A 72,089-nucleotide genomic window follows, 5' to 3' on the forward strand; every position below is an offset into this window, starting at 1 on the left:
GTTGAGCTCGAAGCTTAACCTTATGAGTGTTTATTGGTCGAGGCGAGTCTGAATCCTCGTTAGATCGTTCCATGTTCATTTAAAGTTTATTCGAACTTAAAGTAAGCTTGAAATTTGTAATGCGAATATTGTGTTTTCTATGAGCATAATGAGAATTGTGCTCCCATAATATAAAATAGAGCACTTCTGAATGTGAAAACGAACATTTTAATGCTGAAGGGAAACATTACAAAAATTCACTTACGAAAATGAATATTAAACTGTTGAAATGGAACATTACAAGAATTCATTTAAGAAAAAGAACATTTTACTGTTGAAATGGATCATTACCATAATCCAATTACGAAAATGAACATTTTATTATTGAAGTGGAATATTACTAGAATTCAATTACTTAAATGGAACATATGTTTATCAAATATAATTTTTTGTGGAAAAAAAGTTTTAAAATAGAATACTTGCTTATCGAAAATAGAATAATTTTCACGAAAAATAGAACATAATTTTATACTGAAAATAAGCTTAAAACAAGCATTTGTTTAAATAGAACATTTGCTTATTGAAAATATAACATTTTTTACGAAAAATAGAGCATTTTTTTTGCTAAATATGCTTAAAAATGAACATTTGTTGAAATATAATATTTACTCATGAAAAATTGAACAAATATATTGGGTGCATGGTGTGCACCGTACTCCTGGGAGCACAATAGAATTTTCATAAAATTTGACGAATCGAATTGTGACATAGTCAAGCTTTAACCAAGCGTTGACCTAGTCTTTGTTGAACTATTCATGAACAAGCTTGACTTATTATTATCTTTAGTTTACTTGTCTTCTACATAATTGTTTTGTTCACAAATTTAAGAGTCGGTCTTGTCATAACTCATATCGACTCGTTAAGGTTTCGAGTCAAACTCCAGTCGAACCACAACGATCTGAACTGAATTCGAACCTTTCACGGGCAGGTCAGGCTCATTATCAACCCTAGTCGAGGTAATCATGAACGTGTTAGATTTAACTGAATTGATTTGGCCATACAAATTTTTGGAGTTTTTGGACCTTAGGGTTTAAAATCATGAAAAAACAATAAAGTATTCGTTTCAAACTAAAGGAAAAACGAACTACGAATAAAATCTTAGGTAAGTTATGTACAAATCATATATCTATATATTAAAAAAAAGTTAAACTTAAGTCTTAAGAGAAGCACATAAGTCAAAATAGAGCCTCCTATTAAAAACATAATGAGTATGAAAAAACTATAAAGTACTTGTCTTGAAGGAAAAACTACAAATAAAATACAAGGTATGTTAGGGGGAAATTAGATGTCAACCTGATTAACCTAATAAGCGGTGTCCTGATATATTGTTATGAATTGGGTTCTACGATTGTTCTTACATAACTAACACCATTTCGTCGATCACAAGCATATACTTTACGTAGTGCTAAAGAAAGCTACTCATGATAATAGATAAATGTTGTTGTTGTATTTACTTTTTATGTTGTTGTTGTATTTACCTTTTGTTGTTGTATTTACTTTTTGTTGTCATAAGCTTATCGAAGGAGGTTTGATTCTTCTTTTGGTATTTTGTACTTCTAATTTGCCTGTAAAATTATAGAGTTCTACCTTGGGTGGGAGATAATAAAGAATTTTTCCTTCCATTAACTATGAATTGTTTCTTGGGTGTTTAAATATATGAAAAAAATAAGTTATTCTTATTGATACAAACAAATGAAGACTTACTCCCCACAAGATTGCTGAAGTAACTTACTTAATATTGCATTGTATACTGGTAATGGAAAACTACTTCCTACCTTTAACCATAAAAACTTACTTCAACAACCACTAAAAATTTAGAGAAGATATTAGTATTTATTTATTTTAAAAAGGTTAAAAAAAAAAAGTGTCATACCATGCTCTTTAGCTTTCATAACCAAAACTTTGACGGTATGTGACGTATTTTTTTGTTAAAATTTAGCTTATTATATTAGAGCTTTCTCTCCACGACTAATTACTTCATTAGAAGAAATATTTTAATATATAAAAAAGCAATTTTGCACATGTAAAAATTACTTTTCAAATTAGAGCAACTCATTCAAATGGTTTAGCATAATTGGATAGACTAATTCAATCAATTGTCAATTGTTATACATACTTATAACCTATGCGGCATGCGCCTGGACCATGTCCAAGTTCACAAAATCACGCAAGTAGCTAGCAACTATTGAATGCCAACCAAGTAGCTTATTAACTACTCCTTAGATTTGGTAAATAAACTACTACTATATCAAAATTAAAAACAACACAAAGCAAGCATATCAGTTGACAAATAAGTTTATCCACAAAAAAACAAGACACAAGTTCTCATATGACATGATTATATTTGAAGAATTATGCTAAACAATGCATAGTTGGGCAATTAATTATATGATGAAATGCCAAACAATATTTGAGCACAAGCCTTCAAAGTGGAGCATGTTTTAATCTAGGTGGTGGTGTGAACATTGACTCCATATTAAGGTGACAAAGATTTATTAGATTGGAAGCCAAGACTTTTTCTTACCTAACCAAAAGTGAATCACTTCCATTAAAGGGAAAATTAAGACTAATGTTTGTTAAATGAAATTTTTGCTTGAAAATATCTTTAGGGGGAGACACTTATTTTTAAAACTAGGCCTAAGTCAAAATATTGAATTAAGTTGTTAAATTAAAAGAAAAAACCAAAAGAAATATATTGAAACAAGGTCATTGTGAACCTAAAGCTAAAATTGCAAATGTGTTTATACTTCATTCGTTCTTTATAAATTGGTACATATTGAGTTTCATGCCTCCTAATGTACAACATTAACTATTAGTATGATTAATTATTTATAAATAAAAAGTTGTTAGTTTGTAAATATTCAAGACGAATCTAATAAGATATCAGATGACTGTTTATCTGTAGGTATAAACCTTAATACATGGTCGTAGCCTCCCCTCTCTTTTTCTCTCTCTAAAACCCTAGTCTCCCTTACCCCTTCTTCATCAATTAGGGGGCTGTCATGGATGTTTTCATCCATGGTAAGCCCCTTTTTCCCTTTTATTTTCAGTTTTTTTGTTCATTTTCTTGTTTTGTTCAATAAATTAGTATCTCTTTATGAGATTTTCTCAAACCCTCTTATGGGGTTTTTAGTTTCTGTTTTGGAAATCTCCTTCTCCCCTATGGGAGTTGTGAGTATGGTTCTTTTGTTTTTAGGTATGAGAAATTATTCTCATTGGTTGAAGTTCGAGACTCAACCTGAAGGTATTGGAATATCGGATGCGGTCAACCTGACTCGATAAAAAATGTTCTTCCCAAACTATATCAGAATGATAGACTTCATCATCAATAGCTGCTTGATTCAGCAAATACAAGGGGGTTGTGCTGTATTGTTCGATCTTGTTCATTGTAGTTTCCTCGAAGACGAATTTGATTTAGTCTTGTTTAATTGTATCTTGTTTTACTTTAATACCTATTGTAGATGTCGTTTGACCTTCAATTAATGAAATTTCTCTTTAAAAAAAAAAAAAAAACCTTAATAGATGGTCAAAGAGGATTGTACGAATAGTGTGAAAATCCATATGTTGAGATTACTGAGGAGCGCATAAAGTATTATTCATGATATAACGAAAAAAACATATTTCTATAATTTTTTTAAAAAAATCTATATAAAGCCTAATAATATTATGTATTTACGAGCACATATTAGAATATCCGAAATATTCTAAATTGTCATATTGCATTTCCCAAAAGTACATGTATTTACTAATTTATATTATCCATACTCCTCCCACAACCACAACATGAACTACATATAGTGCACCATGTCCTTAGATTAGTATACAATATAGATATATGGCAAACACAAGAGAATAATCATACCCAAAAAACAACTATATATTAATCGAGATCACAAGACATTAATCGAATTATTGGATAAATTTGTATATATATATCTAAAACCCAAGACAAACAAATGCCATGTTGTATTGCTGTTACATGTGATTCCCCCCTCCACACAATCAAATGAGACATTAAACCATAAAATTGATTTTCAAAACTCGAACACATGATCTCTCATTTGATATGCTAATGCACTAACCAACTACACTACAATGCTCATATTAGTTTTTGTGGGCACATGTCTCGGGACAAGAACAAATTACTGCTATTTATTTTCAATCAAAACTAACCCAAGTACTACTTTCGATATCATATATAAATGCAAAATCATAGACCAAGCTACAAGTAGGAGTATTAATTACTTAAGCAACACTAAACAAACACCTAAAGATATAATTTTGAATTAATTAGTCTAGGACATCCTTAGCACCTTCATAACTCCATCAATTAACTAATTAATGAACAAGGTCTCTTGCAGGCCAATTTCCCTCCAAAAATAATTGAATTTAATTACCACTCTTATCTAACTATAATAATTTCCTATAATAAAAACCAAAAAAAAAAACCAAAAAAAGTGCAAAGTATTTGCAAGCACGTCTTAGCCGTTGATCTCTCTCTGCCACGTGTACGTGGATCCCACGCTGACGTCATAGGAGAGAGAAAATAAAAAAGATAATTAAGCAGTACTAATATCAATTTAGGAGAGCGCGAAACAAGGAGAAGAAACAGGAAAGAGACGAAAGTGTAATTTTTTTTAGAGAGAGAAAATAAACATAAAATTTGTAGAGAGAGAAAATAAACCCCCCAGAAAAAAAGGGAAATTAAAAAGAAAATCAAAATCTTCTTCTTCTTCATCTTCTTCCCTCTTTCAAAGTGTTCAACGCGTGAAATGATTTTCGCTAGCATTTAGGGTAACGAGAAATTTCCGACGAAAAAGGGCGTATTTTTTTCTTCAAATTACAATCTTTTTAAAACCCTAGAATTTCAAAATTTAGGATCTAATTTAATTATAATTCCACATTTTCGACATTGAATTTGATTTGTTTTTAATTGAGAATTTAATCGATCGATCGATTGATTGAGAATCGTTGATTTGATCGGAGAAAATTCGGATCTAACGGTGAGGAATAATCCGGGTCGTCGGATGACAAACGACGTCGTCGGATGTTCCAAGGAACAAAGAAGAAAACGATGAAATGGACGTCATTGCTTAAAGACTTAAAAGAGAAGGTTGGATTAAGTCAACAACAAGAATCTGTATCTTCTTCATCTTCTTCAACATCACCATTATCATCGTCGACATTTTCTTCTTTTGCTGCATCTTCTCTCTCCTCTGTAGCTGGGTTGCGTGATAATTACAATGCTGCCCCTCATTCTACACCAGATTATCACCACACTTACCTCACAAATCCAAGGTATGGGGGTAGTTTATTGTCATTTTGGAATAAAGATGTTTTTTTTTTTTTTTGAATTTTGTTTAGTGGGTGTTGGTGTATTTGAAGAATGTTGTAATGGTTTTTTGTTGTTTTTTTTTGATTTAATTGGGGTGGAAGAATCTGAGTTTGAATGGAGTTGAAGCTGAATTAAGTTTTTTTTTGGGTGGATTTGTTTAGTGGTATATTTTTTGGGTGTAAATGACCGAGTAAGGGAAGTCATGTAGACGGGATTCGATCTCAGGTTTTAGGTACTAACCCCAGAAGAGTTTTAAACTAAGCTAGATGACATCTGTTGTTTAGTGGGTATTGTTGTATTTGAAGAATGCGATAATGGGTTATTGTTGTTTCTTGATTTAATGGGGGTGGAAGAATTTGAGTTTGACTGTAGTTGAAGCTGAATTAGGTTTAGTTTGTAGAGAATTAGTCAATATAAAAAAAATTGCCATTTTCTGGGTGGTGTTGTATTTGAAAAATGTTGTAATGGGTTTTTGTTGTTGTTTTGATTTTTTTTTTCGGGGGTGGGGGGTGGGGGAAGAATCTGAGTTTGAATGGAGTTGAAGCTGAATTAGGTGTTTTTTTTGGTGGATTTTCTTAGTGGGTATTTTTTTAGGTGTAAATGAGCTGAGCAAGGGAAGTCATGTAGACGGGATTCAATCTCAGGTCTTAGATACTACCCCCACGAGAGTTTACCAACTAAGCTAGATAACATCCCTTGTTTAGTGGGTATTGTTGTATTTGAAGAATGCAGTAATCGGTTATTGTCGTTTTTGAATTTAATGGGGTGGAAGAATTTGAGTTTGACTGTAGTTGAAGCTGAATTAGGTTAACTTTGTAGAGAATTGTAGTAAAAAAAAATTTCCTTTTTCTTTTTTTGGTGATTTTGTTTAGTGGGTGTTGTGGTTGATGAATGGTGTTATGGGTTTTTGTTGATTGCTAGTATGGGGTTTGAATCTGAGTATGACTGTATTTGAACCTGAATTAGGTTAACAAGTTTCTGGTGTTGTAAGTTGGATTTTGTGCTCTAGTTCAAGTTTTCAAGGCTGGTGTTATTGAAGTAAGCTTAAAAGTGTAGTATATTGAGGTGTCTTCAATTTGGAATGGTACTTCTTCAGTTCTTCTTCAGCCTGTTTTTTTAATTTCAATTTGTGGGTATTAGGGGATCAATATATTTCCATTCAAGCATCTAATGCATACAATGTACATATTCATAGGCAGGAGGAGCCTTTTAAGAGGACTAGAAAGACAAAATGCTTTGGAATCTTGAATGATTCCTGCTCCTTTGATACACTTCCTATGTGACTATCTCAAAGCTTAAGCTGTTATTAAGTTTTTTCGGTTTCGTTGTTATTATTAGAAATTTTGGGAGAGCATGTCATGTGCAGATGCGTGTAATTATAGGACGTTGACTTGTTGCGAGGAGGAAGTGTTGGGTTAAGCCTTGGGATGAAGCTGTTGCAAATGAACATTGTAGTTCATTTTTGTATTTTGTAGTCCAGCAAGTATGCTTTCACTGTTTGTTTTGCAGGTTCCTCTTTTGTTTCAGTGATTCATTTGGGTTAGGTCCCTTAGGCTCAATGATTTTCTCTTCAGAATTTCATTGTTTAAGGCTTTTCATATTGGTGTATTGCTAAAGCCTTTTGGATTCTAATGCAATCAGGGATTAAAATTAAGCTGGGGGCTTTTAACGCCACCATCTTCTGCCTCCATAAACGCTTTCAGTTATAGGGTTAAAGCTCTCCAATCTAGTTGTGTGAGGCAAAACTCCTTTATTTGGAAGCGGTGGATGAGGTTTATGACAATTTGACTGTTTAATAGCTATGATTGATGGCTGATCTATTTTGGAACTTGCTTATCATCTTCTCATAGTAACAACTATAACAAATGGCAGAGTTACATTCCCCGCAAAATAAAATAAAATAAAATGGCAGAGTTACATGTCAAAGGGGCTACATCCCAATTCAAAGAAAAGAGCGCTAGCCGCTAGCATTAACAACCCATTACAAAACAATCTCTTAAGTCTTAACTTACATTCTCATCATTTTCCTCGCATATATTAGTTTACTTTAGATTATCTTTGTATTCTTTTTCACCGTTTATAAGAGTTGTCTTTCTATATAGTCCTATATACATTTATTATCCTTGGTCTGATGCAGTCATGAAGCCAGAGAGAAAAGTTTATATTGTGCTGTAGTGCAGTGCTTGATTTAGTTCTAAAGTTAGCTTTTGTAACTGAAACACACGATATATAGATTAGATCATGGCATGTTGTTCTATTCAGGGGCTTAGTACTTGAAGCAATTAGTATATCTCATCAAGTTCAAACGTGCAAGTAACTGTCCTAAACTCCTAAACTATTGTGCTTATTTGACTTGTTACTTTTAGCTGTCTAGTTTGTGTTGGTTGATGCTTTGCCAACTGCCCTTCACGAGAAAAAGATGCTTGTATACCCAAATTTAAATAAAGAAGAGATGATTATTTTTAAAAGATGAATGATAAGAGAGGACAAAAGTTTTGAAAATTGCGTCTTAAAGCTACAGGCTTAGCTTGGATATACTGGGAAATCAAATAGCAATATAATCTCTAAGACTGATTTGTTATTGCTTTTCCAGAGACAAACATGAGCTTGAGCTGGACTTCAAGAGATTCTGGGAAGAGTTTCGTTCTTCTAGTTCCGAGAAGGTATCTTACATCTTTGAACAGCTTTTGTATTGTGCTTGTAAGCACGGTCTTTTCCAATGTGGATGCATCTACTTACGTATTTTTTCTCATGTAGGAAAAGGAAACGGCCTTGAACATGGCTGTTGACGCATTTTGTAAATTGGCAAAGCAGCATGCTGATGTAGCGCAGTTAGTGAATATGTACCTACCTACCCTCTTTCTCATTTTCCTTCTTGTTTTTGGTTTATTTAACTTAGTTACTGAATTAAGTATTATATTTTATTTGTCATAATATATTTCATGGTTCGTGCATACATGTATTTGTGATTTCTTCTTTTCATTCTTTTCCTTTGCCTGCTTGAACTTGTAATAAGTATTATCAGTATTGAGTTCTAGTGTTTGAAGAAGCAAAAGTTGAGCCTCTTTAGAATTTGCTGTGTTGAAGAATGTTGAATGGAGAAGTTTTAATGACAATTAGTGGCGTATCTTGGTCCTAGATTGAATCTTGGAGTCCAGATAATTTAAGGCATGTTGGAATAATTGGGATTGAAATTTACAGGTGGATTAGTTGGCATTGGTATACCCAGGCTCTCTAAGTTAAGTGGGTTCACTACTCGATCAGTCAATTGTAATAATATCTGTCAATTAAGTCATTAAGTGAATCTGTGAATGTGATGAAAGTAAAATCTCATAGTGGGTTATGTTAGTAGGCGGTTTTATTGTTTAATGTAAGAATAATGGAGGTGGCATGAAAGGGCCTCAAACCCCTACTGTGCTCGGAAAAAATACAAGTGGTTTTTTCATGCATAATTTGTTCATTTGATCAATACACAAGGGAATGTAACCAGTTTCAGCTGAATCTTGTTACTACCACTGCCTTTTGGTCATGACCAGTAATGTAGGCCCCAAAAATGGTTTTGACAAAAAGATCAGTGATTTTTTGAATTTTTTGCATATTACTAATATCCTTGGGCAATTTTGAAAAGTGTGAGGGTACATGGTGAATTTTTTGAAAACTCGGGTGTACGTGGTGAAAAAACCATGCTAATAATCTAATATATTTGGAAATGTCTGGTCCATTCGTTGGTGAAGTGGACAAGTTTTTATTCTCTATGCTTTTACTTTAAAGTGAGGAAAGAGAAGAAGGAAAAGAAGAGAGATAAGATACAGGATCATGAAGGTCCCCATGGATTTCTGTTGATAAATTTGCTACATGCTATGTATTCCGCAGCTTAGAGATGATCTGATGATTGGCTCCTACTGTTACTATGATAGAAGTGACAATGTGACATATATGTGTTCTCATTTTGTTGTTTATTCTACAAAATGTTGTTTTCTCTTTAAGGATTACTAGTGGCTAATTATGAACTTTTGATGATATCCCCAGGTTAGTTGAGACGCATATCTTCTCTTTCGTTGTAGGAAGGGCTTTTGTTACAGATATTGAGAAATTGAAGATTAGCAATAAGGCGAGATCATTGGCTGTAGCAGGAGTTTTATGTTTTTTTTCGGAGGCTACAAAGGTATGTCTTCCTTATGATGCATTCTAATATTTGCCAGTCTGCAGTTTCTGATTCTTTGTGCAGGCATACAATCTCATCTGTCTTGCAAATCTCAATTTCAGGATGGCATATGCCCTGGTGCAAATCTCCTGAGTGCAATAGAACTTCTTGTATCTGGGGTATGTGCTTTACGCTCATAAATTAATCTAATAAACTATGCCTTGTCTTCTTTTGTCATGTATTCTCGTTGGTCTCTACTTCCAGAGCATTTGAAGTTAGGAAATCTGAAATTTGAAATGTTTCATAATTGATGAAGAATTCTATTTTTATTGATGTGAGTTAGTCTAATTATACAGAACCAATTGGTACTTAGGTGAGCAACTATTGTCGTCATGTCAAAAACTAGAACCCTCCTTCAGTACTTGTTGATTTAGGTTTTTATTCGTTGCGAAATAGTTGATGTTTTAGATGATATATAGTTTTACATTGAAAGTTTGATTCTTCTCCTCATTACATCCTAGTAAAAGTAAAGTCATAACTGCTCCCACTTTCCTCCTAATGAAAAGCAAGTACAAAAAGAAGTTGGAATCGTTTAATTGTATTTGGCTAGGATATTTGTCCTTATGTGGAGAGAATTTAACTCATATAAGTGAACACTTATTCCTTGTGCAAAATGCTGAAACATCAAGTGTTCAGTACAAGAATCCCTGTTTGACTTTCCCTTTTTTTTTCAGAACATATTCAAGTCCATCATTTATCGAATACTCCCTCCGTCTCTTTTTACTTGCTACATTTTCCATGATTGGATGTCTGTTTTTAATTGCTAGATTTCCTTATTTTATGATAAAAGTCCCAACATTCCTCTGTATTGTTGTCCTCTTCCTACCTTTAACTCCCAAATGCATTTTGTCATAAAGTTATGGCCCCACCATACTTTTTCTCCTTTCGTAAGTTCTTGTGCGAAAGCTAATGAAGCAATTAAGAAAGAGGGAGTATAAGGAGAGAGGAAAGTGTCATTAGTGATATGAGACTTTGGTCTTATATTAGAAGATATTAGGGAAAGGTACTGGAACATTTCCAACTTACCCTGGTTTTCTTACATTATGAGTCTAATATGATAGACTAGTGACTACTTGCCGGATAAACTTCAGCATCAATCATTCCTATACAAAAGTTGAGTCAGTCATTTCTGAAGAATCTTCTTATGTGGTTTTGTATGAAATAAATTGTCTGTCATACATGTATGTAGAGTTTTCAGTACTTGACAGACGTATAAATAGCTGAGCCTTCTAGTAGAGAGGATAGGTGTCATTCTGTGCAGAGTCAATTGGCTATGATGAGTATGATCCATAAAATTTTCTGTACTGTTGATTCATATTTCTTACCTGTACTATGATTTGATTTTCGCAGCCACTTGATAAGCAGTCTCTCCTTGATTCTGGAATCCTCTGCTGTCTTATTTATATTCTGAATGCTCTTCTGGGATCCAGCGAAGGATATAGTGGTGATAAGGTGTCTGAACATGATAAACAATTAGCAAATGACCATGTAGCAGATGCTGATGGTCTTAGAACTCGTCAACTTGAGGTAAGATATGTGTGCTCTCAACTGGATGATTATATTCAATGTGAGTGTAAAAACTTGAAATCATGGCTAAGAGATTCTGTGGGTTATTGGTAAGTCTGCCTGAATGCTGCAAAAGATTGTGACCCGTTTTAAGTTCTTACTTGGTATCAGTAAAACTTTATTAGTTATAACAACACAGAGAATTTACCTGTGTTCTTATGCCTATCACTGTACGTGAGAAGAGAATTGTGCAAGAATTGACTGCTGAGAAACTTTTTTCTTGGTTATCCCTCCTTGACTTATTTTTGATGATCAAAAGCTATTTGTAATTGACATCAATTATAGATACAGGAAGTGTAATTGTGGAGAATAATAATATGCTGTATAGTATAATTTATCTGGAGTTGTTCAAGAATTTGTTGGATTTCGTTAGTGGTCATGTAGTCAGCAGTGGTCCATTCCTATCTTTTGTTCATTGTGCATGTGCTACTTGGAATTGGGAAATTTTGGCTTTATTTTTTGTCCTGTTTTTTTAGTTTGGATGAGGCATACAAATGAAGGGAATTCTTTTGAATGTTCTGTAGCATTTGAAGTGTCACATTATAAAAATTTGGATTGCTGTCAGACCTGGCTGCTTGGTTCATACTTCCTCCGGTCTTTATTTGTTTACCGGTGTCTTTTGCATAGAGTTTGAGGAGAAATAGTGTTGTGGGACATTGAAAGAAAGATAAAATATCAATTTATATTAAAGATGAACGTGTATCATGTAAAGTTAGTGGGCCCATTCCAGAAATAGAAACGAAAGAAATGGATAAACTAATAAGGGACATCACAAAAAGGAATAGGGTAAATAATAAAAACCGGAGGGAGTACTGTCGAGGCGAAAAATCAGTTGATTGTGCATTTTGCGTGGAGTTTTTTTGGGGCTACGGTTTATATTTTATTGCGTCTGTGGTGGCTTTTTGGGGATGGCCCATTAGAAGTTTTCCCTAAATGGGCAGTTCTTTGATTTTTTTTCCTTTATACGCTGCTTGATATTTTAGGTTGAAGGAAGTGTTGTGCACATCATGAAGGCATTAGCAAACCACCCTTGTGCAGCTCAAAGTTTGATTGAAGATGATTCACTGCAGCTACTATTTCAAATGGTTGTCAATGGTTCATTGACCGTGTTTATGCAATACCGAGATGGTCTTGTTCCCTTGCACTCCATTCAGCTTCACAGGCATGCAAGGCAGGCAAGTTTTGGCTTGATATATATAATTTTTCTGTGATTAATCTATATATTGCTGCCATACAGAGGATCTCCGATGTCTTTCTTTCTGAAGCTGATTTTTCTTCTTGCAGATTCTTGGTCTTCTTTTAGTGAATGACAATGGAAGCACAGCCAAGTATATCAGGAAACATCACCTGGTATGCTATACAACTATATGAAATAATTTCCTGTATCTGTGACTTGATGCTGTAACAAGCTGTTGATGGTTCCATTTTCATCCCTGTTTCTGCTCAGTTGGAAGTGCTTACTTGTGACCATCGAAGATGTGTATTGTAGCTTCATTGCTATTCCTTCTGTAGGATAAAGAGATGTCTCGTGTGAATATCTATTATGTAAAGTCTCTTTCCCAGCTTCGGAAAAAGAAAATATGGCACTTCATGGTTGAATCATTTCCGTGTTAGGTGCTAACTGTACAGCAGAGGGTGTTGCTTGTCTATGTTAGCCTGTTAAGTTCTACCTATTAGAATTATATGTTTGTAGTATGGACTTAAAAGGATGTTTTAGGTTTAGTTTAGTTTAGTTTGTTTACCTTTTGATGTCGCCTTTTCTGGTCTTTACTCCTTACTACTATTTAAGATTCTAGAGTAAAGTCATATTAGTTGCTTATACTTTTTTATTATGTCTTTTTTGATTTCATATCCGTGCTCTGTATGGTTCCATATTGCAGATAAAATCTCTTCTGATGGCCATCAAGGACTTTAATCCTGATTGCGGTGATCCTGCTTACACAATAGGCATTGTGGACTTATTGCTGGAATGCATTGAGCTTTCACATAGACCAGGTAACAAATTATAGAATTTCTTATTATACTTGTATTCTTATATTTATTGCGAGTGCAATCTGAATATTATGATGTGCATCGCTGTCCTTGGGTTAAGTTTTTCTTCTGATTCTTCAGCTTTGCTGTTCTGATTGCCCGGTTTCATTGTAGTATTCTATTTTCTACAGAAGCCGTCTGATCCAAATATGCTTTCTGATGTTGATCATAATATGCAGAGGCTGGAGGTGTGAAGCTCCGGGAGGACATTCATAATGCCCATGGTTATCACTTTCTTGTTCAGTTTGCTCTAACACTGGCTTCCATGCCCCAGAATCAGACTGATCAGCCCACACATTCCAAATCTTTGTCTGAGAGTTCGGTTGCAGATGTTTCTCTAGCTAGTGGAAATTCAGGAAAACAAGAAGTAATTGATAGAGAAGATGGAAAAATATCAAATCTTTCTCCTGCATTATCTAGGTTGCTTGATGTTCTTGTGAATTTAGCTCAAACAGGTCCAGCAGAACCACCTACAGCCAGAAGTTCTAAATCATCCAGTGCGAAAGGTGGTGGCCATGGAAGAAGTCGTACAATTTCATCTGACATGATTGCTGATGAATTTTGGGAGAGAGGAAATGGTAAAGTAAAAGACCTAGAAGCAGTGCAGATGTTGCAGGATATTTTTCTTAAAGCTGGCTGCACAGAGTTGCAGGCAGAAGTTTTAAATCGGATGTTTAAGATATTCTCTAGTCATATTGAGAATTATTCATTGTGTCAGCAATTGCGGACTGTGCCACTTTTCATACTGAATATGGCTGGCTTTCCACATGCTTTGCAAGAAATCATTTTAAAGATTCTTGAATATGCTGTCACTGTTGTGAATTGTATTCCTGAACAGGAGTTGCTGTCACTTTGCTGTCTACTACAGCAACCAATTACATCTGATTTGAAGCACACTATTCTTTCTTTCTTTGTGAAGCTTCTATCTTTTGATCAGCAGTATAAAAAGGTCCTGCGTGAAGTTGGGGTACTTGAGGTTTTGTTAGATGATCTAAAGCACAACAAGTTTCAGTCAGGACCTGACCAGCAAAATGGTGAGTCGAACCACTTGGAGAGGAAGTCCAGCCCAAGTGGCTTCCAGAAGCATATGCACAGTAAAGATGCTATTATCACTTCACCCAAACTCATGGATTCTGGTTCTGGCAAGTTCCTTCTTTTTGAAGTTGAGATTACAATATCTATTGCTTGGGATTGTATGGTTTCTTTGCTAAAGAAAGCTGAGACTAATCAATCCTCTTTCCGAGCTGCCAATGGCGTGGCTGTTGTTCTCCCTCTTTTGGTGTCTGATGTTCATCGTTCTGGGGTGCTTCGAACATTGTCATGCTTGATAATGGAGGATATAAGTCAGGTTTGTAATGTTGTCACATTTGACACATATATGATGTATGCAGATAAAGAAAGTTTGTGCAAAGTTGGTATATTGCCTTCCCCCATCCTTTTCTTTTAGAGCCTGTATCTTTTTGAAATTTAAACAGAAGTGGGCTAATGTACCAATATGTTATTCTGGTGTTGCTGCTTGGCCATATTGTGACACACAATTGCTTTTTTTTACCAGGCTCACGCTGAAGAATTGGGACTGCTGCTTGAGGTGATGAAAAGTGGAATGCTTACCAGTCTTTCAGGGTCTCAGTACAAGCTGCATGATGATTCGAAATGTGACATTTTTGGGGCCTTGTGGCGCATTTTGGGTGCTAATAATGCAGCTCAGAGAGTGTTTGGTGAAGCAACTGGGTTTTCTCTGCTACTCACTACTCTACATAGTTTCCAAAGTGATGGAGAGCAGACAAATCAGTCTCAATATTTTGTTCATGCTAAAGTCCTTACATACTTATTACGTGTGGTGACAGCTGCAGTTTGTGAGAATCCCATTAATAGAACAAAGTTGCATATAATAGTATCATCACATACATTTTATGATCTCTTATGTGAGTCAGGATTACTATCTGTGGATTTTGAGAGGCAAGTTGTACATCTATTGTTGGAGCTTGCTCTTGAATTAGTTATTCCTCCTTTCTTGGCTTCAGAAAGTGCTGCATCACGTGATAAAGTTGAATCATCCTGTTTTGTACTGACTACTCCCTCTGGTGCTGTCAATCCTGCAATGGAGAGGGTGTATAATGCTAGTGCTGTCAGGGTAATTCTAAGGTCCTTGCTGCTCTTTACTCCTAAAGTTCAGTTGGAGGTTCTGGAGCTTATTGAAAAGCTTGCTCGTGCTGGACCTTTTAATCAGGAGAACCTTACATCTGTTGGTAAGAATCATATTGTTGTTGGCTTATCTTCTTGTTCATGATTTTTTTTTTACAATTTTCAATTTTTTATATTCTGTGCTGTTAGGTTGTGTGGAGCTTCTGTTGGAGATGATACACCCCTTCCTTCAAGGCTCATCACCCTTACTTTCACATGCTTTGAGGATTGTTGAAGTTTTGGGTGCATATAGGTAGAAAATCTTGCAACTTGTTGCATATCCAGCATATTATACCTTTTGACACTTTGACTTACTCCTGTTTTTTTCTTACCTAGGCTATCTACGTCAGAACTTCGATTGCTTGTCAGATATGTTCTTCAGTTGAGGAAGAAAAATTCTGGTGATAGTCTTGTTGGCATGATGGAAAGGTTAATAGATACGGAGGACATGGGTTCAGAGAGTGTTTCTTTGGCTCCGTTTGTAGAGATGGACATGAGCAAAGTTGGTCATGCTTGTATCCAGGTTTCTCTTGGGGAAAGATCTTGGCCTCCAGTGGCTGGTTATTCCTTTGTTTGCTGGTTTCAATACCAGAATTTCTTGAAGTCACCTTCTAAGGAGACCGACCATTCCAAGGTTGGACCTAGGAAGGTTAGTTCTTCAGGACAGCAGCAGCAGGTTTTGAGACTGTTTTCTGTTGGATCTGTAGATAGTGGAAATACATTCTATGCAGAGCTTTATCTTCAAGAGGATGGTGTCCTAAAACTTGCAACAAGCAATTCTTCCGCACTATCATTCTCTGGTTCAGATTTGGAGGAAGGTCGCTGGCATCATCTTGCAGTGGTTCATAGCAAACCTAATGCTTTGGCTGGTTTGTTCCAAGCCAGTATTGCCTATGTATATCTTAATGGAAAACTTAGATACACTGGAAAACTTGGATATTCTCCATCTCCTATAGGGAAACCGTTGCAGATAACAATAGGTACGCCAGGCACTCATGCAAGAGTTAGTGAACTTCAGTGGAAGCTGCGAAGTTGCTATCTTTTTGAAGAAGTGCTTACCTCAAGCTGTATATGTTTCATGTACATTCTTGGTAGAGGATATCGAGGTCTTTTTCAAGATACAGATCTTTTGCGCTTTGTTCCCAATCAAGCTTGTGGCGGGGATAGCATGGCCATACTAGATTCATTGGAGGCTGATGTGAGTTCAGTTGCTGGAGCTCAGAAGCCTGACAATTCTGTCAAACCAGGTATCTCTAGGGCAGATGGAAGTGGGATTGTCTGGGACTTGGAACGTCTGGGAAACCTTTCCTTGCAGCTTTCAGGGAAGAAGCTAATTTTTGCATTTGATGGGACATCTGTAGAGCCTCTTCGAGCATCTGGGACTCTCTCATTGCTCAATCTTGTTGATCCTATGTCAGCTGCTGCTTCTCCAATAGGAGGTATGTAATCGATTTTGATTTGGGAATTTCCTATTCTTGCTTTTCTGCTTCTAAAAAGCGATGCCTTATTTTTTCTATTATCTTAATTATATATTGTTTATATATATAATATGGCAGGTATTCCACGTTTTGGACGTCTTCATGGTGACATCTATGTCTGCAAGCCTTGTGTGATTGGTGATATCATCCAACCAATTGGTGGGATGATTTCGGTCCTTGCTCTTGTTGAGGCTGCTGAAAGCAAAGATATGCTACACATGGCGTTGACTCTGCTTTCTTGTGCTCTGCATCAAAATCCACAGAATGTGAGAGAGATGCAAGCTTGTCGGGGGTATCATCTGCTATCACTATTTCTTTATCGTAGAATGTCACTGTTTGATATGCGCTGTCTTGAGATATTTTTCAAGATTGCTGCTTGTGAGGCTTCATTTTCTGAACCAAAGAAGTTGGGAGTTTCTCATATTAGCTTGTCTCCTGCAACAAGTGCTCCCGAGTCCAGTTTTGAGGAGCTTAATTTGTCCAAATTCCGTGATGAGTCATCCTCAATCGGATCTCTTGGGGACATGGATGATTTCTCTGCACAGAAAGATACATTTAGTCATATATCAGAGCTTGAGACAGCTGATATGCCACCTGAGAATTCAAATTGCATCGTCCTCTCCAATGCTGATATGGTTGAACATGTGTTACTGGACTGGACACTTTGGGTGACTGCACAAGTTTCTATCCAGATTGCGCTGCTGAACTTTCTTGAGCATTTGGTTTCTATTCACTGGTACAGATTTCACAATCTTACTGTACTTCGACGAATTAATCTTGTGCAGCATCTGCTGGTTACTCTACAGAGGGGTGATGTTGAGGTACCTGTTTTGGAGAAGTTAGTTGTTTTGCTTGGAGTTATTCTGGAAGATGGGTTTCTTGCTGCTGAACTAGAAAACGTGGTTACGTTTGTTATCATGACATTTGATCCACCTCAGTTGACAAGTCGCTCTCTGGTTGTACGAGAGTCAATGGGGAAGCATGTCATTGTGCGTAATATGTTGCTGGAAATGCTCATAGATTTACAAGTGACCATAAAATCTGAAGAGTTGCTTGAGCAGTGGCATAGAGTGGTGTCGTCAAGGATAATTACATATTTCCTTGACGAAGCTGTTCATCCATCAAGCATGCGCTGGATTATGACACTTCTTGGTGTGTGTCTGACATCTTCCCCAACATTTGTGCTTAAGTTTCGGACGAGTGCGGGGTATCCAGGGTTGACAAGAGTGCTTCCAAGTTTCTATGATTCACCAGACATATATTACATTCTCTTCTGCTTGATGTTTGGCAAACCAGTTTACCCAAGATTACCAGAAGTCCGTATGCTGGATTTTCATGCTCTGGTACCCAGTGATGGGGATCATAGCGAGTTAAAATTTGTTGAACTTCTGGAATCTGTTATTGCTATGGCAAAATCTACATTTGATCGGCTGAGTATGCAATCAATGCTCGCCCACCAAACTGGTAATCTTTCACAGGTTGGTCCTAGTCTTGTTGCAGAACTGGCGGATGAAAATTCCGATATGATTGGGGAACTTCAGGGTGAAGCTCTAATGCACAAAACATATGCTGCGCGTTTGATGGGTGGGGAGGCATCGGCCCCTGCTGCTGCTACTTCAGTCTTGAGGTTTATGGTTGATTTGGCAAAAATGTGCCCTCCATTTGCTAGTGTTTGCAGGCGAGCAGAATTTCTTGAGAACTGTGTTGAGCTGTATTTTTCCTGTGTGAGGTATGCTTTTGTCTGTCTCAAATCATAAATTGATATTGTGTGTGGAGTAGTGTGCTGGGAGGGTATTCTTTTTGTCAATGCCTTTAGCTGCATATGTTATGTCTGTTTCTCTTAACTTAGCGGTGCACACGGAATATATGAGACTTGGCTTGTATTTGCAGGGCTTCCTATGCTGTTAAGCTTGCAAGGGAACTTTCCGCTAAAACTGAGGAGAAGAACATCAATGACTTTGAAGATACCAATAGCTCTCAGAATACATATTCTAGTTTGCCTCAGGATCAGGATCAGTCTGGAAAGACATCTATAAGTGTTGGGAGCTTTCCTCAAGGACAGGTCAGCTCGAGCTCAGAAGACATGCCTATGCCGATAAATGACATATTAATCGAGCATGAAGATCTCAATGCCTTAGGTAAACAGCCAGGAGTAATTAAAGCACAAGATGAACCCGCAGCTCATCAGATGAATATGACTCCTTCTGACATCAAGGATGTCAATGTCCAAAAAATAAGTACCACCCTTAATTTGAATAACCCTACAGATTCTCATAGTTCGACATCTTTTGCAATGCCTAATTCTCCAATACTATCTGAGAGATCTGGCTCCAAGTTGGCACCAACACCCGGTCCGTCCTCTGGTGCTGCACTCACATCTGGACCTCATTTAAGTGCGAATGCCTTCTTAGTATCTTCTAACCTGACAAGTGAAAGTGGTTCTATTGTGGATAAGAAGTCCCCTTCCAGAGGAGCATCTGCTGAAAACCCCTTTTTCGTGATAAACTCAAAACTCCTGCTTGAAATTGATGATTCTGGATACGGTGGAGGACCATGTTCTGCGGGTGCTACTGCTGTATTAGATTTTTTGGCTGAAGTTCTTTCTGATGTTCTTACTGAGCAGATAAAAGCTGTGCCGATGGTGGAACGCCTTCTTGAAAGTGTCCCATTATATGCTGATACTGAAGCTGTGTTAGTGTTTCAGGGTCTTTGCCTGAGCAGAGTTATGAACTTTCTGGAAAGGCGTCTTCTGCGTGATGATGAGGAGAATTCAAAAAAGTTAGATAAGACTCGCTGGTCATCAAATCTAGATCTGTTATGTGGCATGATAGTTGATCGTGTCTACATGGGTGCTTTTCCAAGACCATCTGGGGTCATGAGAACGTTGGAGTTCTTGTTATCAATGCTGCAATTGGCTAACAAAGATGGCCGAATTGAAGAAGCATACCCTGTAGCCAAAGGCTTATTATCTATTGGAAGAGGAAATAGGCAGCTTGATCCATACATAAGTGCAATCCTTAAGAACACAAATAGGATGATCTTGTATTGCTTTCTTCCATCATTTTTGGGTACCATTGGAGAAGATGATCTTCTGTCCGCTTTAGGAATTCCAAATCCATATGAGAAAGGGCAAACAACAACCTGCCAGCAAGAAGATACAGGGATTAATGTTTGTACTGTCTTGCAACTATTGGATGCGCATATACGAATTGTCTTCTGCCCGAGTAATGTGGATGCCGAATTGAACTCATGTCTTTGTGTTAATCTGATATCACTTCTCCGTGACCGAAGACCAAATGCTAGGAACATGGCAATGGATATCCTCAAGTTTCTATTAGTTCATCGCAGGGCATCTTTTGAAGATTTGCTTGTATCAAAGTCAAATCGTCTGGATGTAATGCGTGGAGGTTTTGACAAACTCTTGACCGGAAGCATATCAAATTTTTTTGAGTGGCTTCAGGGTTCTGAACACATAGTCAATAAGGTTCTGGAGCAAGGTGCTGGGCTTATGTGGGTGCAGTCTATTACGGGATCCTCTAAGTTTCCAGGAATAAGAATAAAGTCAATGGAAAACCATCGTGGAAATGATTTGATTAAGAAATCAAAGGAGTTGGGGAGGTCAGATGCAAAACATTGGGAGCAGATAACAGAACGCAGATATGCACTTGAAGTAGTTCGGGATGCCATGTCAACAGAATTGCGTGTTGTGCGTCAGGATAAGTATGGATGGGTTCTTCATGCTGAGAGTGAATGGCAAACTCATCTCCAGCAGCTTGTACATGAGCGAGGCATATTTCCCATGCGGAAGGCTCCTGAAACAGGGGAGCCTGAGTGGCAGCTTTGCCCCATTGAAGGTCCATATAGAATGCGGAAAAAGCTTGAGCGTTGCAAACTTAAAGTTGATACCATTCAGAATGTGTTAGATTGGCAGTTTGACTTAGGACAGACAGATTTTTCTAAAGAGAAAAATGAGAATGGTCTTGATGCTTCTGATTCAGGGTCCGGTTCTTTCTCTCAGCTTTTAGTCGATGGTGCCGGGCAATTGAGTTTAGAGGGTGAGCTATATGATGAGTTCTCTGTCAAAGATTCTGAAGATGTCAGAGAAGTTTCTTCTGCTAGAGCAGCACTGATTGATGATCGTACCAGTAGTGTCAATGAAGCAAGTCTCCATTCTGCAGTGGACTTTGGTGCTCGGTCTAGTGCATTATCAGGGCCATTATCTGATAGCATACAAGGAAAATCCGAGTTGGAATCTGCGGCAATGTCTTCTTCAATGAGAACTGATGATGTTAGAGCCACCGAGGATAAATCAGAGAGAGAGATACTTGACAATGGGGAATATCTTATCAGACCTTATCTAGAACCGCTTGAGAAGATACGTTTTAAGTATAATTGTGAGAGAGTTGTTGGTCTTGACAAACATGATGGTATCTTTTTGATCGGAGAACTCTGCTTGTATGTGATTGAAAACTTTTTTATTGATGGTTCTGGGTGCATATGTGAGAAGGAATCAGAAGATGAATTGTCTGTTATAGATCAGGCATTAGGAGTAAAGAAGGATGTGATGTTTATGGATTTTCAGTCCAAATCAACATCTTCATGGGCTGCCGCTGCCAAAACTTATGCAGGCGGTAGGGCTTGGGCTTTCAATGGAGGTGCTTGGGGAAAAGAGAAAGTTTATGCTAGTGGAACTTTGCCACATCCCTGGCGTATGTGGAAGCTTGATAGTGTACATGAAATTTTGAAGCGCGATTACCAGCTACGCCCGGTTGCTATTGAGATTTTTAGCATGGATGGATGCAATGACCTCCTGGTTTTCCACAAGAAGGAGAGAGAAGAGGTCTTCAAAAATCTGGTTGCCATGAATCTACCAAGAAATAGCATGTACGTCCTAAACTTGCAATATCATCACTGTGTTCTGGGTTTAAGAATGGGAGAGTGTATACATTAGTTGATGTCTTAGCTTTGGTCCTAGTTGTTTTTGTTGATTTCAGAAATCTTTTTGCCATGAATCTACCAAGAAATAGCACGTGTGTCCTAAACTTACAATATCATGTCGCTTTGTTCTGGGTTTAAGAATGGGGGAGATTTTATCATTAACTAGTGGCTTTTATGGTGTCTTAGCTTTGAATCCTAGTTTTATATGTCCATGCTATAGCATTATCTACATTAGCTGACACGTCTATGTTGTTATCTTTGTTTATGCTATTGTTTTGAGATGGCCTGAAGTGGTATGTTCTAGCCTGTAATCATATTCCTTGAGCTAATGCCTCAAAAGAATCCAGGGCCCTTGTCAAAAGTGATGAAAACAATTTTCTAGTCAAAAATGTATTTAATAGGGTTTTATGTTTTTTGGTTTGCAAGCAGAAAAATGATAGTCCCAAAAAGTAGTTTCTAGTTCTGAGTAACCAATTGTCAAAGTAAACAGGATTAGTATGAGTTTTTTTAACACCTACATCTTATGACTTCAATAATCTTCTAACAAAAATCTGGATATTGACAATGACACCGAACTTGCCCTTAGTTAATAAGCAATTCGAGTATTAATGATGAATTTATTATTTGTTTTACCTCTCTATCGTCTTTGTCTAGGGAAGTCTGTCATCTCCATTGGATTTAGGCTCTAGCTAATAAACTGAGAAAGCAGGCTGTTAAGAATATCTGAGTACCTCAGTGTCAGATTGAGCTATTATTGTTGTGTTTTGATTTGCTAAGAGGCCTTGTGGTTGTGGGTTTTCTTTGTCTTACTAGGTACTAGAAAATGACTTCATCCATTGATTTATTCTTTTCCAAGTCATTATGAGCTTATTATACTTGATTGTGTCTCATTTTTGAAAGACGAAGTTAGTTGTCCTCTATAATTTTTCTGTTTATTGTATCTGGAAAGTCTATTTCAGTAATGTCAGCTTTATTTTCTCCATTTCATTTCTTGAACGTTGTCTTCGTTCAGTTTTCAGAATGTTTTATAGTCCATATTACTCTAATAGTCATATAGTCATAAATTCAAATTAATATATATTAGTTTTTCCAATTCAATGGCAAGTTGTTTGTTACCTTTTAGAATCACTCCTTCGTATTTCCTCTCTTTTCCGTGTGGGTTGGCTGAAATTGACGATTGTGCACCAGGTTGGATACAACCATTTCAGGGGCATCAAAACAAGAAAGTAATGAGGGCAGCCGTCTTTTCAAGATTATGGCTAAATCATTTTCTAAGAGGTGGCAAAATGGGGAAATCAGCAATTTTCAATATCTCATGCACCTGAACACTTTGGCAGGACGTGGATACAGTGATCTTACACAGTATCCCGTCTTTCCATGGGTTCTTGCAGATTATGAGAGTGAAGATCTAGATTTGTCAAATCCGAAGACATTTCGCAGACTTGATAAATCAATGGGCTGTCAAACTCCCGAAGGTGAAGAGGAATTCAGGAAGAGGTTTGTCCCTGTGATGCTTTTACCTTGAGTTCTTTATTTTTTAGAATGTTCGGACTGCTACTTTTATTAAATAGGAGTCGTATAAAGGTATCAATTTTTCTCATTGTAATATTGTCTTTCCTCTTAGGTATGACAGCTGGGATGATCCGGAGGTCCCGAAATTTCATTATGGTTCTCATTACTCTAGTGCTGGAATAGTTCTCTTTTATCTTCTACGTCTTCCTCCATTTAGTACTGAAAATCAAAAACTGCAAGGTGGTCAGTTTGATCATGCTGATCGTCTTTTCAATAGTATTGGTGACACTTGGGGTAGTGCAGCTGGGAAGGGAAATACATCTGATGTGAAGGAGTTGATTCCTGAGTTCTTCTACATGCCGGAGTTCCTTGCGAATAGTTTCAATCTTGACTTAGGGGAGAAACAATCAGGAGAAAAGGTTTGCCTTCTTTTTTCAAGAGTTCCTTTCATCTTTTTTCGAGGAATATATGTCATATTGGATTTTAGTTGGTCAAATGAGACAAATCTATAAGAAATTATTAGCACCTTCACCCACCCCACCCCCAACCACAAAAAATAATGTTGTAAACATTGGCTTCATGGTCTTCTGTGGTGCCTAACAGGTCGGGGATGTTGTTTTACCTCCATGGGCAAAAGGAAGTGTCAGGGAATTCATAAGAAAGCATCGGGAAGCACTTGAATGTGATTATGTTTCAGAAAATCTACATCACTGGATTGACCTAATATTTGGGTACAAGCAGAGAGGCAAGGTTAGTCATATGTTATATTTAGATATGATTGAGATTCATCTTTTATGTTATGGTTGCTTTATGTTGTATCATGTTTACTTGGGGTTTTCGACCTGTGAAAACATATGTTCTGAGTTCTAAGCTTCTGGTACATCAAATATATAGGTAATGTAGTGTTCGCTTATTTTTGGGGGGTGATTCCCTAATATTATCTTATGCCGGATGTGCTAGACTTAGAACCTCTAAACAACAAAGTGTTACAATGCCTTGGCAATTATATGGCTCCTAAATCTGGATGATATTGATCAAGATATTTCAGGTATCATAATATGCCCTAAACCACTGAGTAAACTACAGACGATCGATAAACATTTCATTATCGTTTCACCTAGGTCATTCTTGGCAGTATGTTGGCGTATCAACTGATGAAGTTGATTATGGTTGAACTATATGGTTGGATATGATTTATGGAGATTTAATAATTTAGAGTTATGTAAGAGGGTAATAATTGATAGTATTTGCGAAGTTCAAGAATGATTTCTTTTCTTTTTCCTTTACGTTGGTAGAGCGTTTAAACTTTCTAGACAAAGAGAGAGCAATATGGGCTTATGAGCTAAGCGAAGGATATTCTTGTTTATATTTACATTTTTGATAGTTCCAAGCCATTGCTTTTGTTGGATTCTACATGAACTAATCTATTATATCACATCATGACTTTAGTCTCTGTAATTAAGGGCAATGAAGCCAATATAGAGGTCACTTTGATGAATTCCATGACTTGGAAATTGTAAGTCGTAACATACGAGCTGCTTTCTGGTTCCAACTCACATATAGTAGTGGCTTCTCCTACAAATTGCCTTTAAGTGTGTACTCCCAACTTTATGTTACTGTATAGTTTTATATAATGATTTTGTGCTATAATTCTGGGTCATTGTTCGTGTTGATTATATTTCTTACAGGTTACAAACTTACAATCCATGGTTAGCTAATTTACTGGTATTAGTTGGTATGTGCTCCTCTAAATCTATTTTTGTCTTGTCTAATTGATAGGCTGCTGAGGAGGCTGTGAATGTTTTCTATCATTACACATATGAGGGGAGCGTGGACATAGACTCTGTCACGGACCCTGCTATGAAAGCTTCTATTCTGGCTCAAATTAATCACTTTGGACAAACTCCTAAGCAACTATTCCAGAAGTCCCATGTGAAGAGGAAGGTTGACAGAAAGCCCCCTCACCCTCTGAAACACTCTATCAATCTTGTTCCTCATGATGTACGGAAGATCTCATCTTCCATAACTCAGATTGTCACCGTGAATGATAAAATTCTTGTGGCTGGTGGAAACAATGTGCTTAAACCAAGAACGTATGCTAAATATGTAGCTTGGGGTTTCCCTGACCGTAGTTTAAGATTTATGAGCTATGATCAAGACAAACTCCTATCAACACATGAAAATCTTCATGGGGGAAACCAAATTCAGTGTGTTGGTGTCAGCCATGATGGTCAAACTGTGGTTACTGGGGCTGATGACGGGCTGGTTTCTATTTGGAGAATCAACAAAGATAGTGCTCGTAGAGTACGGCGATTGCAATTGGAGAAAGCACTCTCTGCTCACACAGCCAAGGTGTCATGCCTTTATGTGAGCCAGCCTTACATGTTGGTTGTCAGTGGTTCTGATGATTGCACTGTTATTTTATGGGACCTGAGCTCATTAGCTTTCGTAAGGCAACTTCCAGAGTTCCCATCACCTGTCTCAGCAGTATATGTCAATGACTTAACAGGTGATATTATAACTGCAGCAGGGATTTTGCTTGCTATCTGGAGCATCAATGGTGACTGCCTTGCCGTAATCAACACTTCCCAACTTCCATCTGATTTTATTTTATCAGTGGCAAGCTCAATGTCATCTGATTGGCAGGACACAAATTGGTATGTAACTGGTCATCAAAGTGGGGCTGTTAAGGTGTGGAAAATGGTTCATTGTACTGACAAAGAGAGTGCTCAGAGCAAGCCAACTGTCAATGGAACAGCTGGGTTGGCACTCAGCAGACCACCAGAATACAAATTGCTTCTTCATAAGGTACTCAAGTCTCATAAGCACCCGGTTACTGCACTTTATCTGACAACTGATCTGAAACAACTGTTAAGTGGTGATTCTGCTGGACATTTGCTCTCATGGACATTGCCAGGAGATAGTTTGAGGGGTTCATCTAGTTTTGGTTGATGATATATACATTTATAGGAATTGGTTTATTTGACCTGATCGTTCTGCTGCAATTGGTTTACGTGACCGTTTTGCTGCCCTTCGCTAGGCCCTGTCTCTTAAGGGTACAATTGGTTTACCCTCAGAACCTCGCTTGGATTTGATGGGCCTACCTGCGAGGTTGGACCATTGAAGCACGACAACTGGGCTCTCGTGGGATGGAATTGTGAAAGTGCCCTGTCAATGTCATTAGGGCTTCTGACATAGAAGGATCATAAGTTGGGATCTGATAGTTGCTCGGGATTCGAGTTACATGGTGGAAGGCGGTTTTTGGGGTTTTGGGATATTCTCCCTGATATACTAAATGTTGGATGTACATAGATGAATTAGGAGCTGTGTGTAATCAAATGTATAGTATTTTGTTTTCCTTCCCTATTTTTGGGGGTTAGGAGGGATGAGGTCAATTAGGAGGCGGATCATATAACATGATTCATGAGTTTGATTAAAGGAAAGTTGAATTTGTCAGCATGATTCCCTTTGGATCTTCCTTTTTTGTTGATCTTTTTTTATTAAAAGAAAAAATATACTCCTCATATGTCTTTGTGAAGTTTCCTTACTCTGCTTGTATAACTTTGAATCAACAGAATTCCCTTCAAACTAATATCAATATAGAATTTAACAAAAATTATTAAAAGAGATGGTCTAATTTTAATATAAAAGTAGACCTAGTCACCAAAAGAAATTAATCTAGTCACAATTGGGCTTATTCTTTTTTTAACATTGGGCTTATCATTGTCTAATTTTAATATAAAAGTAGGCGGTATCTTACAAGACAAACTCAGAATTTAGACGTAACAAATCAACTGAATCCAAATTGTAAATATAAAAAATGAATGATGACAAAATTCCTACAAAAGCGAAAATATAGTTTTTTAATAGTAAAATCAATTCATTAATAAAGACATACTAGATAACTCCAAAACAATTACATGTTGTCCATTTACAAAAGATGCGTAGCTATTTAATAGACCAAATTTGTATCATGTAGATCTTCGGAAAAAACAATTGTTTGTTGTAGTTGTGAGGATAATTTTTATCTGATTAATGTGGATGTATTTGATTAATTGATAACTCTTGTAGTTCAAAATGAATATATGAAGCAAACTGATCACATCCATGACCTAAAACTTTGGAAAATATATGCTTCGACACTCTCTGAAAAGCAATCTCATGGCTTCTTCAATCCAACCCTATCACTTAAACTCATCATCTTGTTTAACAACCTTGCCAAATTATCAAATGTTTAAAACTACCCATTTCAACTTCCCCATTAAAAGCTCTAAACTTGAAACAAAACCCATTAATGGAAGATCATTAAAAGAAATTTGCAAACAGGGTAATTTAAAGGAAGCTTTTCAGTCATTAACCCAATATTTGTCCCAACAAAATGTAACCCAATTTTCACCTGATGAAGCATATTCATCAGTTCTTGAGCTTTGTGCAGAGAAGAAAGCTTTATTGGAAGGGAAACAGATTCATGCCCATGTTATAACATCAAATGGGCATGGTAATTTAGTGTTTTTGAGAACTAAGCTTGTGTTTTTGTATGGGAAATGTGGGGAGGTTTTGGATGCTTACAAGGTGTTTGATGAAATGCCTCAAAGAAGTATATTTTCTTGGAATGCTATGCTTGGTGCTTATGTTTCCAATGGGAAGCCTTGGGAAGCACTTGAATTGTACCGTGAGATGCGGGTTCTTGGGGTGAATGTTGATGCTTGCACTTTCCCTTGTGTTCTTAAAGCTTGTGGCTTGATTAAGGACCTAAAATTGGGAACTGAGATTCATGGTTTTGCATTTAAATCCGGGTGTGATTCAAATGGTTTTGTTGTGAATGCTCTTGTGAGTATGTATGCTAAATGTGAAAATACTGTTGGTGCAAGGCAGTTATTTGACATAATTCAAGAAAGAGAGGATGTTGTGCTATGGAATTCGATCATTTCAGCGTATTCTGCGAGTGGGAAGCCTGTGGAAGCGTTGGCGCTTTTCAGAGAGATGGAGAAGGATGGTGTTAGCATGAATAGTTATACTTATGTTTGTGCACTACAAGCATGTGAGGAGCCATTCAGGAGACTAGGGATGGAGATTCATGCTTCGATTTTGAAGAAGAATAATCATATGCATCTGTATGTGGCCAATGCGTTGCTTGTTATGTATACAAGGTGTGGAAGAATGAGAGAAGCAGCTCACATCTTCAAGAGGATGACTGAGAAGGATAGTATATCATGGAACTCTATGCTTTCTGGTCTTGTACAGAATGGCTTCTATACTGAGGCTCTTCAGTTTTTTCATGAAACGCTGGCGGCAGGACAGAGAGCAGATCAAGTCTCTTTGATAAGTATTCTTGGAGCTTCTGGAAGGTTAAAGTACTTGATGAACGGAATGGAAGTTCATGCTTATGCTGTGAAAAATGGATTAGATGTTGATATTCAAGTTGCAAATTCCCTAATAGATATGTATTCCAAATGTTGTCACACAACTTTTATGGAATGTGTTTTTAGAAGTATGCCCAGTAGAGATGTTATTTCTTGGACTACAGTTATAGCTGGCTATGCTCAAAACTATTATCATACTAAAGCCTTGGATGTTTTCCGAGAAGTACAGGTTGAAGGGGTTGAAATTGATGCTATGATGATTGGAAGTGTCCTGCTTGCTTGCACGTCATTGAGACGACTTAACCATGTAAAAGAGACACATAGTTATATCTTGAGAAATGGGCACTTCGATTTAGTGTTGAGTAACACGCTTGTAGATGCGTATGGAGAATGCAACAATATAGAATCGGCCTCTCGGTTGTTTGGGTTAATTGAAAACAAAGATGTTGTTTCTTGGACAAGCATGATTTCAGCTTATGTTGATAGTGGACTTAGAAATGAAGCTCTAAGTCTTTTTCGTTCGATGAGAGAAGATAAACTGAAACCAGATTTTGTGGCATTAATCAGCATACTCTCAGCCACAGCTTCTCTTTCTGCCTTGAAGATAGGGAAAGAAGTCCACGGATTCCTAATCAAGCAACGGTTTCTTTTAGAGGGATCTGTTGCTAGCTCTCTTGTTGATATGTATGCACGATGTGGGACACTGGAGAATGCATTTAAGGTGTTTAATGTTGTCAATCATAAGGATACTGTTCTATGGACTTGTATGATCCATGCGAGTGGTATGCATGGCCGTGGCAAAGAAGCCACTGAATTGTTCGACAAGATGGTGATGGAAGATACACAGCCAGATCATGTTACATTCTTGGCACTTCTTTACGCATGTAGCCACTCAGGGATGATTGATGAAGGTAAAAAGTATATAGAAATCATGAAACATAACTATAGCCTAGAACCATGGCCTGAACACTATGCCTGTATGGTTGACCTCCTAGGCCGAGCAAATCGTCTGAAAGAGGCATATCAGTTTGTGATTAGCATGCCTATTGAACCTAATGCCGTTGTCTGGTGTGCTCTTCTTGGGGCTTGTCATGTTCACTCCAATAATAAATTGGGAGATATCGCTGCTGAAAAGTTGTTGAATTCAGAACCAGGGAATCCGGGAAATTATGTACTAGTGTCCAATGTCTTTGCTGCAGCCGGAAGGTGGGATGATGTCGAGTTGATACGAGGGCGAATGAAGGAAAGAGGGTTAAAGAAGGATCCAGCTTGCAGTTGGATAGAGATAAGAGGTAAGGTCCATAATTTCATGGCAAGGGACAAGAACCACCCACAAACTCGCCAAATATACGAAAAACTAGACGAAATTATAGAGATATTAAACAAGGAAGGAGGTTACATTGCTCAAACTAAGTATGTTTTGCATAATGTTGATGAGGAAGAGAAAATCAGGATGCTGTATGGTCACAGTGAAAGGTTGGCAATTGCATACGCGCTCCTTGAGTCTCCTAAGGGAGCACCTATACGAGTTACCAAGAATCTTCGTGTATGTGGTGATTGTCATGTGTTCATAAAATTAGTGTCTAAATTTTTTCATAGGGAAATCATCATAAGGGATGCTAGCAGATTTCACCATTTTCATCAAGGAAGTTGCTCTTGTCAGGATTTCTGGTGATGGCTCAGTGCATCAATACATACACACTGGTCACTGGTCAGTGCATTTCATATGGTGGTAGTTCTTTTTGATCCATATGAGCCACGAAGGCAGTACAAAGTACAAAGAAGGGGAGGGGGATCAAACCTGTGACCTATCGCTCACAGCACTTCAATCTTAACCACTAGGCCAAGACATCCTTGGTCATATGGTGGTAGTGCTAATGATATTGATGCATGGTAGTGTCAAACTAGCTATGCTCTATAAGCAAATGATTGTTTGCCAATACTGATTGGTTGTTTCGTTGAACAGAAGTGTATCAATGAATGTGGAACGGACGAATATGATAAGTATGTCGGTTAATGTAGGACGGAGGGAGTATAAGAGTATTCCACAAAGTACATATTATTGTAAAAAAGATTGTATATGTAACGTAATTATATCGATTTTTCCTTATTTTATCAAAGTACACAAATTTCCTATGTGCATTAAGGGGTCGTGCCATCAATCATCGAAAAATCAACATCCAAATTCAAAGTCAGGGGATCATTTAAATTTAGTTTATGTTAATTTATATATTATTAGATACTTCTTTTTTATTTTTAATTACCGTTTGATCATTATATGTAAACTTTTTCTTCTATTTTTTAAATTAATTTTTGCTCTCTAAAAAAGTGTGTGTTGTTTTACATTGTTTATAGAGTTCTTTCCCCCCCCCCCCAAAATTCACCTTAATAAATAATATTTTAACACGAATCATTATTTTATCTTTTCAATGAACCGTATCCATGTAGATTTCCTATTCTACTGAATCTATTCATAGAAGTTTCTTTTTTGGGGGGATAAAATTTAATTTCCTTAACTAAGAATACATATATACGTATATAAGTATATCTCTATTATATAAGTCAAAGGAGGAGGTGTAGTGTCCTCATTTGAAATGACTAGAACAACGTTTTTCTCTTTATAAAAAAATAAAAAACAAGAATCAATGTAACTTGCCATATAAAATAAGTCAAAAAAGGAATGTGCAATCACCATTAATAACTTGACAAAATAGATTAACATAATCAATTTACGAAATTAATTTAAATCTTCAATAAAAGAAGTAACATATTCCGAAAACATAATAATTCGTATTTACAAAGTCCAACCAATATCGTTTTAACATTTATAATCGTTAAAGAACTATAATAAACTGCTGACAAGAAATTAATGAATCATGAACCAATTTTTCAGTACGATATTAAACCGTTAAAAATCAATCAACTTCAATTTTAAAAAATAATTTCTATAAAGAACCTTAATAATTGAAATTACTACCAAAATAATTTTAGATTGAAAAAACATGCTCATTCGACATTGAGAATATTTATAGTACACCTGGGTGTACCATGAGCATGATACACCCAAGATTATTTTCTCCAAATGAGCAAAATGAACGAATGAGCAAAATGAACAAATGAGCAAATGATCGAGCAAACATTTCTACTCATTTAAGAAATGAGCACACTTTTATTACAAAATGAGCAAATGAGTAAATGAGCAAAATGTCCATATGAGCAAATTTGGTGTCAAATGAGCACCTGAAGTTCTAATTTATCTGGAAGACCCCATATCACCCTACCTTTTCAACCTTTGTCTGGAAGACCTCACAGATAGGATCAATTTAGCTTGCCAGACGGAAGAATGGACCCCTTTCTGGGTGGGAAGGAAAAGAGTCCCAATATCACACTTGATGTTCGCGGATGACCTTTTGCTATTTGGGAAAGTAGATGAGAGCACAGCTTTTTCAGTTCGGGACACACTTAGGAATTTCTCTGAGGACTCGGGACAAAAAATCAATGAGACTAAGAGTAGACTCATTTTCTCAAAAAACACCTCTGAACAATTGCGGGACCTTTTCCAACAAACTTTACGGGTAGAGGAAAGCAAAGACCTAGGATTGTATCTAGGATTACCTATATCCCACAAGAGACCAACTAGAGCTAGAATGCAATTTCTAGTTGAAAAAGTGCGGAAAACCCTTGCAAAATGGAAAACAAATTATCTATCAAGAGCGGGGAGAGTATGCCTCATCAACTCAACCTTAGCTACAATCCCTAGCTACTACATGCAGGCTATGTTCCTTCCTACTGCCACTCTTTGTGATATTGATAAGATTTGTAATAACTTTCTTTGGGGAGAGGAGGAAGGAAAGAGAAAACTGCACCTAGTAGCTAAGGAGGATACTTTCTTACCTAAAGAAATTGGGGGGCTGGGAATCCGTAGCCAACGAATCCTGAACGTGGCGGCTATGGCAAAGTTAGGGTGGAAATTGGCTCATGGGCCAGACAACCTAGCTAAAGCCTGTATTTTGTCAAAATACATTCATCCAACTCACATCACTAGGTTTAAGTACGGATCCCCCATATGGAAAAGTATTGGGAGGGGGTGGGAGTTGCTGGAACAACATAGCTCCTGGATAATTGGTGATGGCTCCACAATTAACATTTGGCATGATGTATGGGTAGGGAAGAGGCCCCTACGAGACTTGTTTATAGGCCCCCTAAATAGGAATGAAAGTAATCTTTGTCTGACCCACCTTGTTTCGAACCACAAATGGAATCTATCCATCCTCCCTGAGAACTTACCCTTAGAAGTCAAAGATCAAATCAGGGCCATCAGACCGATACCTAGCTTCACCAAAGGCCCGGACACGATATCCTCCACTTTTGTCACACACAAAGGTTTCTCCCTTGCCTTAGCCTATAAGGCCGGCCTCAAGACCATGAGAGGGGGTGAGACTGCCAACACACAATGGCTATGGAAAGCACACACGCAACCAAAAATCTTACTATTCCTATGGCTAGTGTGGCGAGATAGACTACCCCACAATCTCTTACTCTTTATTAGAAAAATTGTAGCGTCACCGCTATGCCCTTGTTGTGAAATTGAAACCGAGGATAGTAACCATATACTCCGGGGTTGTACTGTCCCGAGACAGATCTGGAACCAAATTTCCCCAACCCATGCCTCAAATGGTTCATTAAGTGAGTGGTTAGAGTGGAATGTAAAATGTGACGAGGTTGTTCATGGTTTAGAATGGTGTGTTTTGTTCCCGTTCCTTTGCTTTGAGATTTGGAAATCACGCAACGGACTTGTCTTTAACAACGAACCTAGGAATCTAGAAAAAATTGTATCCGGGGCTAAAAGGCAGGCGTGGGAAATGAAAAAATATGTCCTTCTTTCTCAGCCCACCCATATGGATGAGGAAATTTTCGAGGCTACTCCTTTACACACACAACGGATTTTTTATTTACACACGGATGCTTCATTTGTCTCCGATGAGAAGCCCACGGGTTTAGGAGGTGTACTACGAGATCTAGCAGGACGCTGGCACCGTGGCTTTGTGCGCACTACATATGCACCCAGCAGCCTTGTAGCTGAGTTATTGGGTATTAGAGAGGGTCTGCTTCTTTGTCACAAAAGGAAGATCCAAAAATGTGTGATCCTTAGTGATAACCAGGGGGCGATTAAATCTATCTATGAGCATTCTAACCATTGGTGCACCATTACACCTTTAATTCTTGAATGTAGGGAGCTCTTGCAAAAGCTGAATGAAGTGAAGATTGAGCACACAAGGAGGGAAGGGAACCGGCTTGCAGATTGTCTAGCTAAGCAAGCTAGAAGTTTAGATGATTGTATGAACATTACTAGGGAGCTCCCAAGGCCCCCTAATTTTTGCTTGTCTACATACATCTCGGATTGTAATAACTCTATCTTTAACGTTTAATTAAAGCTTTCCTTGTTCACCAAAAAAAAAAAAAAAAAAAAGAAGTTCTAATTTATTACAAAAATACCCCTGGGCCGGGTATACCATGAGTGAACTCTTCGACATTCATACATATAACTACGACATAAGGTTGTTGACGCACGCATCTTGTGCATATACAACTAGCGGGTAACCTTCTAGTAGTATGTCATGTTTATTAACAACACCATGACTCGCTCTTTCTCGACTGATTTTTTTTTTTCTTTCGGTACTACGTTTTTTTTCTCCATAAAATATTATGTTTTACGAGAAGTTATCTCTTTTGTTAAATATACTTAAACTTAATCCAATATTGTCTAATTTGTAGTAATAATTAAATTCATAATCCAACTTAATTAGATTCCTATCCAACTAAAAAACACTAATCGTTATCCAATAAGATAAAAAAGCATAAATTGATATGGATTAGGTTTTTAATTTAGATCACACAGAACTTAACTATATATATATATATTAAACAACCACTCCTGAAAACATAGTAAAGATTTAAAGCATTAGTTTTAGAGAACAATAATAGTTGAAACAGCAATTACCGAAGAATGGCGGGTGGAGTAATATTTGAAGGTGCAAAAGAAGGTAAAGATTATCCAGGAAAGCTTACTGGTTATGTGTTTCTAAGCTGCCTTCTCGCGGCGGCCGGAGGTTTGATCTTTGGCTATGATATCGGAATTTCAGGTATTGTATTGATCTCCATTTAAGTATGAATACATGCATAGTTATGTCTTTTGTATGGTTGAGTGTTCAAATTAGGTTAAACAAGTCCTTACTCATGCATATGTTATAGTATGATATGCATCATGCATGTGTTACGTTACATCACTTTATACTTATGTTCTTGAACACTTCATAATACTTCGAATACTCCCTCCATTCAATAAAGATTAATTATGTCGTTTGTTGTTAATAATGTGTGTTGTCCAAGTTTAAACCTTTTGTCCTTTTGTAATCGTATTTTCACCAAGGATTGTAGCATAATATAATTTTGTTACGTATAAGAAAAAAAGTTAAAGTATGTTTTGATGATGTTACGAACACTTCATAGTACATGTTATAGGTTGACTACGTTTTGATAATGTTACCAACACTTTATAGTACCTCCCAATACTCCATCTGTTCAATAAAGATTTTCTCGTTTGTTGCTAATAATATGGTCCAAGTTTAAACCTTTAATAATCGTATTTATTTTCATCAAGAATTATTCCATAATATAATTTTGTTACATACAAAAAAAAAAAGGTTAAGGGTATGTTCTCCCCGACTTATTTTCAGTTCAATTCAGTTCGGTTTAGCTCTGGGCAACACTTTTACTCTCACATATTACTATTCAATTCAATTCGTGATCAATTCAATTCAGTTCTATTCAGTTCAATTGTTTTATGCCGAGGAGAACAGACCCTAAGTATTGTTTTAATGATGTTATAGGTGGAGTAACATCGATGCCGATGTTTTTGGAGAAATTCTTCCCATCAGTGTACAAACAGCAGATGGAGGATTCAGGGACTAATCAATACTGCAAATTTAACAGCACAAAATTAACAATGTTTACATCTTCCCTATACTTGGCTGCCCTAATAGCTTCTGTTGTAGCATCCACTGTCACTAGAAAATTGGGACGTCGAATGTCCATGTTTTCTGGAGGTCTTCTCTTCTGTGTTGGTGCAATTGATAAATGCTGCTGCTCAAAACGTTGCCATGCTTATTATTGGCCGTATTCTGCTTGGTTTTGGTATTGGATTTGCTAATCAGGTACCTATATCTTGCATGATTTTGATTTTAGATTTGGGTTATAGATCTTAGCGTATACTCCATCGTCTTTATTAGTTTACCCGTTTTTTTTTTGCACAAAGTTTTAGGAGACAATATTGTGGGATCAATATAGAAAGAAAGAGAAACTATTATTTTATGTTAAATATTGAATGTATGTGTGATGGAAAGATAGTGGTCCCATCCCAAAGATAGAAACAAAAAAATGGGTAAACTAATAAGGGATATCCAAAAAAATACGGGTGAACTAATAAAGACCAAAAGGAGTATATATTATACTTGTAAGTTGTATATATCTCTATTTTAGCTGCTTTTACGTACATAAGAACTATATTTCTACGTAATATTTGTAGTATGATGAAAACAAAGGCAATTATATTTGGTAAAATGCTTTAGACAGTTTTCTAAAATAATCCTTTTTCATAATAAGAAGATTTCTTGAGGGTACCATATATAATTTTTCAAATACTAGGGTTATATACTTGTATTAGAAAGCGTTAGTGTTACATGGTATAATCTTGGATTTTTTTTAAAAAAACTACCTTATAAAACATGAAATTTATGAGAAACCATCTTATATATATATATATTTTTTTTTTTGCGAAAACAAACCTTTTGCCATTATCTCAATATTTGATCCAAGGTTCCAACATTCACCACGTCATTGATTTTGTTGGGTTTTAAAAGTCAATTGCCTTGCACATGCCATGGTGAATGCCGAAACCTTGGATTAATGATTAAAATAATGAATATGATCAACAATTTCATGATGCATCATATACTGCCACTTACACTATCAATAGACCTATGACTATGACTATGAAAGTACCATTCTATCCTTTACATTATAATATTATCCCTTTACATATAATATTATCCAATAGTTAATAATGATGTCTTCAATATATTATTACAGTCAGTACCAGTTTTTCTATCAGAGATGGCACCTTACAAGCATCGAGGAGCTCTAAACATGATGTTCCAACTTACAATCACCATAGGAATTCTCATAGCAAATCTCCTCAACTACAAATTCGCCAAGATTAAGCATTATGGATGGCGATTAAGTCTCGGCGGCGCCATCTTTCCAGCTCTCCTCATCCTTATTGGGTCTCTAATCCTTCCTGAAACTCCCAACTCTTTGATCGAACGAGGTAAACTCGAAGAAGCCAAGAAAATGTTGCGCAAAATTCGAGGAGTTGATAACGTTGATACAGAATTACAAGACTTAGTTGCTGCTAGTGATGCATCTAAGAAGGTTAAACATCCTTGGAGAAGTCTATTAAAGAAGCAATATAGACCTCCTCTTATATTCTCTATTGCTATCCCTATGTTTCAGCAACTTACTGGGATTAATGTGATCATGTTTTATGCGCCGGTTTTGTTTAAAACTATTGGATTTGGGAACAATGCTTCGCTTATGTCTGCTGTGATTACTGGATGTGTTAATGTTGCTGCTACTTTGGTCTCCATATATGGGGTTGATAGATGGGGAAGGAGGTCTCTTTTCCTTGAAGGTGGCCTTCAAATGCTCTTTTTTCAGGTAATTTTTGATACGGAAAATACTTACGCCTTTTCAATTTAGTTTGTTAGCTAATATTTATTTGGAAATTTTGTTAAAAAAAACCTTTTAAAGGTTCATTGCGAATTAATCTTATAAAACATTCTTTGCAAAAAAAAAAAAAGAAACCACAAAATTATTTTTTCTTGTAAGAAGAAAACTATTCCCATTTTCCGGTGTGTTTTTTCTCCATTTCGGCCAGCAATGATCTTTCTATCTTTCTTTAACCCTCTATCCCCATTAACTGCTGCACCATCCCTATGCATCTAAAAAGTTACACCGGAAAATGAGAATAAGTTTCATATTGCAAAAAAAATAAATTAAATTTGTGGTTTTTTTTTCGCAAAAAAAGTTTTGAAAGGTTTTTTTTGTCAAATTTTCCTATTTATTTACATTATGATTAAAAAATGAACATTATACTACTAAATTCCCCTTGAAAACTATCTTATTATGAACTCATCGATTGATTTAGAATTATGGATTAGTTTAATATCTATAAACTTTTTGAAATTAACAACATCTATAAACTTTAGTCGACCTATGTAACTTAAATGTTAATTTTCGAATACTTGAATAATACAAACTGGTTTTTGATGTATATCTATCTATACTTAGTTTCTTCTTTATAAATTATACTACCTCCATTTTACAAAAGTTCTACTCATTTAATGTACATACACATTTTAAGGCAAATTGGAGAGAGTGTAAAAAGTGGATCTACTTGATTTTTTTATGAACCAATGATGACTAAATTATTGTATATCTTTTGTCAGATAAGGAATAAAGTAAAGTGAGTAGAACTTCACTAAACAAACTAAAATAGAAACTGAGTATAACTTCATAGAACCTAGGATTACCTTACTCAATTATATCGATATAATTGCATTGTAGACAAGTACGGAGCTATCTTTTAAAGTGTGAGGTCAATTGACCCCACTTCAATCTTGATCTAGTAGTAGTTTTATGTCAAAATTTTAGTATTATTTCTATAAAATTAGACCATTTATACCTAGTAAAATAATGATTTTTTTTTTCACCTACTAATATGTTATTCTGGATCCGCCACTATTTGCAGATTCTAGTAACGATCTTCATCGGATGGAAATTCGGGGTGACCGGAAACGCAACAGACTTGCCACAATGGTACGCCCTACTAGTTGTGGCTTTCATATGCCTCTACGTAGCTGGTTTTGCATGGTCATGGGGGCCTCTAGGGTGGCTCGTACCTAGTGAAATCTTCCCACTTGAAGTTCGATCAGCAGCACAAAGTATCAATGTATCAGTGAACATGATCTTTACGTTTGCAATAGCACAAGCTTTCCTACCTATGCTATGTGCCATGAAGTTTGGTCTTTTTATCTTCTTTGCCTTCTTTGTGGTGGTGATGACTATATTTATTTACATATTATTGCCTGAAACCAAGAATGTGCCTATTGAAGAGATGGTGATTGTATGGAAGAATCATAAGTGTTGGAGTGATTTTATTCCTGAGGAAGCTATTCCAGCTGAGCTTATGGTTGAGATGGTTGAAGGTGGAAATGTTTCTATTTTTTTTTTTTTTTTTATTAGGAAATTAAGTTAACCCAAGAGCTAACCCCTACCAGGCTACTAGCCTGTAGGAACTACCAACACATTGACCGGTAAGACATGCATAGCATGCTAAGGAAATACCCCAGCATCCCTGACCTCAAGGGCCAAGGGGGAGCGCTCTACCCACTTGAGCTAGCTCCTATCCTTGGAAATGTTTCTAATGATAAATGTTAAGTTAGTTTATACTTGTAATTTATATGTTATTTAGCAAATTTTAAAAGTTATCTAGCAAATTTTAAATTGAATACATAATTGTTTTTACATGTAATTCATCTTTTAAAGCTTATTTTACCTCTAATACTATAATTTTCTAAAAATATATTTTTTTGTTTTTAGAGCTTCACTGAGGACCCTAAGGTAAGATGAAAGATATTTTCAAACCAGAACCTCTCGTAGCAGTGGCGTATCCAGGAATTACGAGATGGGGGTACGGATGAGAAAAAATCAAATAAAACAAAATACAATACTTGAATTAAGTTACGACTAAAAATTCAAATCAAAATACAATGCCAATATCAATTAATGATTCAAATTACAACTAATTTAAAACAACAAAAATACATAAGTTTCAAATAAAAAAAAATTACAAGTGCATCCGACGACCTTTCATAGATTGGAAGCGCTTATTGAATTAAGTTACGACTAAAAATTCAAATCAAAATACAATGCCAATATCAATTAATGATTCAAATTACAACTAATTTAAAACAACAAAAATACATAAGTTTTAAATAAAAAAAAATTACAAGTGCATCCGACGACCTTTCATAGATTGGAAACGCTTAATTACATCATCATCACTAACTTGCAAAAAAAAAATCTCTCCCAAAGTTCCTTGTTTCAAATTACATTTCACAACATTTAATTCCAAATTCAACTAATTTCAATTCACAACCTCTGTTTCAATTTTACAATCTCTAATTTCAATTCAAGTAATCTCAATTTCAATTCAAGTAATGAAGTAATCTCTAATTTCAATTCAAGTAATTTCAATTCAACTATTCAAGTAATTAGTAATCTCTAATTTTAATTCAAGATTGAAATCTCTAAGTTCAATTCAAGTAATCTTAATTTCATAATTCACAATTGCACAACATTTAAATTTCATTTTCATACTTTCTTATTTTAATTTAAAATATTAATTCTGAATTCATATCAAAATGAGAAATCTATCATTTATGAATTAGCATAAATTAAAAAAAAAATGCGACGGCGTACAGTTACTGAGTTCTGAATTACTGCCGTTCGCGGTTCGAGTGTGGCCGGTGGACGGCCGGCGGTGGCGACAACTATAACGTCTACAAGTCGGCCTCCGGCTGCAAAATGGCGACAACGTCTACAAGTTTGGGCTCCGGCTCACCGACTGCAAAGTGTGAAAGTGGCGACACGAAATCCGGCAGCCCGGCACCGGCAGGCGAAAAAGAAAGAAAGAGAAAAGAAAAAAGAAACGTTATGTTTTTAGACTGACCAGAGGAGAGAGAAAGAAGGGGAGTAGCATTAGGGACGCGTGAGTGAGAGAGAGTAATGAGAGCGTCCTTTTGTTAGTCTTGGGCTCCGTTTTTTTTTTTTTTTTTTTTGCTTTTATTTCCTTCAATTTTATTTTTTTGAAAATGGGAGTACAGCTACCCACTGTACCCCTGTAGATCCGCCCCTGTCTCGTAGGTTATCCTGATCTGGGTTTGCAAGCAGACACTTTGAGAATGGAGGATGGTAAAGGAAAATCCTCTTTCAAAGTGCCACTAGTGGAGATTGAACTCCCAACCATAAGGTTGGAAGGTTCTTTCGCTGCCACTAAGTTTTTTAAATATATATTGACAAGTAAAATTTATATATGAATATCATGCAAATGTAATTATGCTCTTTCGAAAACGAGACAAAAACCCCTTAAAAAAGAACAAGGCAAAAAACAAAGTTTACTCTAGCAAACCGATGGGCGAAAAAGATTGTTTAAAGTATTTCAAAGATAGTTTATAAAAGGTAATCACTTCAAGTTGATGTACGTTATAGTATTATACAATGCTGCAAATCAATTTCTGTTAAATGATATTTATACTTAGCTAGTAAATGACATTGTTTGTGTTGGGCCCGGAAAATTTCATATTAGCAAAGAAGGAATTAAATATCAGTTAGCAAGAATCATGGGATTGGCATTGACTTTGAGTATAACTGTTGGAGGAAAATAAGAAGGAAGTTAGAGATAATCAAGGCACTACCTATCTTCAAGGGAGTTTGGAAGCATCTTTGAAGGATATCCCACCTATATATATATATGTAGTTCAATGTAACCCTAGTTTCTCTTCTACTACTTCTCTCTCCACGCACACATTCATATTCTTTATTCTCTACTCTAATATTTTCCATAGTGGCACAAGAAAGCTTGATATTGTATTCTACCCTTGTATTGACGCCGTCGGCATATTAGTGGATTGGTGATCAAGAGCATCACCTGCGGTTTTTCCCAACATTTGGGTTTTCCGCGTCAACAATTCATTTGTCTTTTTATTATTTTATTTCCTTTACATATTTAATTTATCCGTTAATGTTGATTGCCATAGTGTAAAGATCTCGTTGTTGGTTCCCTTTTCCTTTTGCGTACTGGGTACAAAATTGGCATAAACAGTTTGTAACTTAGGACATATTCTCTGCTGTATTATTGGTTTCTTGCTTACATAATTATTCAATTAATATCATGACTTATTCTGTTCCTTGTTAAGCACACACGACACATGCATACTTCATTTGAGATTCAGAATTATGTAACTTTGTGTTAATACCCCTAGATGGTGTCTACAAGAGCCAAGTTTGTATTTTCTTTTTTTAATAGAGGTAAAAGCTCAAAAAGGTTCAAATCACAAGATAAAATTCACGAAAATAAAAACAAATAGCGCAAATAGAATATAACTAGTCTTCTAACCTTTTTGTTTTCGCCATTACATAAACTCTATAATAAAACTGAAATCAAGAATTTAAAAAATAATTATATTCACAACAATAATCATCATTTGTTGTCATTAGTCATTCTTTTGTTATCATCATTAGTTATTAGGCCCGGCTATGTCCCGGATAAAAAAAAATTTCATTTATTAATATAATACTTTATGATAATAATACTAAATACAACTTAACTTAATGGTTAGAACTTTAATATATGTATTTGGGGTCTCAGGATCAAACCCTATACTATGCAATTTCTTAATTTTTTAATTGCACATGAATTACGTGAACTAAAACTCTTTAGGGAGAGCGCCACGTGACACATTTTCTTGTTTTCGCACGCCTTTTAATATATTTGTATAGATTATATTAGGCATGAATCCTTATTCAAAATTTTGTGTTCATATATCTTAATTCATCTTAAACATGATGTTTCATAATAATTATTCTTTATTCTTTTAGTTTCTTACTTGAGGAAGTTGTGAAGATATTTTTAACAATATATTCTTTATTTCTCTATCTTAGAACATGAGAGGTATTTTTTTTATTTTTTTTACTCTCTATCTACCTCTAATTTCTTTGAATTTTTCTTCAATGTTGAAAAAAAAAAGGAAAAAAGTATAAATTCAAATGAGGTGAAAAGAAAAGAAAAGAAAAGAAAAACCTTTTATCTAGAACCAATTGTCAGAAAATAATAGTGTAATAAGAAACAACAACCAATGGTAGCACATACAAATGTCCAAATTACTGTACATTTTACACGTGTCTCATCTATTTTTAATCTTGACCCTCCATTTTAGCTAAGAAGATCTTGACCCTCCATTTTAATTCTTGTGCACTTTTTAGTGCAATAGTTTATCTGGAAACTACCAAATACTGATCTCATCTTTTCCTTACTTCTCCTCTAGAATCTAGATATACTCCTATATAATTCCTAAAAAAACTCATTTGATCATACATCACATAACAACATAAGATCTCAAAAAACACAAAAATTACAAGAAATTTTATAGGAGAGAGAAAATGCTAGCAGTGTTTAACAAAACAGTAGCTAAGTGCCCAGAAGAGCTGAAAAATGCTGAATCTTTAGGAAATTTAAAAGAAGATGTTTTGATTCAACATTTTTCTTCAATTTATCCTGATGCTCTTTCTGTTAATCTTGGAGTTTCTGGGTTTATTGCTTTTTCATCTGATAAACAGAATCCTCTTCTTCCTAGGTAACTTTTTCTGGATTTCTTGCTTATTTCTTTGAATGTAAAGATCATTTCTTTTTATTTTTCTTTTTGTGGGTCTGTTTCTTTTGTGATTTCAGTATCTGGGTTGATGTTATATTCTCAGAAAGTTGTAGTTTACTTTGATTTTTGGATTCTAAAGTGGGTTTTTAGTTTTTTACTGTATTTTGTGTGAGCAAAAATGGTAGAGGGGAAAAACTTTGATGATTTATGATTATTTTAGTATGCCTGAAATTCTGTGCTGTTCTTTTCAAATGTATAAAATCTTTATGTTTTGCTTCTGATTTCTGGGGATTTTTTATTTTATTTTATCTGGTTCAGATTTTTTTTTTTTATATAATCTAAGTTGAATATCCTAGTTTTTGCAATTGCATTTTGATAATATCCAGCTAAGTGATCAAACTTTATGGATGTCACTTATAGTTCTTGCTGATCTTGATTTATGTGAATGGTTGATTGCAATTAATCATGTTGAATCTCATTTCTACATTTGATTGTTGCTGGATTAGTTGTTAGAAATGATATTTGATAATCTAGTTTGATTAAGATTTCAAGTCATCTATTGATTTCAATATAGATAATTTTGTACTTATATGATTGATTTATAATTATACACTGTTTGACTAAATGATTGGACCAGATGACATGAACTAATCATTTGGTTATCTTTATTAGATGATTTACCCCAATTTTAGTTCACAGACCATATATTGCATCTGGATCATGTGGGGTTTCTAAAGTTGTTCAGCAGGTCAAAGATGGTTGGAAGTCAAGCTATTGAGTATTGAAAACCATGTTATGTATATTTTATCTCATGATCTAAGATCTAAGTGCTTTGATTTTTGCAGTAAATAATGTATTTATTGAGTCTTGACTAGGATCAATCCTTGCCTACCAAGAGGGATTTGCTTACTAGTAACTGGGTTAATTTTGTATTTAAGGATGTACCTGTCACAATCTCTGCCACTTCCTAAACTTTTAGATTTCACCCTTCCGAACGAACGCCTCCTAATAGACGGTAGACTGCACGAACCATGTATGAACACGGATGTTATGGCAATATGGCATGGCAATAGCTAGAATCAGTCAATATGGACTGATTCTTGCTCACACTAGCAACTTATCTAGCATCAATTCTGTTTCTGTCTTGTATTATTGTACTTCATGGAGCGTTGACTTTCTTGTATTCGTAGTTAATATGATATACACACTTAAGCAGCCAACAAATTAGATATCTAATAAGATAGAATTATATTTACCTTTTCTCCCTTTACAAAAGGATGAAGGACAGGGAAGATGGGGGACATTCGCAGTCTTTTTACATGTTGTTAGGTATCTAACTGATAGATATCTAGGCTGATTCTTGAGTCATATTATTTAGGTCAGTTATGTGAACTAATGAGTTCCTTAATGCTGCTATTTCTGAACATTTTTCTCCAGGCTTTTCGCTGTTGTGGATGACATCTTCTGCTTGTTTCATGGGCACATCGAGAACATAGCTTCTCTGAAACAGTTGTATGGATTGACCAAAACTGCAAATGAAGTGAACATCATTATAGAAGCTTACCGTTCTTTGAGGGACAGAGGAAGCAGTCCTGCTGATCATGCCTTGAGAAACATTGAAGGAAAGTTCGCATTCATCATTTATGACAGTTCTACAAAGAGCACCTTCATCTCTGTGGTGAGTGATTAGAGCAGTGTTACTCCTGCCTTCTTCATAAAAAGATATTGATGTTTGCTTATATGCCTGTAATCCTGTCTGTAGAATATCTGATCTTTGTATATTTTTTGGAGACAATTTGTTTGATATTGCATTCAATATGATATTAATATTAACCATTTTGATTATTTAGGATGACGATGGAAGTGTCCCTCTCTTTTGGGGAACGGATTCTGAAGATCACCTTGTTGTCTCTGGCAATGTTGAGATTATGCAGAATGCCTGTGGGAGATCATTTGCTCCATTTCCGAAAGGTATTAACTATAGCACAACAATATTAACTTGCAGAATAGCATGCATCATACCCTATGGTCATTGACTTACTAATTTGTGGCGAAACTTCAAATTTATACTAATCGTGATATGCAAACAGCCAAAGTTTCCCAAGATGCTATAACTCTCCAGTTAAGCAAACCCCCTAACTTTTGTGTGGCATCTATATCTATGCTTCTCTCCACTTCTACTGTTCCTACAACTCTCACCTCCTTCCGCCAAACAATACAAAGACATTACTAGAAATAAAGCAAGGTTCCTTTGTTTTTTCTTGTTAATGAAGATTTGAATAATTAGAGTTTCTAGCTCTTGTCATCCTTTCCAACTATCGTTCCATGTCTTACCAAATTTTTGCTCGAATACAATAGTGACAAAAGATGTTAACAGTTGATTTTATTCAAGGATAGTGGCTTAGCTTTTATTTCTTTCCACTCATTCATCCATTATAGCTAAATGGACTACAGTTCTCCAGGGAACATGTGACGGAAAAAATCTGGTAAATCCACATGGTGTGAGCCCAAGATTGATTCCTTTCTCATGTTCGCTAGAGAACTGTTTTTCAATTTAGAGAACTCGAACTCTTTTCTTATCCATTCTGTGCAACTTCCACGGTATAATATGTGACCTTTTGTCCTGACTCCTGATATCCATGTTAAACAGGTTGCTACTTTACATCCTCTAGTGGCCTGATAAGTTACGAGCATCCTCGTAAGGCGCTCAAGGCAGTTCCATGGGTTGATAGCTCAGGCCAAACATTTGGGTCAACCTTCATGGTCTCTGAAGAGCCTAAGATAGAGAACAAACAACTGGGACTAAAAGTAGCAATGCCTAGAGTTGGCAGTGATGCTGATTGGTCGAATCACATATGAGAACAACAAATCTTTTATCATGTAATGCATGCAACATGCTCTAGCTTTGTCCTTCAAATGATCTAACTTCGAGAATTATTAGTTCCCCTTGGTGGGTTTGGCTTCGTGAATGTTATAAATTGCCTTATTGGCATGTGAGTATTATCTCAAGAATGGTACATAAAATAAGTTGCAAGTATTTGTACATTCATGTCCATATCTTCATTTTTCTTGGGCCCCACTGAGAACCCTTTTAGTAAGAAGGACCTTACTGGACCAGCAACTATCGCAGGTCAGCCAGTTCAGCTATACTGGTCAAGCTTGAGAGTAGGGGGGTCAGGGAAATCTCTACTCCTAAGTACAAGCAGGTATTGGGACTTGAACTTATGAATTATGACTTTAAAGTCACAAGGTGAGTTTCCAACCATCTCCACCAAACAAGCTTGGTTATGTCCATATCTTCATATGATTGGCTATGAAATGCTATTTGTTGAAATTATGTCCCACATCTTCATAATTCTTCAATTGTAGTTTAAGGATGAGATAAGGTCATTATGAGATAAGGTTACTTCTTTTTCATAAAAACAGAACAAGAAATATATGTTAACTTTTATGAAAAACAATTATGTGTGGAGGTAATCTTTTAGGATTTAAGGAGTATGGCCGATTTTGATGAAGTTATTCTTTATTGAGTTTTTTTGGGGGTGTTTGGTAGGTGATTTTATGTTTAGACTTGGAAAGTTCACTTGCCATATACACATTGTTCACATGCCAAAACCAAGTACTAAACCCACTACCCAAAATACACCATGTGGATTTATCAGATTTTTTAGGGATGGCAGTGGGGCGGGTCAAGTAGGAGACCCGCCCCATGTCCGCCCCACTGCCATCCCTTACTAATTTTCTAATTTGGTAGGAAGGGAGCAACTTAATTAATGAAAATAGTTTGTTACAGCATGAGTTGAGCTACAATAATGCTCAATCGGATCACACGTAGAATTTAAACAAGCAAGTCTATCAAAATTATATCGTCTTATACAATTCGGGAGAGGGAGAGCCGAAATACAAATGTTGTTAAAACCATCCGTAGGTTCTTCCGTTCGCATTCCTAGCAATAGCATCCGCAAGATGATTCGCTCCTCTTCCTTCATGTGAGATACTAACGCATTCTGTTGACAAAAGCAATTCCCTGCATTCGTTTTTTTATCCATATGAGCCACGAAGGCTATACAAAGAAGGGGAGGAGGATTCGAATCTGTGACCTATCGTTCACAGCACCTCAATCTTAACCACTAGGCCAAGACATCCTTGGTTAATTCCCTGCATTCGTGAACAATACTAGAAACATTATTATTGAGACTGTTATGTTGCTCCAAATTCCAATGCCTTGATGGCTAGAAGACAATCAGATGCAATGTGGCAGTTCCCCCAATTTTTTCTTCCAATCCAAGAAGAATGTCATTCAGTTGTTATCAACAAATACAAGCACAAGAAAAAATCAGTATAAATAGTTAAACACAACGTCACCTATTTGTGCAACAAGATTATGACAATAGATAAGGAATTGAAGGCATAAGATGCTTTTAAATGTATTCAATTCATGACAATATTTCATTCCCTGATTATCGTTATTGACTATAAGAAAAAGTTGATGTAAAAGTTTATGCCCTGCCTCCATATCCAACTATATCCATATCCTATTCGAATAATATACAGTTAATTGTGATCAACAAAACATAAAACATGTCTGATTGTGCCAACAACAAAGGGAATCCTAGATACACATAAATTGGATTAAAAAACTCGGATGAACCCTGTGCAAATTAATTAGCGTGCACCCAATAGATGTTATGTAGGTTCTCATGATTACAACTATTATTATTATGTCTTTTTCTTCTCAGATTTTCTTGTCTTTTTAGTTTCTCTTTGATAACGGTTCCATTTTCTCTCTCTTCGAGTTCTTACTTTTTTTTTAGTTTTCTGTGATATAGTTGATTGTACAATTGAACTTGTTATAGAAGATGAGGAATATATTGTTAGTTTTGATATAGTGTACTGTGTTTGTGTATAGTGTATTTCTATGTGATGTAGGATGTTTACTTGTGATAGTGTTTCTTTGTGGTATAGTGTGTTTATTTGTGATATAGTGTATTTCTTTTTTATATAGTGTATCTGTTTATGATATAGTTGATTGTACAATTGAAACTATTATAGAAGATTAGGATAATATTGTCAGTTTCAATATAGAGTGTTTGTATGTGGTATAGTGTGTTTCTATATGCTATAATGTTTTATTTTGGCAAGAGTTATAGTTTTTATTTGTGATAGGGTTTCTTTGTGTTATAGGATATTTGTTTGTAAAATAGTGTATTTTTCTCTTATATAGTGTATTTGTTTGTGATATAGTGAATTTCTATGTATTATAATAGTGTGTCTCGATTCACATGCGTGAGCCTGATGTACACTTTTTTTTAGTGTGAACCAGGTCCACACAAATCGGATTATAAATTGAAACCATCAAACTATTAAAGCACCATAAACGTTCTTACTTTGTTTGGGTGCATAAAGCAAAATGATACAAAGATTCTTTTGCTAAAATTGTGGGATCATGGATCCTTAATGAAAGCAACCCAAATCCAGCTACTAATAGTGTATTAGACACGTGACTCCTCCCTCTTTCGATAGCCCAATATCAATATGTAAAATATTATTGAACCCACAACTTTAAATAGAGATGGTCAACAGTGCGGGCCAATCCAGTCCAGCCCACCTCGTGGGTCGTGTGGGTCGGGCCAGCAAAGAGCTCGGTCCAGCCCAGCTCGAACCGTGAAATTGGTGGGTGGGTCGTGGGCTAGATTTCTTGAGCCCAACCCAGTAAGCCCGATACTAAAACCATCTAGCCCGGACCATGAAATCGGTCCAACCCGACCCATGAACGGGACCAGCCAAATCCAAGTAAATATTGAACCAAATTGTGTATATTTTAATCAAATTGTATATATTCTAATCAAATTGCATATATTATAATTCAATCAAATTTAAAAATAATGAAATTATTCATCAATATTAATAATTGTATATATTTTAATTCATTTTAAAGATTTTATGTAACAATAATGAATAATTTTAATGATTAAATAATTTTGAAAAAAACATTCTCATGCCGCCCGATCCAGCCCACCAGACCCACGAACTGTGAAAACCGGTAACAGACCGGTGTGGGCCAAGATTTTTCAGCCCGCGAACCAACCCGCCCAACCCATGAATTTCACGGTCCGGTCCTGGGCCTTGAAATCTCAGCCCAGCCCACTACGGCCCACGGTCCGGCCCGCCAGCCCGCACCGGTGACCATCACTTACTTTAAATATATATATATATTTCTTTCATTTTAATTTAGTTGTGACACTTTTAAAAACACGGATTTTTAGGCAATTTTTGGAGAGGAGATAAATAGAAAAAGAAAATAAAATGGTCTCATATAATAGGAGAGAGATAGAGAGATGTTATTATCAAAAATAAAAGTGTTAGAACTAAATTGAAACTTTCTAAAATAAAAAGTTCACAACTAAATGATAACTAGTGTTGTTCTTTCCTTTATTATATAATTTTAAGAATCGCAGTTCTAGTAGTCGACTCAGTTCTTTCAAGTTGTTTTCTCATTATTAAAGAAAGGTAACAAAGGGATAAAATATGAGCTTGTTTTATACAGTTGATCAAATCATTTTGAGAATGCTACGTTTGATCGACCAAATTGATTATCTTCATGCATAATGATACTAGATTACCTAGTGCAAACAAAACGTCAACATTCATTTAAAAAATCGAGGAACTGTACGTACTTTTCTTAAGGGAATAGGAAGATTATCTTAATAAATCGTCATACGCCATCTATAACAATATAAACTTTTATGTAAAAGATAATCGAAAACGTCAATTTGAAATTTAACATCCAATTTACTAAAAAGAGATGGAATGAATATATATATATAATCTTCTTTGGGTACATATCATCCAACTTACATGCAACAAAAGACTACACTCATTGCCAAATTATCTGGTGAAGGAAACAACTAATAAACTGAATAACCATGGATTTCCAAAGCATCCTCTACTATCTCTACAAATTTCAGAAAATCCTGAGTCCTCTCATTTTTAGGGATTTCATCAAAGGTGATCCTAAAGATTCCTACTTGTTTAATATTTAAAAACTACCTTTTCTAGTTTCCATATATTTCATCTTAATAACTTGAAAAAATGAAAATTGAAAACAAACAACCACGAGCTAGGAATAATTAGCTAGAGTAGCCATTATAGCTGATAACAGCTGGAGATAAAAACAAAAATGATAAACTGACTAGAGAGACTAATACAGTAATACTTCAGCTAATAGAGTTGGAAATTTCCTTAACCAAAGTCTCAGGTTTGAGTCTTGGGTATGGAAAGAATCTCAATTGAGAGGAATGCTATCCTTTAAAGTACCAATGCGAACTCCCACAGAAGATTAGCCCACTCGCTAAAAACAGAGTGAGAGATTTTACTTGCATGGCCTCTTTACAAACTAAAGTTAGTATGTAGTATATGAACATATATTCTACGTGCTATAACATTGACAGAAGAACAAGATGCCAATCTCATAATAATAATAATAAGTAAAAAAAAAACAAAATACTTACAAACTTTATAATATAATTAATCTTGCTCCTTTATTATTAAATTGCAAATAAAGTTAATTTACATTATGAGATGAGACACGATCCTCCCCTCACTAGGCGACATTTGCATGATTTTTCATGAAAAATAAACAATCATATCCTTTTTGTATAGTTTCTAATTTTTTACTATTATATTATATAGAATTATTATTTAATTAGTTCTCTACATAAAAAGATTCAAGGTGTACACTTTTTTATGCTTTTCTTTTTGCACTTTTTTCTGTTCTTTTATTCTCTAGCTAAGATGATGTTGACTAAAAAAGAAAGAAAGAAAAGAAATCTCTAGTTGAGATACTCAAGATTCCATACATCTTCGACAACCAAAGCTAGCTCAAAGTTCACGTTTTTGCGCAGCCAGCAAAAACTATCTTCAACTTTTCTTTTTCATCTTCACATGTATATGCAAATAATACAACAAACTTTCATTTACATGCTGATTTTCTTTCCCAAATTGCATCTTAAAGACTATTTATAAATAATGATATAACAACCGACTTTCCTAAAATGTTTATCACTCTTTGGAAAAGATTTAGGTTGTAAATTTTTTTTACATATTAATATACACAATATATATTTTTTTGACATCAGAAGAACGTACTGAAAATAACTAAAAAAGAACGCAAAGAAAGAAGCAGAAAAAAAACTCAAACGGAATCCATATGGTGTTTCCGGTACCATTATGCCAGTTGATGAGCCGTACTGTCGTAGTCACCTTTGAAAAAATGATGATTAATTATGAATCAATTGTATAGGACTTCAAAATTGTAGTCACCTCTTATTTTCTTCCAATAGCAATTGCATGCCATTTGCAAAAGACATATATAGAAAGTACTATGATTATGTAATATATAGCATGTTCAAGTTGATAGAAAGACATATAACATATAAAAAATTAGAAATTAAACAAACAAAATGTTAGAAAAAATGAAAATAGAATTATAATTGGGATGTAACTATAGCTATAGACACTTTGGCCAAGATACTTAATTTAACTTAATGTTATTCTTTGATAACCAAAAAAACTATAGCTATGGAAATCTCCTCCAAAGAAAACAAAGGGTACAAAATTAAAATCATACATTTTGACTTACTCGACTTGTAATTCACATAAATGTAGCACTTAAAATATACTCCGTATTTATTTATATTTTTTCACATAAAAAACAGTTGATTATTATAGTAGCATTTTGAAAAATATTTTAGAAGTTTGAATTATATATATCGGATCCCTCTCTTCTACCTAAATTTGACAAATCAATTGAAAACAATAAAAGGAAAACCAAAAAAATATAATCGAAAATTGTCCTATCAAATTGAGACATGTTTGACAATAGAGGTTTCTAACAAAGATGTAGAAAACTATGGATAATGACAGAGAGCATGTGAGAGGCTAACTACCCATTAATTATCATTTAAATATTATTGAAACACCAAATTAGTACTCACATCTTGAAAAGAAAAAAAAAAAACTTTTGCCATATGAATATGCATATATAGAAATATAATTATCATAAAAATGCATGCCATTGTATCAAATTATATGTTATAAAAAGCAAAATAATAAGCGAAACACGTACCATAAATTTTCGATGAATATATAATAATAATCTTATACATTGGACATTGGTCTCTCTTCTTCATTTCGTGATCCCATCAATAGATGAAGCTACCAACATGATCTGATCTTTCCTTGAAGCTGATGATAAAAAAAAAGATCAGAAAGTCAAGCTGAGATCATGCTGGCAGCTTCATCTGCTAGTGGTGCACGTCAATACACAAGATAATTTCCATATTTAAAAATAAATTAGAGATTTTAAAGAGAGAAATTAAAGAGAAAGATTTTCAGAGAGAGAAGGAAAATATGGTAGAGAAAGAAGAGAAGAAATGGAGAAGTATTTATAGAGGGGTCAAGCAAAGGGAAGTTAATTTTATGGGGAAATGTCATTATACATTAGTACTAATAAGAATGAAGTATATAATTATTATCGTCGTATATATCATATCATATCATATCATATAATTAGTAGAATGAGGAGCCATATGATATTACAGATGGATGTGGCCTAAAGTGAGACACATTGAATATAAATCACACCCAACCCACATCTATCTCTATGAAGACAACTTCATCTTTTTATTTTTTTTCTTCCTTTTTTTAGAAAAAGAAAATTGTCCATTATTTGATAATTCACATAAATTAATTATGTGCCTATATATCTAGGGCTTTGTCAACTTTATACTTTTATTTGGCATATTCTCTCTTCTTTCCTTTCTATCTCAAGAAGGTTAATGCCTTTTCTTTTCTTTGCTTTTTGTTTTTGTATTTTATTACTATTTTGGTTCTTTGAAGATTCAATACAAGTCTTAGCTTGGTTTAGTGTTTAGGTATCAAAATATGGAAATTTTATTTTATCTATATATCTCCATTGGATAGGGTTTTTGATTTTCGATAAATGCTTTTTAGTGTCATATTGTTGTATATATTTTTGAAGAGAAATTTCATTAATTGAATTCAATCTGTATCTACAATAAGTATTATAGAAAATCAAGATACGATCAAACAAGATCAAATCAAATTCGTCTTAGAAGAAACTATGATGGAAGAAATCGAGCAACACATCACAACTTCTTTGTATTTGCTTAATCAAACAGCTATTGATGGGAGAGTCTATCATTCTGACATAATTTGGAAAAAAAAACTATCTTGATCTAACCATGTATGTTAACCGCATATGAGTTTTCAATACATTTAGGCTGATAGTCTTGAACGTCAACCAATAACAACAATTTCTCATACCATTTTATTAATTAAATTTTCACGTGGGAAGTTAATAAAATCAAACTACAAAGTGAAAGGAAAGATCGAAAGAACCTAAAACTTGAGTAGATTACTCTCAAAAAGAGAGAAAATGGGGGATTATTATTTTATAACGAAAGCAATAAAAGCTAGAAAAAATAAGACTTGGGGGTTTGGCAACCTTGATCTAGAAAAAAAAATTAGGGTTTTTTTTAGGAGGAAAGGAGAAAAGGGAAGAGTCATATTTATATAACACATCCTCAATCATACCCTTGTTTGCCTAAAATATGAACTACATATGCAACATTTTTCATCAGTACTCGTTTGTCACAAATCTCATCTACAATTGCAACATATTTCCACTAGTACCCTCCTAAACCTTTATCATTCAATTAGTAAACTGAGAATTTTCTTTGCTGTGGTTATGAAAATGAGGATTAAGATTAGAAGTAAGTTATTTGGATTTAATTCAAAGTCTGAATAAATTATTGCAAGCTATTTCCTTCAAATTATACTAAGAGTTAACTCAACCGAAATGCTCTAATAAATCATATAAACATACAGTGAAAACCTAGGAAAAGTCGTATTATTATAAAATAATTATGATACATTGGCTTTAAAATTTTATAAGAAGCTACATTTATTATGAAATAATCAATATATATATTGCATTGAGACACTGTATTTTATCCACATAAGCCACGAAGGCAGTAAAAAGTACAAAGAAGGAGAGGGGGGATTCGAACCCGTGATCAATAGTTCACAACACTTCAATATTAACCATTAGGCGAAAACATCCTTGGTTGCATTGACACACTGTTAGGTATAGTAATTAGCACATCAATTGCTATTATTGTAATAATGTATATTAGACAAGATTTAGACAATATAACAATATAAATCAATTCAGGAAAACAAAGCTCAATAAACGTATTTAATCAGGAACATCTACATCACATCATTTCAAACAAGAAATAATTAACACTAAAATCACTTCAATTCCACCTCTAAGAACTACAAATACCGACATTATTCCCCTAATTTTCAAGGATGAATATAAAAAGAGTACATGTTAATGAGATTAGCTAGCTAGGGGACCATTTTTGCATATAAATTTGTTAGTTGTAGAAGTAGGGTAAGGTATCTCAACATAACAACATCATCATGTGATCTCCATCCATCTCTATGCAAGAGTCGTTTTCTATATTTTCCTATCTTTTTTTTTCTTATTTTTTTCTTATTTTTTTTTTTAAAAATTAAAAAATATAATTTTTCTTTTGTCTTAGATGGGAGCTTTTATATTTTCTTTATTAGCATGCAATGCCATTTGTCGGAGGCATGCTTTCTTTTGCATCTAATTGGTTAACATAGATTTTCAAAAAAAAAAAAAAAAAAAAAAAAAAAATCAAAGTCATGTTTAAGAGACAAAAACAATGGGTTAAGTGACACTTGGAGTGGGACAACACAATATTAAAGAACCAAGTGAACTGTCAAAAGGGTAATTTGATTAATTAATTACCCTAAAAAATAATTAATTAATTTAGGGTTTTCTGAAAAGTTAAGTTCATTTTATGCTTTATTATCTTTTTCCTTTTTCTTTATTTAAAAAAAATTGCAACTTTTTTTTTTTGTTTTGATACCTTTGGTGGGTTTTGGGCAGATGGAACCAATAGATGCATGCAGAGTCACATAAAATCCACAGTATCAAAAAAGTGGTAAGATAGAAGAGTTAGGACAAGAAAAAGGTTCTCCAAGTTATTAGCTTCAAATGGCGCATGCACACATCATACAACGTTGATTTTACTTTGAGTAGATCCAAATTCGAAACACAAATAAGCATCTTTTCTTATTCCTTCATTTGCCCTTTTATTTCTTCATTCTATTACTACTTGTCACCCAAGCTTTTTGGATCAAGTGTTGTTCTAAGCTAATTGGTTGAGGATTTATACATAATATGGGTGTTAGGCATCTAATTAGCTAGTGTGTAATCTGTTTAAGGTTTGAGTTGTCTTCATTTCCATAGCTTTTAGTAGAAGTGGCAAATGGGTACTTGATATACCTATTAATATATGACCAAGGGTATAAATTCGACCAGGTTTTGAATAAGAATTATTGTCAAAGGATCACTTCAACTAAAAGTTTAAACTGATGATTGGAGTCCCATAAATAGTTTTATATATATTCTATCACATCCCTCATGCGAGAGCCATACCTTCCTCATACCTGGTGCTAAATATTTCACTTAGAAAAAAGGGGTGTGTGAGATTTGAACCCGTCACCTTTATGTCATGTTGGCTCTGATACCATGACAAAGGACCAACTCAACCAAAAACTTAATTAAGATGATGGTTGGAGTTCGAGGAATAGTTTTACATTGTATCATTTATCAACCCAAACTCAAAGAATTTTGTAAAATATAATGGTCGGTCAAAAAATGTTGCTTAAAAAAATTTACCCCTTGGGAAGTAAATTTGGTACATTTTTTTGAAAATGAACTAGCATAAGTAGGAAGTGAAATATGATATAAATAATGATTCTACTTTCATATTGCAAAGCTGCAACGTTATCTCTCATCTTTTGTTCAAAGGACTTAATTGAAGAAATTGTTGCATATATTAAGTAGTACTTTATCCGCTCCAAGATTAATGCAACACTTGCCTTCACTATGAAGATTTAGGAGGGAGTTTGAAGTGGAGGTATTGTGCTAATATTTATGTAAAAATAAAACGAGAGAAAAGTTTTTGGTGTGAGCAATCCCATATGTAGTTATATCTTTTTTCTATATATAAGATAGTTGCATCAATTAACAAACTACTAAAAAAGAAAAGTGTTGCAATCATATTGGATCGAAGTATTAAATAACTCTTGCAATTGTCAACATGGAAACTGATCGATCAAGTATGGTTTGACCTAATCAGATGTGTGAATTTGGACAACCAATTTTAGGCATGAATTAAGGCCGCCATGTGCACACGTCGTAACTATTTAGATTTCAAAATTGTAAACGTTCCCATATGCAAATCAAGATTCCAAATAATATAAACCCAATATAATACAGAAAATCTAGAACTTGTAAAATAGAAAAGAGAGAAAATTCCGAAAAAAATTAGGAGAAAGACTCTCACGCACATTTATGCGAACATTAATACTTCCTCCGTTTCTTTTTACTCGCTACACTTTCCATTATGGGAAGTTTCACATTACTTGCTACACTTCTTTTTTTGGCAATAAACTCTCTCTATCTCTCTCCTCCCACATGGGTCCCTTTTCTTTTTACTCTCTACCTCTCTCTTCTCCAAAAATTGCCTAGGAGTCCGTGCAATGAGAAGTGTAGCGAGTAAAAAGAAACGGAGGAAGTATAAAGAGTATAAACTAAGAAAATTAGGTTTAAATATCATAAAAGGGCCGAAATATACTTCACAAAAATAAGCTTTGAGCAAAACAAGAGAAAGATCAGGAGGCTAGATTTAAATTAGTGTGGAATATTCTTATAACTTTGATTCTTAACCCTAGAAATATACTTCACAAAAATAGTAAAAGAATATGTCCAATCTAACTTTTACCTTCCCCTATTATTACTTATTACTACCATTTAGTAATATCCATTGCATGATGTTCAATACATATGCAAAAAGGAAAATGCTTTTTAAGAGGGAAAAGTATTCATTGTATTAACCAAATTTATGATTTTCTAACAACTTTTATGAAATCAAGTGATTTCTATATATGATACAAAGGATCAAACAACTTGCCCTATTCCACTTTTTCTGTTCATGAACTTATGAGTGCTCTTCACGTGGTATTACATGTGACATAGACACACATGTTACAAGGAATTATCAAATTAAGTTTTAATTAAGGAGTAATTAAGCTCATCATTAGGAGGTTAACTGCCTCTTTCCGTACCAGCAAGATCATATTTAGCTTCTTCCTTGTTCTCCTAGTTTAGCAATCTTAATTGGTAAGAGAAAGTTCATGCATTTTTTTTATTGTCTACTAGCTGCGCACTAATCATCTAGAATACTAGTACAACAACAATATAAATATATTAATAAAGAAAAAAGAAAGACAATCTAAAGCAAAATTCTTCAAAAGTTATCAAGAGATGCCCTATCTTTTTTGCTTTTCTAGTTCATTAATTAAATAATGATAATGTGATATAATATCATATGTTAAATTGGTTATAATTGTTAATTCTATATTTTTAGATCTAAGAAGACACACACAAGGTGTAGTGTAGTAGCAATACTTTTCGGCTTGTAGGGTATGCATATAGGTTGCACATAGACGTATATCAGTATATGTTCGGATTCGGTCTAATGGTATGGCTTCTTATTACCCACAAGAAAGATTAAGGTTCAGATCTTAGTGGAAAGAAAATTTCAATATTGTTGGGGGTTGGGGGGCGGGGGTTGAGGCTTGTTGGGCCTCTGGATGAGTAGCTCTATACGAGGACAGCTTAGAGAAAATTCATCTTATCACGGGTTCCTGAAAGGGGGCCCAAAAAAAATTACCCATAGACAGATACAAGTACATGTATGTTTGGATTCGGGTACAGGACAGAACGAGATTTCAAAATTTTAAAAATGAGTATGCGTACCGGCCGTATCCATAGAGGATACATATTGTATTGGATACGAGTACGAATACGTGATTTAGAAGAAGTTTCGTGCTACATAGGTATGCATTTCCTCATCCCGACCTATATATTAAGATGCAATTAGCCACTTTAAGATATGAAGTTAAGTGTGGAGCCTTTAATTTCTTATCATTTCTTTTAAATATAAAAACTTCTAAATTCGGAGATCTCTGCTAAAAACGTTGTTTTAAGGAGAAACTGTAACGAGGCCTCTTAATGTTGCTCCATGGACCATGAACAACCTTCTGTTAACATATATTCTCTCACCTCTCAACTAGTATTATTTTACATTGATCAATGTAATAGTTGGAATTGTTTGAAGAAGAGAGAGGTTCATGAAACTATTAGTATCAATGCTGTTGGGTATATGGATTCATATGAGGCTTAATGGGATGTATGGGGTGTGGAGAAAGATTGCGTCGAAGGAAAATGAAGAAGGAATTGAAGTAGGGGCTCGGCACGAGTGGTGCGCCCGCACCAAATGGTGGTGCGCCCGCACAGGTATGTTGTGCGCCCGCACATTACATACGACGGATTTCTTCAAGTTGAGGCAGTAGGTTTTGTCTGCCCGCACTCAGGTGATGTGCGCCCGCACATCGGGCTGGTGCGCCCGCACCTATCGGGGAATACGAATTTTTCCGGTTTTTCGTTTAATGAGGGTATAAATAGAAGCCCTAATTACGATTATTGTATTCTTCATCTTTAACACATATTTTGAGAGAGAGAAATCTCTAGAGAGAGCTCTTGAGTGCTTTTGTAATCTCTATCAAAACATTCATTGATTCATAGTGCAGATTCGTGGTTTTTCTCCCAGTTCTTGGGTTTCCACGTAAAAAGTTTCTGGTGTGATTTTCCTGCTTTCTTATTTGATATTCTATTATTGTTTGCCATTATTCTACGACTGCTAGTCAATAGGGCTTACAAATGTTTCCTATCAAAGATGTCTTCATATAGTGGTTTAGATTGAGGTGTTGTGAATGATAGGTCACAAAATTTTGAGATCAATAACCTTGAGAAAATTTAGCAAACTAAGATCCACAATAAATCCTTTTATTTCAAGAAATTGATACAATCAAGTGATCAACAAAGGCAATCAATATAGATCAAACCCTCAAATCTAGATAGAAATCTAAACACATGCATACTTTTCAATGAAAAATGCTTACATAAAAGATCAATTAAGAAGGATTGAGAAACCCATGTTAGACCTCCATTAAGCAAATTTACTAAACTACCCTTTTGTTATATTTGGTGAAAATTAGTTTCCCAATATCACAACTCATAATCACTACAAAGAATGACTCATAAGTCATACCTACACATTGAGAACAAAGTAAACAAGTATACCACTTGACAACTTAAATCAACAAAACTTTTATCTTAAATCCTTAAAGTCTTAGATTCGACTCTTACCACATGTGATATTACAAAGCATGATCCGATCCCCTTACTATAAATCTCGAGGTTTAGACAGAATCCTTCTCCTTACCATTAAAAAAACGCAGTAAGACAAAATATACTTACATAGAGCAGTATTCTCCAGCTTTTCTTCCCTCAAACAAGGAAGAAGTGAGGCTGTCGCAGCATGACCTAGCAACAGCTAGCAATTACTACTACTATTATATGCGCATAATATTGAGCTAGCTAAGCTTAGCCATAGATAGATCATGCTGGCAGCTTCACTTGTTCCTTTCTTGAGAAACAAATCACAAGCATTATCACTCCATCTCAAAAAACACCAGTAGAAATAATCATAATGATTGAATAATAATAATATTTGTATAGTTTTACAGATAGTATAATATAATTGGTTGGAGACACCATCATAACATATTGAAAAAAAATTGGAATCTTATAAATATACTTCTATGCAAGAAACAAAACCCTCCTTTGACCTTTTTAACATAGCCATGGAAAAGTTTATAGAGAGAAAACATAAAAAAGAAGAAAAAACATGCATTATGGGATTCTCTGTAAAAACATAAACTTTACTACAAAAGTCAAATGAAAAGCCCAGAAAAAGTTCCAATGATGAGTTGACAACCAACAAAACCAAGTAGAAGAAGCCAAGAATTTTTTTTTTTGTTAAAATTTGGATTTTAGAAAGTATTTTGGCCTTAAAAACAAAAATAAATATTATTATTACATAAAATAAACACAAAAAATAGAGTATTTGTTTGTAGAAGAAGTTAAGAAATGGTTTTTAAGGAGTTTTAGTGACATAAAGGATTATTTTGTAGAGACTTATGAAGTTTTGAAGAGTAGAAAAAAGAGATGTAGTTGATGAGAAATTTAAAGGAAGAGACAGTGATGAGAGAAAGATTTGATAGTTTGATGCACAAATTTGTTGAAAAAAGTGTTGGTATAGGTGAAGGGTAATTACTACTAATTAGTGTTTATAGTAGTACTCTAGCTAGCGTAGAAGCACACGGCAGTTGGTAATTACTAAAGAAGTTATAGTGGGAGGAACCAAGTGTGTCGTATGGTGTTTAGGTCAAAGTGTAGGGCGGCCACAGCAGGCTCAGGCCAGCTGGTTTAAACGGCGGAAATTTATTATATCTCTTCAATATTATTGTCAGTTTGAAAAATCTTAACAAATACTCCCTTCGGTTTTTATTAGTTTATCTCTTTTTTTCACCGAGCTTTAGGAGAAATAATGTTGTGGGTTATAGAAAGAAAAAGAAATTATTATTTTATATTAAAGTTAAATGTATGTGTGATGAAAAGTTAGTGGTCTTATTTCAAAAATATAAACAAAAGAAAGGGGTAAACTAATAAAGGACATCCAAAAAGGATTACGGGTGAACTAATAAAGACCGGAGAAAGTACTCTCTTTGTTTTTTAAAGTTTAATAAATTTTGGCCATTTTCTCTCGTAAAAAAATTTAAAATTATAGAAAGACTAAAAAGAAATAGAGGAAGTATAATACTACCTCCTTTTTTTGGGTTAATTCGCTAGAATAGCACGGACTATGTCTCAAGTGTACTGAGCAGCACAATCTTTGACGGGTGCAATGTGTAGCATGAACTTTAACACGAGGTGCAACCATTAGTATAAATGTGATTGAGGTACGGCGGAGATTCCACCGAAGTTATATAATCTTCATTATTTTATTATTTCTTTTATTTTTCCTTTTTTTCCATCAATACTCTTTCTTTCTTTTTTTCCTTTTTTCTCAATCGACTTTCTTCTTCTCTATCAACTTTCTCTCTATTCCTCCTCCTTCACCCACCTGAAAACCTCTCCTCGCTCTACCCAAGGGAACTACCGATTTCCCCTTGTCCACTCTGACATCATTCCCCTTCCCTTCCCAGCCCTAAAGACCACCCCTACCCGACAAATCCAACTCAAATTTCAGGTGGTCGAGGTCATGTGAGATTCTGGTATGGGTAGTGACTAGTATGGTGATGATGATGGTGAGGAAGAGTGCGTGGAAAGGGGCGAAAGGGTAGGGGCTTTTCTAGTGGGCAAGGGTTGGGGACGGAGGAAACAGAGATAATTTTCACAAAGGGTTTGTTGGATAGGGGATAATTTTCACATACGGTTTATTGGGTAAGGGTTGTTTTGTTCAGGGACTCTGGGAAGGAGATGGGGTTGTGTGAGTGTCAAGGGTGGGGAATGAGATGGGGTTGTGTGAGTGTCAAGGGTGGGGAATGAGATGGGGTTGGTGTCCGGGTGGGGGAAGGAATGTGGTAATTTTCGGTGGATAGGGTGGGGGAAGGGAGGTTTTCCGTTGGGTAAGGGAGAAGGAATATAGAGGATTGAGAGAGAAGAAGAAGATAGAGAAAAAAAAAAAGAAAAAAGAAGAAGAAAGGGAAAAAAGGAAAAAGAAAAGAAACTAATAAAAATAATGAAGATTCTATAACTTTGCTGGAATCTTCGTGTTCTGATCACATTTATGCTACTTGTTGCACCTCGTATTAAAGTTTGTGTTATACACTGCACCCGTCAAAGGTTGTGCTCCTCAATGCATCTGATGCATAGTTCATGCTGTTCTAGCCAATCAACCTTTTTTTTTACTTGTTACACTTTTAAAATCACGAACTACTAGGCAACTTTTTGGGAGGAGAGAGATAGAAAGAAAGAAAACAAAAGGATCCCATGTGAACATGTGATATGAGAGAGATAGAGAAAAGTTATTATCCAAAATGAAAGTGTAACATCTAATATGAAACTTACTAAAATAAAAAATGTAATATGTTAAAAAAAATTAAGGAAGTATATTTTTTTATCTATAAATATGTTGTGCTTTCATAGAATAATTACTACAAAAACAATAATCATCCTCATGTCAATTTCGTCTTCACAAGATACGAAATATCTATTTAAAAGAATTTTTTTATAATTATCATATTTTCATTGAATTACAATTATTGTTCCAAAAGCAGGCTTTCAAAGCCAAAGGCGTTGCCAAATAAAAGCCCAAAGGAGTTCATCATGAACTGTTACACTTACACATATTCATCATATACTCAAGACTAATGTCTCGTTCTTTTGGATTGAGAAAGTTAAGCATGAGACTTGAAAGAGTGTATGAACTGAACTGAACTCAGTTGCGAGAAACTGAGCTGAACTGAATTGAAAATAAATCCAAAAGAACATGACCTAATTTATGCTCATTTGCTCATTTGGAACTCGTTTCATAGTACATTTTGCTTATTTCATCCAAATGAGCAATGATAATGAACAAAAAAATAGAATTGGGTGTATCATTCTCACCGTACACTCGTATGTATGATAAAATTTGTATAAAATCGAAAATAGGCTTAAGAGAAAAATAATATATTTCATTGAAAATGCGGCAAACCTTATTTTTTCATTGCGTGAAGTTATCTAAACTTATTAAACATTATTAGGCCTTATTAGAACTTACTAGACCTTATCAAGCCTTATATGAACTATTAAACTTATTTGAACTTATAAGGATTGAAAATGAGGTGAAAAGAACAAACCGTGAATTGGTCCACTAATTAAGATGTTATTGTAGATTATTAGGGTTATTATTCATGAGTTGTATATTTTGAGTCATTCAATAAAATGTTCTTGTACTCTTCTGAAAGAAAAGAAAAATATATTTCCTCTTCCTTCAATGTTAAGGAAACCCAGCATTTTAGTAAAAAATCATTCGGAGGACGCCTCAAACGAAGGTTTCATGTTGCAAATATGCAATGCAATTCTTTGATTTTAAAAAAAACTTATTAAAGTAAAAGGAACAAAAGAAGACAAAACAAAAAAGTTGGGATCGAAAAATATTCTAGAAAAGCTCTTGAATGATTTCTGTTATGAAGGATGCTGTAAGGGGAAAAAAGAAATAGTGGTAGAATTTGCATTGATTATATGAGGTGCTTTTCTTCAACATTCTTTCCCACAAGTCCCACCTCCAACAAACTAATATTTCTATCCTAAAATGAAGGATTTTTCGCCAAATGAAGCCTTTTGTATATGCGAGTTTGTTAATTGCAGCATTTTCATTTTAAACTCTCCAATTGCAGCCTTCAATAGTAGTTTGTTATGTATATCATACATTCATATTCTCTCCAAAAAGTCCCCTATTTTCTTTTTGATTACCACCAATGTGAAACACTCATATGTGATCATCACCGGGATACAACACAAGTGGAGTAACATAGAGCACAAAACCAAAGCTTCTCCAGTCCTCCTCCTAAACTTGAAATTAGCACAACAAAGTTGTCGAAAAAAACCATTGAAATTTAGATCTTACGAAATGAAAAAACTTCAAGGCCACACGAATCTATGGCTCATAGTGAACTCAGACTCAGATTTCACCATGTTAGCATAATCAATTTCTTAGTGTTGATATTATTGGTTAGTTAGTGTGTAATTGAAATTGAAGATTGAAATCAAGTATACTTTTCTCAGATAAAGATATCATTGTTCAACTTCAAAATATGAAGATTCATAGAATGCGAATGTAATTTGAACTATATAAACTTTTTTTCTTATTTTGGATTGTATAAGTATAACTATGCATATTTTAGTATTAAACAATCTATCCACTATTTTCCCCTACTTTTGCGTTTGTTATACATTCGTACCCCCAAATTGAAATTCCTGAGTCCGCCACTGGTTAACCATGACGTCACTTTTGGCCCCAAATCCAAATTGGGCCGCAACTTAAATGTACATTCAATTTAAAAGGCTGCAATTGGAGAGTTTGAAATGAAAAGGCTGCAATCAACAAACTCGCATATATAAAAGGCTGCATTTGGTGAAAAATCCTAAAATCAATTAATAATAAGAGTAATATGATTTAACCATTGTAATTTCACGCGACGGAACAAATTATTCGTTGACCGTTAAAATAAATTTAGAAGGAAAATTTGTCAAAATTGATGTTGTTTCACTTTTTACGAGAAATACTTTTAAAAGTATTTCTGTCAACTAAGACTTTAAGAGAAAATTGTTTGTGAATGCTTTAGGTATGTTATCGTTTAGAAACTCTTGGTGACACCAAAAAGGGTCACGCTAGTAATTTCACGCTGAAAAGTAAGTTGGTATCAATTTGATTTTATATCCGTACCAACTCACAATGTTGGTATCAAATTGACTCTATTTGGTATCATATTGTTGGTATCAGAGCCTTCACATCGTGAGCTATTCGTCATGTTTATCGGGAAGCAAACAAAGTATCAGATTGGATTGTCAATGTCAGACACCTAATTCTCAGTTTAGGAAATTGTACTCAATCTACTCTTCATCTTATACTTATTAATGATAAGATTGGAGCTACCCTTGTGCGTAGGATCTCATAACCTCTTTTTTTCCTTACCTTTATAAAAAAATATTGTTGGTACCAAAATACAATAAGTACTAAGTTGGTACAACTTGTATTTATTTAGTATCATATTATAACTTGATACAAATTTAACTCAATTTGGTATCAAACCGTAACTTGATACCAATTTAGAATGTAGTACCAAAATCTAATTTGTAACTTGATCTCAAAAAAACTCTATTGGTACTAACTTAATTTTACTCCATTCGTCCCATAATATAATGCTTATACTTCTTCTTTTTCTCACGGGAATTAAGGAGAATAAATGGAGTAGTAAGATTCTTAAAAAATAAGATATATAATGAAGTAGTTTTGTCTTTGGAACTACTTCTTTAGTTTCTTTTTACTTAAAAAAGAACTCAAAAAACAATAATTTTTCCTTAGAATGGTGAAAAGCAATAAATAAGAGCACACATTTTGAAAGGAAAGTGATAGAGTATACATCTATTTATGTGGCGTCAACCATCAGCTTAACTTTTTGCTTGAGTTGGTCCTTTGACATGGTATCAAGAGCCAGTTGGTCCTTTGACATAAAGATATGAATATTTTGGAAATTTTGTGTTAAAGTTGAGGATAATTTAGTCTAAATAAATTGATAAAAAATAAAGTAGGTACAATATTTTTGAGACAACTCAAAATAAAATGTAAACACTATATTATGAGACGGATGGAGTAATTGCTAGGAGCTCGAATCTTTATTATGTTAACTTTTCAACGTGCCATTGGTAGAGTCTTTAAAGATTCCTAGACAGCTCGTTGTGGAAAATGTTTGAGTTATTCATAGGGTTGTCAACTCTCTTAGACACATTATTATAATAAAATATTGATTGATATGTAGGTAATAAACAAGAGGAAAAGTGAGATAAAAACAATGTTATAATATACTCCCTCCGTTTCCTAAAGATCTTTCTTTCCGTTTAAGGGTGTTTCCAAAAGATCTTCCCTCTTTTGCTTTATTCCTTATTTGACAAAACAAATTTCCCTATTTACCCTCTTATGTCACTATCATATGGTCCACCATTACATTATTAATTCGATTTTACTCCCTTTCTCTCTCCTACTTTAACCCCTTTTTATTTGTTTATTTATTTTAACCCTTTCTCTCTCCAACTTTACTCACACCATGCCCCACACAACTTGATTTTCCTTGGTATCTGTAGGAACAGTAAGTGGGAAGATCTTTAGGAAACGGAGGGAGTATACTTCATCCGTTTCATAATAGATGCCACATTGTACATTTTTGGGTGTTTCAAAATATATGCAACAATGTTTTTTTTTCCTTATTTAGTAACTTTTGCCTTATACTTTTACCATTTTACCCTTACTAACTTGTTTTAAGTATACTAATCTACTTCACTTTATATGTGATCCTCAACAGTTTTTTTTTCCCCCTTTTTCACATGGGACCACTACAATCACTTCACTCTAATTGCGGCATCTATTATAAAACGAAGGAAGTATTTTTAATCAATAAAAATTCAATAATAAAAGGGTTGTCGTTGCTAGAGCACTGAGCAGGGAGAGTCGGCTATGGCCTATGAGGCTATGACTCTATGAGGCTCCAGTTATTTTAGGTTGGGATCTGGGAAAATTATGTATTTGTGTATTCGATGTACTCAGTTAAAATTTAATGGCTAATTAATGTCGTGTTGTTGTGGATGTAAAAATAGCAGCAGCAGTACAGCTTGGGTAAGTGATAGGCGACAACAGTCAACAAAGTACTGTATCATACCATTAGAACTCAACATCATAGTTACTATTATGATTATGGAGAAAAGGAAGATATAAGGCAAAAAGGAAATTGTTTTATTTTATTGAGGATAGATTCTAATTATTAACCCTGTAATTAGCTAGTTTTATTTTATTCAGTATAGTAAGAGATTTGCAAAAATACAGGGTTAATTTGAAGATTTCACTAAATTTTATAGTTATTTTAGACAATTTTTCCAAAGTTTATAACTAGCTAATTAAATTTTCATTGATACATGAATTTTTTTTAATATTAACATGAAAGATATCATGATAATTTTAAATTTTAATATGCTGCGATGTGTTGTAAAATATTAGTAAATTAGAAGTGGGTTAAAAAGATACATGAGGTTGATTTGTTTGGTTTATGCATATGTTCACGCTTGATAAAATTAAACGGGTGGGGTAGCCGGTTTAATAACTGGTTAGGTTAGGATCGAGGTTTGTTGACCCGTTTATTAAAGGGGTTGAGTTAAGATTGAGGAGTTTCTAACTCATTTACCGGTGAACTTGACACAAATTTGTCACGATACGAACCGTTTATCAGCTCTACTCAGGATAGACTTTGGTCCTCTCATGTGATTTTAAATTATCATTTATAAGCTGGAGGAGGTAATAGACCATTAGAATTGGTAAAAGCTTCATACATATTAATATCATATTTTTAAAATTTGTCTTAAATTTCACCACTTTTCTCTCATAAACTAACAAAATCTTGAGCATTACTTTTCCTTTTAGGTATGTTGTCACATAACTATAAAGTAATTATCGTCTTCCTGAAACAGGCTATGTTCAATTCATCTTATTTTTGCTTATTTCAGATCTAATCAGATCAGATCAGATCAGAAAAAATAAGTTCAGATCAGATCAGATCAGTTCAGATCATGCTTATATTTAAAAATCACTATACCTTTCATTACATATTAGTAAAAATTATAATAATTGAATATTAATAAAGTACTCATTGAGACGAATCAAATAAGACCCCACATGACTATATTTTTTCTTATATATTGAGAAAAATCTAAAAGATAAGATCTTGTTATCAAATCAGTTCAGATCAGATCAGATCAGAAAAAATAAGTTTAGATCAGATAAGTTCAGATCAGAAAATTTCAGGTGAACTAAACATAGCCAATCTTAGCTTTTAATTATTATACAATAATTCTAACTTTTAGGGAGTGATTTTCAAAATCATCTAAATTATTGTTATGATTTATATGTACCATAGATCTAAATTGGCTAATAGAGGAAATAAAATCAGTAGGTTGGATTTCTTTTTGGATGGTTCTCAAAGTCCAAATTATTTTAAAATAATTCAAAGTTGGAATTATCGATTTTGGATCATGTAAGTCGTTTCCCGTTGCTCGCTGCCATAATGCGAGACCTTTACTCGGCTTGTCTAGACATGCTTACTGTATAGATTGGCAGATATTGTAACCAAATTGCTTTTGATGTTGACTTTGAGATACACTTTTTTTTGGATGGGGGTTATAGATTTGAGAAGTTATTAGTACTAAATAATTATAATAATTTCTATGCGTTTGATTCAATTGAATTTGACTTTATATAAAATTTATAATTTATCAAATTTATTGAAACTTATTTAAACTTTACAAACATAGTGAAGTATAAATTATCAATACTTAAACTTATTGAAATTTAGTGACGCTTATTCGATATCATTAGAAGTTACTTATAGGTCAAAATCCAATATTCCCTCTCGTTGAATTGCTATTATGAATATCTACCTCCAGCCATCCCTTTAAATTAGAGAAGATGATCACTAAATTATTACTTCTTCCTCATAGTTTCTATTAATCAATGATAATTTTACATACTCTTTCAATTCTTATTTATATTTCTGAATACATGAAAAAAAAAAACAAGAAAAATGCACTTTTTGCGCGTTACTTTTTGAAACTTTTTTTTTTCTATCTTACGTCTATATAGGAAGAACATTATAAAACATCCCAATAGAAAAAAATAGGGTAAACAAATAAGAAATACAGGGAGTGTGAAACATCATGCAGAGAGTGAAAGTAGGGTATAAATACACTCACACTTCACCTGGAACATAAACATCACCCAATTATAACTTTTCTAGATCCAGCACTATTGTGCATCCCTTGTGGAGATTGTTCTATCATTGCTAATCAATCACCCAATTAATTAAGCAACATATAAAAACAACATAAACTTTTATCTAATAAAACTTGGCAACTTATTCTTAATGCTTACAAATGTTTGCAATCTATTAATCACAAGGGCCAGTAATCTTCCCAAACTAAAGAGCTAATGATCTCCCCTTTATGTTCATGCCCAAGTTGTTCAAAATGACTTCTCCATTCATTCTCTGCATGATGAACTGATTCGCGCTTCTTCTCATAACCAAGCTTTAACTCAGTACTCATTACGTTTTTCATTGCTGAAAGAGTAGACCTCCTTTGAATGCACTGATCCCAATACGCGATATCAAGTTTAGTAGCATGCTCAACCTTCCTTCCCATTTTAGTTGCCCAATGATCCTCCAATAACTCAAATCTTTCTCTTCTGAACTTTGTTGATTCTTCAATATATTGTGACCATCTGATCTCCGCAAACTGCTGCAACACACGCTTAATATCATGCTCGGACCTCTGAAACCACCTCATGAAAGTAGACATGTTTTCTGTCAAGAGTTTATCGAAACCCCCATTCAGTACATCCAAGATTTTCTTGTTGTGCCCTGGTTTTGATATGAGCACGTCTTCAAGGGAGGCTCGGGAATGTACTAGCAAGTACTTTAGGATACTCATGGCAGCATTTCGAGCATCTGTTTGCTGGTCAGAGAAGAGTGCGATAAGATTAATGCAGAGGGAGCAATAAAGATCAGTATCCACATTGCTTGGATGGAAGATGATTTCTTTATGAGCATGTATCAGTTCCAAAACTAGGCAAATATCTACCCTTTTTTCTTCTTGTGAAATGAGAGGATCCTTCTCAAGGGATGCCAAGAAGGATGGAAGAAAACAATACAGCACCATCCTATTTGTGCTCTTATAGATAACATTTATTGGCTTGCTTCCTCTCAAAATTGATACTAGGCCAGTCCATGGCATGGATGATTCCTGAGTTTGATAGTCTTTCTTTACTGAATGCAGCATCAATAAACAGAATTCTAGCACTCTCATCACATCTGAAGGCCGAGGGAAAACACCCAGAAAAACACAGTCAACAATCAAATTGCAAAATGATCCTAAATTTGACCACAAATTGTTCTTATCCCTTCTTTGGTTATATGTCTCATCACTCTGTAGAAGTCGTCTCTCCAAATAATTCATGACTCGAGTGAGGCAAAGTGCACGGAAAGTTAGAATAGATTCCGAATCAAGATATAAGGGGACACTCTCTAAAAGGTTTTCAATTGTTGCAACTGGATTTGTATGCTCAATCAGAGTAATTGAGAGTACTTCTGCTATAAGATCCAAGATAGCCGTGCCTCCTACTGAACTTGGTTCACCACTATAGCCAGAATTGTCAATTTCCAGCAGAAGATGGGAGGTTGTCATAAAATTTGGATGTTCAGTGGATGATTTCTGAAAACCAGACTTTGAAGATGGGAATTCATCGCCTTCACTAGCTAAGATGGAAGAACTGGTGGAAGTTGTTGCAACATTAGGTTCTCTGGTCAACTTTATAGCCATATAAGCCCTAAAAGACACACACAAGTATAGTAAGGTTGAGTATGAAAAAATCGAGTCAAAATACCAGGGTACTTGAGCGTATGACAGAAAATCCTTGTTTTTAAGCAACATAAATGATAAAACTGAATGGCCTATTTGGCAGGCAGTAATAATTACTAATTAATGGTAATTGTAATGAGTTCATATGCAAATTTGTGAAGAAAGCATCATCTCGATGTCCATGATAATGCTTGTCTAACCTCAAATACCTCTTTTTCTTTATAAATTTCCATTACCATCGAATCATCTTTTACCAATTTAGAGGTGGAACTAGTTATTAGGCCCGGGCTAGGCCCCGGGTAAGAAAATTTTCCATTTATTTATATTGTACTTTGATATGATAACACTAAATATAACTTGGTCTATTGGTCAAAACTTTAGTACATGAACCATGAGGTCATGGGATCAAAACCTATACTATGCAGTTTCTAATTTTTTTTATTGTACATGGATTACATGAACTAAAACTCCCTAGGGAGAGCGCCACGTGGCACCGTTCCTCGTTTACGCACGCCTTTTAATATATTAGTATAGATTTGAGTGGTAATGGAATATTGTAAAGAAAAAACACGTGTTCCGTAAACATGAGAATAGGCATATGGGAATTTCTTCACAAAATTACACATTAGTTCATTATCATTTCTACCATTTATACCAATTATCAAACCAGCCGCGAAAGTACAATATAGTAGAGAAACACATCAACATACCTCACAACAGAGAAGTAAAGATCCACACAACTTTCAAGAAATCCAGTTCGATCACAAATAATAGAGAAAGAGGGTGACATCTTAGCGAAGTTAGCCATAAATCTCAGAACTGAAGTTGCATTAGTAGCAGAGGCCTCCCAACCATGTAAAGCTGCAGTATGCGTTGTGTGCCTCACAGCTTCTTCACCAATTTTTACTTCTATAATATCGATGTTTTCCTCTGCAAGGTCCACTGCAGAAGCTTGAGAGACAGCTGCAGCTTGCAGAGCAAGATTTGGTTGGACTTTTATCTGATCAAATACAACTTTCACCATAGCAATTACAGAATCCAAAAGGCCGGCAAATTTCAAGTCACCAAATTCCTCATTACTCAGCATTAATGCCTCAAAGTCCATAATTCCAACTTCAGGTAATCTTGGGTATATAGGCTTGCCAAATATCAAGCAGAAAAGAGTATAATATATGTCAAGAAAATCATAGAACCTTGGAAGTACACGAGCCAGTGCTTGGTAGCCCCCACTGCTCTCAAATTTAATAGGAAATCCAGGAGATGATGTGAGGCATAAACCCAGATGGGTAATGATCCATATCATGCTTGTAGGATGAACAGCCTCATCAAGAAAATATTTAATGAGTTTTGATGAGACAATTTCATGCCATTTCTCAAGCAATTCATCTGAATATATAGTCACTTGTAAGTCGACGAGTGTCTCCAGGAGGATATTTCTCATAGTCAGATGCTTACTCTTTTCCTCTCTTGTGATTTGAAAAGGTTTCATTACTTCAGGAGGATCAAAGGTTGTAAGCACGAATGTTGCAACGCTTTCCAATTCAGAGTCAAGAAACTCGTGCTGTAAGATGACACCGAGTAGGATAACAAATTTCTCTAAGACAAGCATTTCAACATCATCCCTTCGTAAA

At 34.9% G+C, this 72,089-nt stretch overlaps 4 protein-coding genes and 1 pseudogene across 5 annotated transcripts in view; 4 read left to right on the forward strand and 1 right to left on the reverse strand.

Annotated features, from left to right (window-relative positions):
• Positions 1–4,624: 4,624 nt before the first annotated feature.
• On the forward strand, positions 4,625–26,811 carry LOC104894563 (protein SPIRRIG). The gene is made up of 19 exons (XM_010680826.4): positions 4,625–5,337; positions 7,968–8,037; positions 8,132–8,217; positions 9,404–9,539; positions 9,641–9,697; positions 10,929–11,105; positions 12,128–12,319; positions 12,429–12,494; positions 13,025–13,139; positions 13,355–14,523; positions 14,731–15,424; positions 15,510–15,612; positions 15,696–16,798; positions 16,916–18,566; positions 18,728–21,721; positions 22,964–23,272; positions 23,400–23,706; positions 23,891–24,037; positions 25,067–26,811. The coding sequence occupies exons 1-19, from the start codon at positions 5,087–5,089 to the stop codon at positions 26,237–26,239; spliced, it is 10,800 nt and encodes a 3,599-aa protein (XP_010679128.2). The 5' UTR covers positions 4,625–5,086; the 3' UTR covers positions 26,240–26,811.
• A 455-nt stretch (positions 26,812–27,266) lies between these two features.
• Positions 27,267–30,377, forward strand: LOC104894564 (pentatricopeptide repeat-containing protein At3g63370, chloroplastic). The gene has a single exon (XM_010680827.4). It carries the CDS (start codon positions 27,419–27,421, stop codon positions 30,323–30,325), a length of 2,907 nt encoding a protein of 968 aa, XP_010679129.2. The 5' UTR covers positions 27,267–27,418; the 3' UTR covers positions 30,326–30,377.
• Positions 30,378–34,657: 4,280 nt separating this feature from the next.
• Positions 34,658–39,643, forward strand: LOC104894686 (sugar transport protein 12-like; annotated as a pseudogene).
• Positions 39,644–42,841: 3,198 nt separating this feature from the next.
• LOC104894566 (stem-specific protein TSJT1) lies at positions 42,842–46,251 on the forward strand. Its single transcript, XM_010680829.4, has 4 exons — positions 42,842–43,184; positions 44,640–44,880; positions 45,053–45,173; positions 45,853–46,251. Exons 1-4 carry the CDS (start codon positions 42,991–42,993, stop codon positions 46,059–46,061), a joined length of 765 nt encoding a protein of 254 aa, XP_010679131.1. The 5' UTR covers positions 42,842–42,990; the 3' UTR covers positions 46,062–46,251.
• Positions 46,252–68,776: 22,525 nt separating this feature from the next.
• The window catches only part of LOC104894567 (protein SPIRRIG), a 6,666-nt gene continuing 3,353 nt past the window's right edge, over positions 68,777–72,089 (reverse strand). For both annotated transcript variants that reach the window (XM_010680830.4, XM_010680832.4), the window contains exons 3-4: positions 71,169–72,089; positions 68,777–70,426 (exon numbers count right to left, since the gene is read on the reverse strand). The exon at positions 71,169–72,089 is cut by the window's right edge and continues 703 nt beyond it. In XM_010680830.4, the coding sequence (XP_010679132.2) occupies positions 68,995–70,426; positions 71,169–72,089 (2,353 nt within the window). In that variant the 3' untranslated portion in view covers positions 68,777–68,994. The remainder of the gene's footprint in view (positions 70,427–71,168) is intronic.

The sequence above is a fragment of the Beta vulgaris genome, chromosome 5 (assembly GCF_026745355.1).
Source record: "Beta vulgaris subsp. vulgaris cultivar EL10 chromosome 5, EL10.2, whole genome shotgun sequence".
Lineage (NCBI taxonomy): Eukaryota > Viridiplantae > Streptophyta > Magnoliopsida > Caryophyllales > Amaranthaceae > Beta > Beta vulgaris.

Bases quoted from the DNA above. Each gene is read 5' to 3' on its own strand.
- LOC104894563 (XM_010680826.4), top strand. From the start codon at position 5,087: ATGTTCCAAGGAACAAAGAAGAAAACGATGAAATGGACGTCATTGCTT. The intron at 9,540-9,640 runs GTATGTCTTCCT...TCTCAATTTCAG, and splicing joins TTTTTTCGGAGGCTACAAAG to GATGGCATATGCCCTGGTGC. The intron at 21,722-22,963 runs GTACGTCCTAAA...ATTGTGCACCAG, and splicing joins AATCTACCAAGAAATAGCAT to GTTGGATACAACCATTTCAG.
- LOC104894564 (XM_010680827.4), top strand. From the start codon at position 27,419: ATGCTTCGACACTCTCTGAAAAGCAATCTCATGGCTTCTTCAATCCAA.
- LOC104894566 (XM_010680829.4), top strand. From the start codon at position 42,991: ATGCTAGCAGTGTTTAACAAAACAGTAGCTAAGTGCCCAGAAGAGCTG. The intron at 43,185-44,639 runs GTAACTTTTTCT...ATTTTTCTCCAG, and splicing joins CAGAATCCTCTTCTTCCTAG to GCTTTTCGCTGTTGTGGATG. The intron at 45,174-45,852 runs GTATTAACTATA...CATGTTAAACAG, and splicing joins ATTTGCTCCATTTCCGAAAG to GTTGCTACTTTACATCCTCT.